Here is a 60,948-nt window from a genome sequence, read left to right as displayed (position 1 = left end):
TATTTGAAGTATGTATTTGATTCATTCTGTTGAATTCTGTGTATATCAACTACCTGATCTAGAGACTGATATAGGAGGCACAGGGGAACCCGAGGTTGGGGTCCTGACAATGTTGAAGTAGGAGAAAACAAGTGTCGGTTTGCATATTTTTAGTGAGATATTAAAAATTCATAAATATTGATAAGGAGTCGGATAAAAAATAATTATATAAAAATTATAGCCCCCGATGAGATCTAATAGTTGAAAACTTTTTCATTTGAAATTATTTTGATACCCAAATAATCATCAAAAGCTTCAGACAACAAGGGTCAAAAGGAAAAAAAAATCTCATTGCTCTTAAAATCAGTGATAGGTGAGATGGTAAGAGGCTTCACGCGAGGTGAGAGATCATAGGTTTGACTCCCACGAACTGCACGCACATATTTCACAATGACTTGTGAAACAACATACGGGAGTGGCATGGGTGGATTTTTTTTTTAATTTTTTCAGCACTAAAAAACTCAATTGGGGGACCGACTATCACTGCTGATTTGCAATACCGATCAAAAACTCAATATTGATGCCATCAATCTCACTATCAGCCTTTGAAGAGTCATAAATCTATGCAAAGCACCATTTAATATACCTTAATTTGAACATGGGGTCAAGGATGTTAGCAATAAACATAACATTATTCCTTTCCTCCCAATACTTGATAAAATTTTCCATCATTGCATCAGCCATTGCCTTCAAGTGCTCATCTCCATATTATTTTGCCTTTGTCAACATAATCTTGACATTCACTATGTAAGGATAGAAAACATTGACAGTGATGGTAGGTTGATGCTGAAAATGCAGTGGTTACTCCAGCCATTGCCTTCAATATTGCCTGAATTTTACCATACAATTCCCATTCATAATTTAAAGGTTCACACTCATACTTAGTGTCCACATAAGCATAATTAGTGAATTCATCCCTCTACTCAATGCAAGAAGACAACGTTTTATATGTTCAACTCCGCCTTATTTTAACATCAAGGTACAACCCTTTTTTCAACTTTCACAGAATAATTATTGCAGACTTCTAAAAATTTGTAAATACAGGATATAGTTCTTGAATTATTTTGCAATGTCCCTAAGCTTGCTTATCAAAGTTTCAATTGGTTGCATGCCATCATTAACTATTGAATTCACTATGTGTGAAGAGCAACGAACATGAAAGTACAATAGATAAAATTGTTGTTTTATCTAGCAATAAACTAGGTCTTCAAACTTTTCATAGAATTATCATTTAAAGCAGCATTATTAAGAGTGATTGTCATGACCTTTTCTTCTATTTTCCATTCAATCAAGCAGTCAAACACAGCTTGAGCTATCACAATCCCAGTGTGTGGAGCATCCAACTCAACAAAGTAAAGCAAACAACATTGCATAACCCAATTAGCATCTATGTAATGCGCGACCAAACAAATGTACAAAAGGTTTTGATTTGAAGTCCACATATCAGTAGTTAAACTAATCGAGTTAACATCTCTAAGAGTCTTCTTCAAGAGTTCCTTTCCATAGTCATAAACCTTCATGCATTCATTTCTTTCACTCTTCATACCAATACATTCATAGTTGGAATTCAACCACTCTATCAAAACATTAAACCATTTATGCTCTACCATCCTAAATGGATACTCATGGTAGATACAGTGACTTGATCCCAAATGGAGGTCACGGACCATTCAAGTTTGAGCTGGGTTAGCTTGTTCGCAAGGGACTTGAAGATAGGGCTAAGGAATTATGGAAACAGATGGCGAGAGATGGAACTCTATACAAAGATGGACAAACAGACTTAGCTCAGAGAGGTGGCATCTTAGAGGTTGGGCCACACGCAATAACGGGATGTATAAACAACAAAAGAAACATCTCTTGCGATTATCAATGAACTTGACAAGCTTTTCAAGCTTCGATGCCTAACAGAAAGTGAGATTAACCTCAAGAATCAATCTAACAAAAAAACTGTTTAAACTACTCCTCGAAGAAGAGACTAAATAGTATCGGAGTACCAAGGTCAATAATATCCTCCAAGGAGACAACAATAAATGTTTTTTCCACATGATTGCAAATGGCAAACATAAGAAAAAACACATCTTCTGTCTAGAACCAGGCGAAGGAAAATTTGAGGGTCAATCTGAGTTTAAAAAAAGTATATAACTAAATACTTTAAGGAATTCTTCGACCCACCTGTGAATAGTTATTTCTCCATGACGGAGTCATAGACCGATGCCTAAATAACATTCTTCTAGCTCCATTCACTAAAAAAGAATTATGTGACGCTATATTACAAATGAAAAAGAATTGTGTGACCCTATATTACAAATGGAACGTAATAAAACATTGGGTTATGATGGCTTTCTAGCTGAGTTCTATCAGATATTCTGGGATATCATCAAGGAAGACATGATGCATTGCACTCTGAGAACCTCCCGATATATAGTCTAAACTTCGGAGTAATTACGCTCCTACCAAAACTAAAAGAAGTGTGTCACATTCAATAATATAGACTGATATATTTGCTAAATATCAGCTTCAAAATTTCACTAAGGTGGTCACCAACCGAATAAACAGTGTAGCGGACCGTATAATCCTTTCACCCAAATGGCTTTCAATATGGAAGAAACATCCTAAAAGGGGTGCACATGGAAAACAAATCAAACCAGAAAAATAAATAAATAAATATAGGAATTATCACAGTTTGTGCTGCAATGCATCAATCAGAGTCCAGAGCCTTATCAGCACCAGGCACCGGGTAACGAATGTGACACATCACACTTGTGTCGAGACATGGGTGTACAGTGTGTGAGGATGGCGTCCCACTCGTGCTCCCGCCCCGTCGTGGCGCCCTCCACGTGCCCCCTCTCCTCCCTCCTCGTCCTTCCCAATGCCGCCACCGGGCCCCGTGTAGAAGTCGGAGGAGTGGGAGGCCATCCTCACGCTGGAGCAGTTCCACATCCTCCACCTCAAGGGCACCGAGTAATATTTGAACAGCACTGCCATCTCTTGGTATCTATTGTTACTGAACTTGTGTTGGTGGCTATACAAACAGATGGGATAACCACTACATATCTACAGTACTACTGATCAACCCCCAGTTGAATTCAATTACATAAGCATTAAGAAAGACATCCTTGAAATGCGCAGCACCATGCTTTCATGCGTTGTGCATATCATCGAATCGATAGCTAGCCACATCAAAGTGCTGTGCGTTTATTTGCAGAACCGGATTCTGACTTGCTACCAGTATCTGCATATTACAATTATTAGCTGGCTTGCACAATGTTAAAGAGTTTGTAACTAGAGCACGAAAATGTTGTAGAAGTTGGTAAACAGGGATCAAAGGAAGCTAGTCTAATCATTGAATCACACCCTTTATCTGATTAGTTGGTATCAAGTTGCCAATTCAACTGGAGCACCATGGATCCCAAATATTTCAATAGGAGCTCTTGGTAAACAGGATACAACTGTTAGGTTCTGTTAACTTAATGGCTGGTTTATGGTGTGGTAAAGATGAAGGGATAAATATTTCTATGCCACTGCAAATTGCCCTAATCTGGGATTTGCCATCGCAAAACGTCTAATACAGTCTATGCCATCCAATGTGCAAAACTTGCCCTTATTTGCCATTGCCATCAGCACCGTTAACTTTTCCGTCAATTTTCTTCGGAAAAACTGTTATGCCCCTGTCATCTTCATCTCTCTCTCTTCCCCTCTCTCCATCCCTCTGTCGGACATGGAGCGATGGAGCACAGCGAGATGGTGGTGATGGAGCTCATGTGAAGCATGCCGGCGACGTGCCCCTTGCCAACAGATGCGGAAGCCAAATAAGGAATAAAATAAATAAGTACAATCCACCAACCACCATCCGATACACAGATTTACCAAAGCCAAGTAAAGAAATGGAAAGGGAAAAGGGAATCAATGTCCATCAAAGCCATGGACTTCCTCCGAGCTGGCATCAAGATGCCATTTCAACTGGAGCACCATGGATCCCAAAGATTTCAATCGGAGCTCTCGCTAAACATAATAGAATTGTTAGGTTCTGTTAACTCAATGGCTGGTATATGGTGTGGTACAGATTTTCTTCTCTGTTGAACTTTTTTTACCGAACAGGAGGGGCACACCCCTATTCATTAATATATATTAAAAAAAACTGTCGATGTATAGAATATAGGTCCCCTGTTCTGACTAGTTGGCAGAAGATTTTTTCCGGATTGGGATCCCACCGCATGACCAGTCTGTGCCTTCGCGACCAGAATCCTTATCACATAAGTAAATCCTGCAACCAGTCTTTGCTGATCACGGGGCAAATACTTACCAAACCAGTCTATTCTCATTAAATACTTTTTACTCAAGTGTCTTTCCTTCTCTAGGCACTCCACCCCGGCGGACAGGTCGTGATCAGTACAGAGGTGTCATACACTGTCCGATAGCGTTAAATGCTACGAGACGAGCTCGCAGGTGTTGCAGGTTGCTTCGTAGGCGTGCGTGAGAGACCGGTGAGAGGATAGGGCAGATCGGCTGATCGGGGTGAGGTGAGCTTGGAGATGTCTAATGGATGGGATGGGCTTGTCAGTATCATCAGAGTAAAAGGGGTCCACTTGTAAGTTCACCCTCCCTCTCTGGTATAAAAAAAGATGGAGGAGTCAAGAAAACTCATTTGTAACCAGTTCCGAAATACTGATAACCAAATACACAGGACGTAGGGCTATTATCCTTCTGGAGACCTGAACCTGGATAGCTCCTATGTTTTTGAGTTCATAGCATACGTACCCCGTAAGTGTTGTTCATGCATCCCTCGACCGATGCACCTCATAATCATTGTCAGGGATTAACCCTTGATAGTTGGCACGCTAGGTAGAGGGATGCGTTTCTGCATTTCAGTAAGTGTTGGAGATTAGATTGGGCTACTCATGGCTGGATCCACAGTAACCGCTGAGTCCCGTTCCGAGGACCTCGATCACCGCGGGGAATTTGTTATGGGATATGATCCAGATGAGCCTGGTGCACTCCAGAGTTTAGACATTGGATCATAATTTGAAAGTTTTTGAAATTCAACAAGGACCATGCAATAGAGAGCGGCATAGGCCCCAATCTCCTAGGTACTTGCAGCGAGCTCCAGGTCGTATGCCCTGGGGGAGCTAGCCCCGGTAACTATGGCACTGCCTAGAGATGTGGACAACGAGTCAAGATAAACTGCCCACCAACCTGTGCGATCCTCTTCACTAAAGTGCCCTACGCAGCGTGAATAAGAGCAATTAGCTACACGAGATTCCCGACCAGGTTAAAGGATGTTTAGAAACTGAATGGATGCATTTTTTCCTTGTTTAGGGTCATCTTGTGGACAAGAAATAGGGCCTTTTGCTCTTCAAGTTATGATAGAAAGAACGATCACTTTCGGTGGATACCGGGAACAGGGGCAACCTCCTAGGATCTCAATAGGTGTCCCTTTTCTTCTTCTGTACTGATCACTTCTCGACCAAATAAGGAGTCATTGTCCTATTTTGTAGCTACCCACACAGGCCATAGAAGCATTATTGATTGTCGAACGGCGAGTGCTTTCTGCGACCAGAGACAAACAGGAATAGGACCACACTTGTTGTTAGGCCGTTCACGTTAATTAGACTTGGGGCTGGAGCGATCTCGACCCCTCCAGCCAGCGACACCTTCAGGTACATATTTTAGTTAAATTTTTAGGCCATCAAACAATATTGTGAAGTATGAGGGCCTCTTATCTAGAATACGAGCAGCCTCCGCACAAGGGGTAAGACGCCCACTAATGATGAGGGACTCGCTACTGGCTGTGAGCCGAGTGCGAAAGGTTTCCTGTACTCGGACCAGATGATGGTGACATACCTCTCTGAAGTGAGAAAGCTAGAGTGACGCTTCGTCGGTTTCGAAGTCAAGCACGTCCCTCGCAAGTACGACTTCCTAGCCAATGGGTTGGGCCATCTAGCCTCTTCTTGCATACTTGTCCCAATTGAAGTCTTTAAAGAAAGATTCATACAACCACCCACCGCGGTCTCGGGCCAACATGGAAGGGATGCTCGGCCACTATGCGTACGAACAATTTCTCAATAGTACCGCCCGCATAGTGCTGGTGATTTTCACCGGCTCCGCTAGAGATTTTCTAATATCTTGTTGATTTGAAGTTTGAATTGGTGCTAGATCTTTGAAGGTTTGCATCTCCACCTTTCCTCCTCCTCTAATCCCTATTTGGTAGATTTGTTATGCTTTGAGTTGTAATCAGCCATTTTGTATCTTTATCTAAAATCTTAGTACAAATGAGTTGTATTTATGTTAGATTTGATACTAGGTTTGCCCTATCTACTGCGAGATGCCACAAATCTAGTGTATTTATATGGAATTTTTAATCACATGCTTAACCACGAAATTAAGATAATTGTTAATGAAGAATGAATATTTTTACATTAATTGTAGATGACGAACAGATGTTGGATGTACCTTGAGACCCGGACTTGTCCGGAGTACCTGAGGAGGGGTGAAGCATTTCATGAGCGCTGTCTTGGCCGATCTGAAAGATCGTGGTAAAACATCAATGTATTGTCCATGTCGCGACTGCAAGAATGATAAGAAGTTCTCAAAACCAGAAAATATCTATGCACACTTGGTTATGCATGGATTTAAAGAGAACCAAAACCAGACAAAATCTTAGCACCGCTTGATCTGCTCGATCTGCCGATCTAGATCTGACACCCCTATCGCCTCAGTCGCCGGACACTCCATTCCCTCCTCCTTCTAGAAGCTTCCGAAAGCACCGCGGCATGCTCCTCATCTAAGAATAGGGTTCGAGGGAGGAGAGGAGGGGCGCGTGCAAGTTGGCTGGCCAGGGTAGCGCGTGGCGTGTGGGGGCCAACAGCTTCGGGGGAGGTAAGGATACCTCAGTTTATGCTTCCCTTTACAGATGTGAGAATGGCGGGACGGGCGGACGGACAACGCCGTGGGGCAGGACAGGCCGATAGCAGCGGCATGAGGATTGGAGGTACCTCTCGGTCTCTACTGTGTCCTCTCCGTTGCTCCTCTACTCTCCTTGCTACTCCTCCCGTGCAGTGTGATGGTCGTTGCTGCGGACGTGGCCAAACGAGCGCACGTGGCGTGGGTCAGTGGGTGTTTGCATCGGGCGGTCATGCGAGCGGTGGCTGGTGTAGGGACAAGCCACGCACGAGGTCATAGCATGGGGCGGCCGGCGCTACGGGCGCTGTAGCGTTGCGCGGCCGGTGCTACGGGCACTAGTCTGGGGACGTGCTGGCGGCAAAAGCTCGGAGAGAGCGCCTAGCGCATAGTGAGTGGACGGTGGTGCCGCGGCATGTAGGCGGATTGGAGCCGGCCGGGTGGGTGGGTGCGTGCTTGACTGTACCAAGTCGAAGGCTAGACACACGCGGACGAAGACAACGGTGGCCATGTTCATGCAGGGGGCTGGGTGCGTGAGCTTCCAGCTCGGGGAAACGAGGCTGCGGGATGTTGGACTTAATCTTTTTCGTAGGCCTCAGGGACTTGTTTCATGACAGTGCGGATGGAAGGAGTTCGTATACGGTTCATATATGGCTATAGCATCGTTCATATGTGTGCAGAGTTCGAGTCGGAGTCAGATCGTGGGATGGCAAGATTCGTGTAAGGATTCAGAGTTAGTAGGTCGCTATAAATACGAGTTGTAATCAATAAGTTGTAAGCAAGACACATAGTCGTGCAGCCATCTCTCCAACAACCCCCACCAATCTAGTGGTGTTGCCAGCACCTAAATTACCGGTGGATGATCGGGCCACACTGCTATCGAGCGGGAGCAGCAGCACTGATGAGGGCCCTATACGTTACAGGCACATTGAAGACATCTTGAGAGATGCTCCAAGGGTGGAGCTCGATGAAGACTTGGAAGCAGAAGTCATGATCGTGGAGACGGAGGAGCCATCCTCCTACCTTGAGGCTGCTGGGCAGCAGGTCTGGGAGGACGTCATGGCTAAGGAGATCGAGTCCATATAGAAGAATAACACATGGACTCTCACAACGCTGCCGACTGGTCACAAGCCAATTGGGCTCAAATGGGTTTACAAACTAAAAAAGAACTCAGATGGAGATGTGATTAAGCACAAGGCAAAGTTGGTCACGAAGGGATATGTGCAGCGGCAAGGAATCGATTTCAAAGAAGTGTTTGCACCAGTGGCTAGGCTGGACACCGTACGCATCATCCTTGCTGTTGCAGCCAATCGAGGTTGGCAAGTTCATCATCTGGATGTCAAATTGGCATTCTTAAATGGTGAGCTCGAAGAGGAAGTATACGTGTCGGAGGGTTAGCTCCTGTCGTAGGGATCCTGAGGGCCCCTTTTTAGAGATTCGACCGGGGGGATGATTCTGAATATGTTTGCTAGAGAAATAAATGGATATGAATGCAATGGCAGGTGGGGTGGAATGATCTAATGTAGAAAAGAGTAAATGCGCTGGGAGAATTTTTAGACAGGTTCGGGCCGCACTGCGCGTAACACCCTACTCCTGTGTGGATGCTATAAATGACCTGAGAATGTCTCTCAGGAATGTACTGGTTACAAGAACGTCTGTCTATCCTAGAGCTTCGGGCTCTTTGTTCTTCGGTTTTTATGCTCGTACGAAGGTGTTCTTCGATCTCTGTTGGACTCAGTTGGCTCTATGTGCGCTTCTGTTGTGTGCTTGTCTGAGCTTGATTTACCGTAGACTTGGCCTTGGACTTCCCCTCCTTTTGTCCGCGCCTGCCGGCCGCTTTAAATACCCGCCGGTGGTAGCATGCCCTGAAAGGGAGGGCACAAGTTCCAAGGCGCCATAAATGAAAAGGGCATCATCATGGCCTCTGGGCGAAGTGACGGGGGTTGAAAACGAGCCCCGCGCCCGGTCTTCAGTCGTCATGATGGCGCTGGCAACGGGCGCCACGGAGAGGGCCCACCGGGCAGCCGCAGAGCGACCCGGCGTGCCTGCCCGGTCTTGTTCGCCTGCCACAGCAGCGCAGCAGACGGAATGCCTCGGGCCTCGCGATGCTATCTCGAGGCGCGCCGGGTTCTTGATTCACCGACAATACGTGACCTAGCCGGAGGAATTTGTAGTGAAGAACTAAGAGCATCTTGTGCTCAAACTCAGCAAGGCGCTGTATGGACTCCGACAAGCACCACGGGTCTGGAATATCCGGCTTGATAGAAGCTTAAAGTAACTTGGATTTATGAAGTGTGCTCAAGATCACGCCGTATACATAAGAGGAACTTGCTGACATGGAGTTATTGTTAGAGTATATGTTGATGATCTCATTGTAACAGGAGAAAGTCTAGAAGAGATCATGGGATTCAAGCAGCAGATGATGAGTGAGTTTGAGATGACCAATCTTGGATTGCTCAATTAGTATCTCGGGATTGAGGTAACTCAAGAAGATGGGCGAATTACAATCAAGCAAACAGCATATGCGAAGAAGGTTCTTGGTCAATTCGGTATGCTGGATTGCAATTCTACAAAATTCTCCATGGAACAAAGGGCGCAGCTGCATAAGGATCCAGATGGACAACTGATTGATGCAACTGAGTATCGTCGCATCATCGGTTGCCTAAGGTATTTACTCCATACAAGACCTGATCTTTCTTTTGCTGTCGGGGTGGCAAGCAGATTCATGGAGATGCCCATGATGATGCATTACAAGGCAGTAAAGCAGATACTTCGATATTTAAAGGGCACCGTGCATTATAGTATTGTGTATACCAGAGGAGGAGAAACAGAGATAATCACCGGCTAAACAGATAGTGATCTGGCTGGTGACATGGATGACAGGAAGAGTACTGGAGGTATAGCTTTCTATATTAATGATAGCCTAGTGTCATGGAACTCACAAAAGCAAAAAATGGTTGCTTTGTCTTCCTCCAAAGCTGAGTTTATGGTGGCAATGGCGGCGGCATGCCAAGCACTGTGGCTTAGAAGTCTGTTGGGGGAGATGATAGGAGAAGAGCCCAAATCAACCAAATTATTTGTTGATAACAAATAAGCGATTGCTTTGATGAAGAATCCAGTGTTTCATGACCGCAGTAAACACATTGACAACAAGTTTTATTTCATCCGTGAGTGCGTTGAAGAAGGCCAGATGGAGGTAGATTTTATTTGCACGGAAGAGCAGCGAGCTGACGCTCTAACGAAGGCATTGCCGGTGGTGAAGCTGACGGTAGTGCGACATCTTTTAGGAGTTCGTGATCTTGACCCATGACAAGATTAAGGGAGAGTATGTTGGACTTAATCCTTGTCATAGGCCTCAAGGACTTATTTCACGACAGTGCGGAAGGAAGGAGTTCGTATACGGTTCCTATACGGCTACAACGTTGTTCATATGTGTGCAGAGTTCAAGTCAGAGTTGGATCGTGGGATGGCACGATTCGTGTTAGGATTCGGAGTTAGCAGGTCGCTATAAATATGAGTTGTAATCTTTAAATTGTAAGCAAGATACAGAGTCGTGCAAGTCACGAGTTGAATATAGTCTAAAATTTCCTCCAGAGAGTTTTTACTTTATTTTATTATTCTCGTCGAGTTTCTGCTGTTTGACGTTCTATTCGCTTCTCGTCGAGATACATGGGTTCATTCTCACCGAGTAGTACGCGACTTAGGAGTTGCTGGTCGATCGGCGTGATTGAGAGTAGCACGTACACGGCGGATAGCCATACTAGTCGTGGTCGAGCACGTATGGCTGGTCGCTCAAGCTGGTCGTGACTGATGATCGTGAGTTGGCATGCTTCCATCCTTCTGATCGCTCGGGTGGTCGAGGAGCCTAATCGCGAATTCGGAGTGATCACGCTCGTAATCTAATGATCGGACCCAACACGGGAGAGTAGTACTGCTAGAACGAGCATGCATCTTATGTCCAGCGTAATCTAAGGGATTGGGCAGGTAGCAAGATAATTGGGGCTTGCTTCAATGGAGCTAAACTAACGGCGATGGCATATCTTAATAAAATCGAGTTATTCGGTGATACAGAAGGAAATTGAAGTTATTGGATGGCGAATCATATAACATAGCCAGACTTATTCAATGACAAATTGTTGATTTTCCACGCAGGACTCCAGAAGCACCCGTACGTGTGGGCCTCATCTTTCGATAACCTGCACGAGCACCTCCCGTCAAGAAGAACCTCCCCGCCGGCGACCGCGGCGCCGAGCCGGCCGCTCCGCAACCCACCTCCTCCCGCTCCACCTCCGACATCACCCGCCGGAAAGTCTCCGCGCTGCACGGCAGCACCAGCGGCCCGGCCGCCGGGCGCGGAAACCCGTACTCGGCCTCCGCCTCGTCGAGCAGCGCCCTGAACAGCGGGTGGTTCACGCGCTCAGTGCGCACGGCGAACCGCTCCCTCCCCGGCCCGACCAGCACCGCAAAGCACCCCTCCGGCACCGCCAGCCGCGGCCGCTGGCCGAGGGACCGGCACCGCTCCACGGCCCTGGACAGGAAGCCCTTCTTCTCCTTGCAACGACGCTGCGGAGAAGTGCTCTTGCTCCTGTGGAACTTCTCCATTGACGGATCGGACTAGCAAAGGCAAGCAAGGAGTACGTATATGTACACCGGCAGTGCAGTGCGGTACAAGAAAAACACGTACGTCCCGTGGCATGGGAATCAGCTTCGAATTTCGTGGTCTTCAAGTCAGAACTGATCGAGCTGGTTGCTTAATATTTGGCCCTGTAATTGTCAGAACCGAGCGTTTTTTCGTGTCAACGCTTGACCAAATCACCGATATCATTGTTAGGCCATCTTCCGTGGAGGTGCTTACTTGTTCTTGCCACGTAGAATAGAGAGGAGACTATGATGTAGTATCGATCCGTGCTTAACGAGCACTTTCGAGAAAAAAAGGCTTAAGTAACAGTGTAACTGATATTAGTGACGGATTCGATATCTATCATCTAAACGTGTTATTAATGAGTCGTTATTAGTGATGAGTTATAACCCGTTACTTATGAGATCATAGCTGACATATCATAACATTAAACTATCATTAATAACGATTGAACATCATGGTTGTAACAGTAACCTGTTACTTATGACTAATGACTATTTTTATATGAAAAAAGTTAAAAAATATATTTTTCACCTGAGCCATACCAATGCAGCGGCTCATTGTATATACCCCACAAGTCACACTATTTTTTAAATAGTTTTTCAGTCTACGTTCCGTGGATCACGAACCCACGACCTATCCTCTCACGAGTAGCTCTCTTACCACACCTAACATATAGTTGTGATAGCCATCAGAGATTTTATCCTTTTAACCTTCTTTGCCGAATGTCCATGACCTGTCCATCTATGACTGATTAGTGATAGGTTAAAACCATGACTTGTCACTAATGACTGAATTTTATTGATGGGTCGTAAACTTAATTTGTCACTAATGATTGATTTTATCAAATTTTTTAGATTATAATTTACATATAATTTTTTCATCCAAATTTATATAAATATTTTATGATTTTTTAATATCTCATCCAACCGATTGCAATTTGATAGGTGACTCGAAGTACTTTCAGTAAAACAGGCATAATTTTTGCATACAGATTCTGATTTCGATGTTTTTTTTTGACTCTACGGTCATCTACAGAAAAAGTTACATATGTTTTTCCCCTATTTTATCGGGTTTAGCAAATTTTTTAAGGCTACATTCGGTTTGGAAGATTGAGTTCTCACCCCCTAAAGTTTTTGCATCATTTTCATAACACGCATTTGTGTCCATAGCTGCCACCCCTTATATCAAACTTGAGCAGAAATGTACAATGTTTACTATTCTAGTGCTGCTGAGGTGAGAAAAAATAAGACAAAAATAATAAAAATAATAAAATATTTTTGAATTGGTCATTAGTGAATATAGAATAACTTGGCTTGTTATTTCCTCTTAAAAACCTTGTGGTGATTCTGCTGAAGTTAAAACTATCCACTTTGAAGTTGTTAAATATTCCTGTTGTATTGCAATATGTATTCATTTTCTCAGGTAGTTTTGATGAGAAATCAGCTAAAAGCACCAAAAGATCTAATAATGTATCTCTCCCATCACAATTTGTTTCTCCTTTTCTTTTATTATGTTATTGATTCTATTTATGTGTGGATAAATTCTTACATTTCGTGAACTTAAATTTAACAACTTGTTGACTCTTATTTTGTTACAATTAAATACTCATTTGTCACATTTGTATTCTCATCAAGATTGGGCTTTCAAACTTTCCTTCTATTTCATCCATAAGTCATTGGTGACGGGTCGTAAGTCATTGGTGCTGCAAGAGAAAAATAAAAGAAAAATACTATCATTAGTGACAGATTACAAATTGACCTGTCACTAATGACTTGCCTAGGATGACCTATCACTGATGAGTTTGTCATTAGTAACGGGTTTGAGGGATAGTCTAAATTGTATTTTAATTAATCATCAAGAATGAATTATAACATAATCACATCCATAACGATTAACCGGAATCCAATTTCAGTAGTCCTAGCACATGTTTTTGTACATAAGATCAAAACACATGTCGTTTTAACATATAACATCACAACAAAGCTTAAGAAAGAGCGAGTAATTAAATTATATTACAAGTTCTTAAGCACTTAACCATTTACACAATTTACAACAAAAAGAAAGGTAGGAGGGTAAAGAACAGATTACCTCCTCACTAAAACTAGAAACTACGTAGTGGATAATAACACCTATTAACACCAAAAGTTAGGTAAAGCCATATGCCCTTAGGCTCCGCCCAAAAGTATGCCACACGAGTAGTTTACACTACTCATTCCGGCCACCTATATTGGCAAGCGTGAAGTAGCCAAACCCGAGCTCCTCCTCACTGGTAGCTCCTCCTCACTGGTAGAACCTGAAGAAACAACATGAGTACAAAGGTACTCACAAGACTTAATCTATAATAGGTACATATAAATAACACGACTCTAAGGATTATGCATTGAGTCATTAGCAAAAAATATGCCACAAGGTTAAGTAAATTCTCATGTGTAAGCAACCTTAACACATATGTGTGAGTATTTATACTTAACTCAAAGCATATTTATCCCGCAACATCAACCTGCACATCAATGTAAAAAGAACCATCTTGTATAATCAATAATCCTCAACAACCAAACCCAACATACTATGTCATATCCCCAAATTCGGAAACTCTACGACCAATACAGATGGACAGAAGCATACTCATGACCGAGAACGCAATAATTATAATTGTTCTTATACCTTGTAGGGGGTACAACTTTACTCACACGATTTGGGTCCATCCTCTTGGCTTCCGAGATAACCTTTTTCATACCCAGAACTACCTATTTGTACATGCCCCTATGACACCGGGGTTACCGCGAGCATATCCCGGACACCTTCGTCTCCCCGCTACCTTACTTCTCTTTTATTTTTCTTATGCGTCATAGGGACGCACCATAAGCATCACTAGGGCGTATGATACTTGGCTCATTCATCCATTATCCGAATATGTGGTTGTACGAAAAGTGCTAAAGCCAACGACACCAACAGACGGTTCTTAAACGGTGTAAGTGGTCTATAGCATCCGGGTTCCACTCCCTTCCTACCCCTAGCACCGCCCACATCTCGCCTCATCTCACATCTCATAGATCTCATATCATTATCATTGTAATTGTGAATAATAAGTAAGCCCTAAGCTCTGAACAATGGTTGCACCATTGCTTATCTTCTACCGAGGATCTATGTATTACTAAGCATTTCAAATAATTTGTAAGTTAGACATTAACCATGTGATCAAGGTTACAAGGATATGGATAATCAACAACTCAAGGTAGAGGTAATGCAAATCAATATAGGTTCTACCTATATAAGCCCGACATCGACTTGCTAACCATGCAAATGTACATAAGTGACAACTTATCAATTTAGACTCCATTCAATTCAAACAAGGTGCAATATACTTAGATACTTGCCTTGTTGCTCTGGTGGTTGCCCGATACTGCCCATGCAACACTCACAAAACTCCGGTAGCTCAGCGTCGCCTTCACTTGTTTGGACCGTCATTGCAATGCTCTCTAAACGAATCAAAAATGCAATGTATAAAAAAATGAACAATGGAAAAATGTGTAAATGATGCATGCTTGGATAATAAAATAGCGTCGTATTTTGAAAACATTTGTAAAAGACCAATAAAAGATTAGGGTTTCAAAGTTTGAAACTTCGAATAAGGTAACCTAAGTACACATAGCCTTGAATGGATGGCGGTCAGACTGACGTGCAAGTGGCTGTTAGATCGTGAGCGTCCAGAGAGTTTAGAGCCCTAGTGGTCAGACCGAAGGCATGATGGCGGTCAGACCGCCGACCAACGGTCACATCGACGCTAATGGTGATCTGACTCCTAAATTCAGATATTTTGAATCGACCTACTGGCAGTCAGACTGGCCCTAGTGACGATAAGCCCGCCAGACCCAACCGGCATCACCTTCGTGGGGTTGCCGACGAGGACTCCGATGAAACCTTAGACGAAGAAGGGCACCAAAATACTCCATAGGACTAAGAGAATGTATTCTATGACTGTTCGGACGACATGCACGGTCCGAACATGTAAAACCCCCAAAATGATATCTAGACCTAGTATTCTCTTGGGTTTTGCGGTGAAAATCGAAAAGGCGATCGCCTAGGGCTAGGAAACGACGGAAAAATGATAGGGGGATGTTTACCTCAGTGTAGAGTAACTTTGTATTGGATCGGAATCCTTCAGGAAAGCTTTGATCCACCGATTGGACTCCTGGAGGATGAATAAACTCACGGAGGAAGAAACGACGAGAAAACCTCTCTGGCGGGGAGGAAAGGGGGAAGAAGCTCGGGGAAGTCCTTCAGGAAGCTCGTGGGAGTCCCCACCTCCGATCCCTGACCATCGACACGTTGATGGAGCTCTCTCTCTCTCTATTATTTGTTGGAGTGAGAGAGTGAATCAGAGGGGGAGAGAGGTAAATGAGAGAGAGAGGAGTGAGAGAGACGATCGACCATTTAAAGGAGCCTTTGTGCGCTGACGGTCAGACCGCGAGAAGGGTCGGTTAGACCATGGGAAGCCTATGTGGTTGTCCACCTGACGGTCACCGCGGTTGAGCCCGATCAGACCGCAAGAAGAGTTTTTACTGAATTTTGTTCTAATTTTCCCTCTTTTCTTTCTTCTTTCTTTTCTTCTTTTATCAAAAATATTTAGGATCTTCCTATCTCTTACTATACCATTTTCACTCCCGAAATATACAAAATAATAAGTAATCGTATAAAGCATACCGCTATGATGATTATGCATATTTAGTCCCGTAATTAGTGTTTTGGGACATGATAACGGATCACAACTTAACCCGTTATTAATGACTAATCTAGGATGACTCGTTAATGATGAATTATCATTAATGATGAATTATAACTATGATCCGTCGTTAAGTGTATATCCTTTGTATATTTTTTTATGCAGTGAAAGTGTCAATGCTTAATAGGTGCTTGCTGGATCTGACTACTACCATTTAATAGAAAACATGTAACCGACTAAGCACATACGAAAAGTACTTTCATAAGGGTGCTGAGTGGCGTGGCTATGATATTTCTCCTTAAGCATTCATTCATATACAAGCATCGATCTTGCGTGATGCCTTACTAGCTAGTTACAGTACTGGCTAGATAAATACTAGTTGATGTGATTTTATTTTTATTTTTCCTTACCAACCACGGTAGATAATTTTACAATCTTGCTTAAATTACTTCAGCACGATCCTGTAATTTAAAAATGAATTATCTTGAACCGATATTTGCAGGATTTAAGATACGGACTGGTCATATCGCTATTAAAAACTGTGTGGCGGATCGAGGATTATTAAACTTTAAAGGAAACATAGTTGATCGTCTATACAGTTGACTTGCGTCGTAATCGATTGGTTGGTATATTGTAGAAGATTAGCAAATCTTCTTCTTAGACTAAGTTCCCTACAAAATTGATCTTGGACGTCGATCTTCGGTTAGGACTTAGATACACATGTGTACTAAATTGGAGCTTGTTTGCATGATAATTTTACAATCTTTCAATCTTTCTTAAATTACTTCAAGATTTGATCCTATAAACCTTTTGACAATAAATTATTTTGAAGAGATGATTTGTAGGATTTAAGATCTGGACTGACCATGTATCGCCATTGGAATGCCGTGTGGCGGATCGAGGATTATTAAACTTTAAAGGAGGCATATATAGTTGATAACCTGTATAGTAGACTCGCATAACAGAATGGCAAACTTTCTTCTTAGACTAAGCTGCCTAGAAAATTGATTTTGAATTTCGATCTTGGGTTAGGACTTAGATACACATGTGTACTAAATTGCAGCTTGTTTATATGATAAGATGTGTGGACACTGGGAAACTAAGTAGGAGCACATGTTCCTCTTAGAAAGAGAAGAAGCACATGTAACTCAGATCGAATGCCAGCTTGAGAAGTTTTGACGTTTACTTCTCGTGTCACAAAAAATGTCATTTCGGACATGTACATGTTTTACAAAATGCAACTATGACCATCAATTTAATTGCAATATATTCATAACATATTGCAAAATTATAATATTATGGTACAGCTTTTCTAGACAAATATACTCATATATTTTTTAATACTCAAACTCAAAATATAAATCAACATCGACGTACAAAATTTAGATAGTTTGACTGATTGTTTGCAATGCGAAACGACTTGTATGTAGCATTGTGACTGAAGGGAGTATATGTCAAGAAACAATAATCAAGCAACGCCTCCACTGCGAGATCAAAAATAAACTAGCAAACAAACAAGCGCTGTAATCTCGTGCAGATACGAGACATCATAGACTAATGCTGTAGTAAGTTGAATGGAGTCATCAAGACCAAGGCGGTCTACTGTTAATTATAGTTGACTGCACTGATCGTAATGATGATCGTCCTTTCTTTTCTTTTCTTTTTATTTTATTTTTGAGCGGGAGATCTTCCTTTGAATATTGGCGATATCGGCGAATGGACTCACCAATACCAAGGCTGAATTTTCATCTTCTCCTTTTATTTTCATCCCTTTAATATGAGTTTTTGACATGAAAAAAACCCATGGAGTATTACGACTAAGATGGCTAATAAGGTACATCCTTATAGACACTGTGATTAAGGATGACAATAGGGTTATTTCCTAACTGGAGCACCTAAACTTCCCCATCCCGGATAGAAGAAAATGCCCTCATCCTCATCCCACTCTTGGAAGCCTTTTTCCCATCCCCGCCCCACTCTTGGAAGCCTTTTTCCCATCCCCGCCCCGCCTAGCGAATGGGTACCCAATAGATTCTCATCCCCACTTACAAGCTGAATATGAGGACTAAAAATAGTGGCAACTCCTTGAACATCAGACTTATTTATCAAACTTGACAATCGTCATGTTTGAGATTTTTTTAATTGGATTGCCACGTGCAAACCATGTTGTAGTTTCTCTCCTTTTTCCTTTTATATGACATACACATAGAGTATAGACTCCACATGTAATTGTTTGGGGGCTCTACGGAGACGTGACAGGGCAGGGGAACATCCCTGCTCCCGTTATACCTGCTTGAGGACAAAATACCCCATTTACGGCCCCATGGGGGCAAAAGGAGCCCATCCCCATCCCTTGAGAGGTGAATTACCTGGTGGGAAACATGCCCATTTGACATCCCTAAAACTATGAGAAAAAAAGTCTGATTTGCTTCCCTCAACTATTGTGAAAGTCTTTTCCTCCATCAAGTGCAATACCATATATTGTTTCTCCCCTAACTACCAATATGGCACAACATTCCTCCCAACTCGTTTCCACCCTAGTTTTGCTCCATGTTGGCTCTGGTGTGTCAATGGTTTTGCAGTGGACATCACGTGGCAATCACTCACCAAATAGTAGATTGGGTCCACAAGTCAGTCTCTCATTATCCCCTTCTCTCTTGCCTTACTCCACTTCGGTCATCGCCATTGCTTGATGTGGTAGGCCTGGCACATCTTGATGGCAGTGATCTTGGAGACGGCGTACCACTCTAGATTCAAGTGAGTCAAAGAGGATGAAGGCCTTTGGGATGGGCTACAACGTGAACTTGGGTTAGATGCAGGAGGAGCTGAGGAAGAGAAGTTTGTGGATAGAGCCACACTGATGGTAGCGTCGACAACATTAGTTTGGATCCAGAGGTTGGCAACGATGAAGTTAGCGGGGAAGTGGAGTTGGCGTGGATGCTGCCGACCTTAGCGGCGACGAGGATGACATAGTGGGGTTGCTTTGTGGCAGACCTGGCCAACTGGGCCTCTTAGGCTGGCCCAGCACAGCCCTAGCTAGGCAAGGCCCAGTTATGGCATGACCTGTCAAGCCTAACTAACTAACCAGGCCATGCCATGCCGGCCCAAGTACTAGAGGCTCGACCCACGACACGACCTGTGAGAGACCGTGTCGTGCCAGGCAGCACGGCACTGTGGTAGTGTGGCAGGGTGGCAGCGCGGGGGTGGGGTGGAGGCGCGACGGGGAGCAACACGGTGACAGTGGGCGGGGCGGAGGCGAGCGGGGTGGTGTGGGGCAATCGAGGCTAGGGCAATGCTTAGCTAGGCTAAGTTGGGCCAGCATGGCGTGCTGCGGCCTTGGCCCAGGTGTGCCGAGGTTGTGCTTATAGTAGCGAGCCTCGTGTCGGCCCGATAGGCATGATCCAGTTATCCAACTCTACTCTGTGGCGAAGAAGGCCTCGACGTCGGCTTGGCGGGTGAGGGCAAGCTCGACCTGGGTGCAGATGACGACAATGGTGAAACTGTGGGGGAGAAGGTGATGGAGGGAGCGGATCCACGGAGGGAGAGTAGAGGAGAGAGGAGTCAGATAAGCGGAGCAAAGAGCTAGGGTCAAGACAGGCTTAGGGATGTTGGGGTTTACCGGTGGCGATCATGGTGCCCATGTTGCCGGTGGGAGGATAGGGGTGTGGTGGCCGGAGATGGCTGGATGAGATTTGCCGGACGTGGGATTCGAGGAACATGACGACAGGGGAGGAGAGGGAGGAAAAAGAAAGGCATAGCGTATGGCGTGTGGGCCCCACCATCTTTCAATTTGCTGCTTTTTGTCAAATTTTCTTAGATGTCATCAAGAAAATAGTCTATGTGTGAAAACAATTACCACGTTAGTGCCAACGTGGAGCAAAATCAGGGTGGAAACGAGTGGGGGAGAAATTTGATCTGTTATTGGTAGTTGTTGGAGGAACAATATCTGGTATTGCACTCGAGGGAGGAAAAACAGAGTCTAGGGGATAAAAAGAGATTTTTTTTTTTCCAAACTGCGACGGTCCGGCGTCCTACCTAGTGTTGCATGGTTGGTCCCGGGCGAAAACTCTTCCATGGGCAGTTCAGCTGGCCAACAAGCGAGCGAGCAGGGAAACTGGCAAGGAGAGCCGTGTGCGCGCTGCAGTGGAGCAAGAAACGCTGGTAAGGTTGCGGACATTGCCACGTGATGTGTCGACGTGAAAGCCGCCACGCATCACGGCGTGTCCGCCGCGCTCCTAAATGCCTCAAGCCCACCAAGCTCGAGTCCGTCAGATCTGCTTCTGCTTCTGGGATTTGTGTGTGCAAGGGGTAATGCGAGGCAACAGTACAGAAAGAAAATCACGTTACTTAAGTACTAACACACGAACAGAAAAGAAATAAAAAGAAAAGAAAACTCTATGGCAAAATAATTACCACGCCTACAGAAATGCAGTGCAATCAGAACCGTACAACAGAGCAAAACAAAATTTACACCAAACCTGAAGAAAATGCTCAAGAAATGAACATATTCAACATAATCAAACTCGTTTAGTTACACTTGCAACTCAGCCGGCCGGTGCCTTTGAATTTCTGACGAAAAATTAGTAGTGCGAGCTAGCAGTGCGCCTGGGAGCTGAGGAGCGGGAAGTCCTGCGGCGTCATCCACGCGTAGGTGAACCGCACGGCGCCGCCGCGCGCCGCAAGGGCCCTCCCGCCGCGGAGCAGGCACCGCTCGCCGTCCACGGCGCGGATGGCGCGCGGGTCCACGGCCTCCACGCTGCTGAGGCCGTAGCAGCGCAGCACCACGCGGGACTGCGCGCATCGGCATGCGTTCCGGACCTCCACCGCGTACTCCGGCTTCCCCTCCACCGTTCGCCCCGTTGCGCGCTGCCGCACCACCAGGTCCGCACGCCTGCACCTCGGCGGTGCTCCTGCGGCAGCGCCGGCGCCGGCGCCGGAGACCAGGGCGAGGACTGCAAGGACGAGGAGGAGAGAATAGAGGAGCGCCGGGGCTGCTCTTGGTTTCGCCATGGGGCTTGGCGAGCGGTACAAGAATGGAGGTGTGGCTATTTATTCAGTGATGAACTGAGACTGAAGTGTGAGTGTGAATGGGATAAGTAGCCTAAGCACTGGGGACAACGCAGGTGAAGGGGGGCATGAGCATGGCAGTGCGGGGGCAGCCCATGCATGCCTGCATGGTCCAGGCGGCGGGCCGTCTGGCAGGGATCGACGACAACGGCATGTGAGTGTGTGAGCTTGCGTCCACACGGCGCTCGGCGGGCGCCTATGTCTGACTAGCTCGGCGGTGGCACATGGGGTGCGCGCGGAGGAGGAGCACGGCCACAGCCGCACACAGGTGGTGGTGGGGTGATCCACTCCATTGATCGGGTACTTCGTCTTGCCCGGGCCCCAGAGAAATAGAGAAACTGATCAGGTACTCCACCGTGGAAATGCCAGGACCGTCTGCATCGCGGGAACTCCACGCAAAGTTGCAGGGGATGGCAGAAAATCGCCGCACGTCGTATGGTAGGTAGCAAAAATGTGAGCAGCAGCGCAGATAGAGGTTATTCGTCAGTGCTCTGAAGATTAATCTGTTCCAAGAGCAACTCATGTTCATCTGCTCCGTCGGTCAGTCAGACACCCTGCCGTACGTACATTGGATGCTGCTTCTGATAAACGACCCATCCTGAATCTCTGCCCGTTTTGGAGGAGTGAATCCTGGTCACAAACGTAACCAAACAAAGCAGAGATAGGAATCTGAGGTTGCTGATGTTGCTTCGATACCTCAACTTGTTTCAGAAAAGAAAAAGTTCAGTAACTCAATCAAGTAGCCATCCAATCTGAAAGTTCAGCAACTGCTTCCAAGCTGCTTTGGTCACTCGATCTATGACAAATTGGAAAGTATTGACGAATTTTGATTTCATCATGCGGCACGTGGGACTGTGGGAGTGATCGATGTTGTTATCCAGCACCGTTCTTCCACCTCAGTTACCTGGCGGCAAGACTTTCCAGGCATTTGCATGTTGCAGATACCACTTGCTTGTGCAGATACTTCTTGCAGACTGCTTCTGCATTCCAGACACAAACACAGAATGGCTACAGCATTCAAAAGTTCCTCCTTTTCTTCTTCTTTTCCTTGTATTCTCTCCCCCTACAAGAATATGTATGAACATATGTACAAGATGAGTATTTACATAAGTAACATACCCTACTTCCAGTGTACTCCTGGCACTATTTTTTGGGGAGCTAACTTAGCATTTCTTCATCAACTTTCTACTATGTAAAGCCTTACCAACATATTTACACTGAAACATATATCATCACCATCCAGGACCATATTTACAGCGAAATCTGTTGTCTGTCTAAAGATAAATTTACCATAAACTGCCGAGAACCTGTGGAATTTTTTTTTTTAACCAAGTGTGGTATATATGCATATCAGTGTATATTACGAGTAGAGCTTGATGATTCCCAAGTTCTGGAACGGCCGGTAGAACTTGAACAGGTTCCCGAATATGAACGCCGTCGTGCCGGCGCCGGCGGCGTTGGCGTCCGTGTCCTTGCCCTTGCCGCGGCCGTCGCCGGCGAACGGGTTGTGCTTGACCCGCAGCGTGGCCTCACCGATCTGCGCGCGGATGGCCTCGATGGTCTTGGCCTCCACGGGGTGGCCCTGCGGGTCGGACAGGTAGAACGTGTCCACCGCCTCGCCGCCCTCCGACGAGATCTCGGCGCGACGGATGGTGAGACCATTCTCGCGGAAGATACGAGTGATGTCGGAGAGCAGACCCGTGCGGTCGCCCGTCCGCACCTCCAGCTCCAGGCCCTCGTTGGTGCGGCGCTCGATGGCGGCCTCGAGGCAGTGGACGAGCCGCTGGCGCTCGGCCTCGGAGCGGACGGGGTGGCCGTCGACGTGGCGGATGTAGTACTCCTGGTATGCGCCACCGCATGGCTCCGCGCTGACTGTGCCGTGATGCACCACGTACTGCATGTCGGTGATGGTGCACACCGTGTCGAACAGCAGCTTGGGCCGGTCGCGGCACCGGACCACCACGGCCGTGTACCGGCGCTCGGCGCACGGCGTCACGGACACCTCCGTCCGCGACGGGCAGGACGACTCCGCGCTGGCACCAGCTGCGGGAGTGTGGCCCCGGTCGTCGAACATCATCTGGTGCAGCCGGCGCTCCTTGTGCGCCAGGCTGCCCCCCGGCGCGGCCGCGGCGCGCACTTTGCTCTGCCCGCGTAGCAGGTTCCCGAGGCGCGCGCTGATGTCGGCTATGCGGCCCCCGTCCTCGATGGCGCCCCCGGTGCCGGCGTCCGTGACGTGCACGACGGCAGCGACGAGCGTGTTGTGCGTCCACAGCTCGGCGCTCCGGACCGCGCAGCGCATGCCGGCGAGCACCGCGCACACCTCGGAGAGCAGGCCTGGGCGGTCGGTGCCGGTGAGCTCGATGGAGGTGTACTCCTCCGACGGCACGATGCCCACCGTGTTGCGCGCCTCCGGGTAGTACCAGTCGTCCGCCTCCAGCGTCTGCGGCATCAATTCAACTCCATCAGGCTCCGGGACAAATCAGACCAGAACCACAGAATTCAGTGGAGGAATCGGCCGATTACCGTCTGGATGTAGGAGATGGTGGGCTCGTCGAGGACCTTGTTGCCGTCACGATCGGTGACATTGAACACTGAAGATTACAAAGAAAAAAAAAAGATCATTTTTTCAGACAAAAAATAATTTACAATTTGTCAGAGTGGCAAAGTAACACGGTGATTGCATGCTGACCGTCCATGAACCAGCTGCCGTCGGAGGAGAAGTAGGCCTTGCGGATGACGAAGTTGAGGTCGGCGATGACCTGGATGACGGCGAGGAGCGTGCCGTGGCTGTTCACGCTGTCCACCCGGATCACAGTCGCGTCGTCGGAGGCTTCGTTGTCGATTACAACCCTGTGAATTTGGTCCAGGAGACATCGATTGCACAGCACATGTCAGTAATCAATCAGAGCAAAGGGGAACCCAAACAAAATAGAACCAAAAAAAAGGAGAGAAAAAAAGGAAGGGCGGACCTAAATCCTTTCGGGGTGCAAAACAGAGAAAGAACAGAGGAGCATGCTCCAGTCCAGGGACAACTTGAATTTTTGTTTCCCCTAAAAAAACTTGAATTTTTGTTTCCTTCTTTGAGCGAAGATAACTTGAAAGTTTGAACATTCAAGGACAAAGCTTCTTCAGTAGAACCGAAGTTGCGTGGAAGCAGAACACACGAAAAACTGAAGAAAGAAAACTGAAACGACTTGTCCTATCATTACCGGCGTTTGAAAACTACTGTTATAGAGATTTATACCAACATAGATGCCAGTTCAGTACTAAAATTTGTCCCTAATTTTTTTTTTTGTTACAAATGGTTTGGTTCTTATCGTTTTGTCTTCTCATACCCCATTTGTTGGGTATTCAAATGTTGATTGTAATAAGCTACTCTTAGATGCAAAATAGCCATCCATATGCACCGTGCGGTGTAGAGGCTAGAATAAATCTATCCCCTTCTTAAAAAAAAACTGAAATGACGAAACGATTGTTCCTTGCAAGGAACGACGAGACAAGAACTGGATAATAATAACAATACAAGGGGATGAAAGAATCTGGCATAGTCAAGGAGCCTTGTTTCTCGAAAAAAAAAGGGAACTTTGTTACAGCGGCGGCGGCAACAGAGGAAGGAAAAAAGCAAGGAAAACTACACGATTCAGAGGAAAGACCAAAGAGAAAAAAAATACCCTTGACGAAGCAAGAAGCCGGCAATCGATTGATCGCTCACCTGGGTGGGTTCATCCCCCTGACGAGTTTGGCGTACTCGTCGTGGTCATCCATCCTCGCCGCCGCCGTGAGAGCCATGGCGACCGAGCCCTCACTCGCATCAACAGCTTCAGAGGCGCTGGCAAGAGTGGGGGAGCTAGAGCGAGTGCTTACTGCTCAGTTCGTCGTGCCGGCCTGGCCCGGACAGGCTCGGAATGGCTCTGGTCGTGTCCGGAGACGACGATGCCTGCCTGGTCTACTCTATTCTACTCTGGGAGAGCTGACGCTGATGCATTCTCCTCTTCGTGTATAACGGGGTAGCTAGCCATATATATGCCGCGAGTTAGATTTAGTCAGGCTGTTAACCCGTTGTTTTAACCTGATAATATTGATTTTTGGATTTATGTTATGTCCTTGTGTGATGCCCCTCGTGCTTAATTTGCTGATTTATGAGATTTTTTAAGATAAAACAATTGGAAACAAGGTGCCACTTGTCAGGATCAAAAGTGCAAGATATTTAAACCACCACTTGCCCTCATCCCTTTCTTCTTTCTTCTTAGCTTTGCATTGCAGTGTAGTTGTTTACACGGGTAAGTTTTGGGAATGAAAAAGCTAGGATTTCTGATATATTTCCTTGCATAGTTCTTAGTATTCTTACTGGGCTTGTGGTATGCATTCTTTTTTATATGACTTGTCAAATTATATTCCCCGGAAAAGGAACTTGTCAAATTATATAAATAGTAGACAAATATTAGGAGTGTGTGTAGAAAAAGAATGAAATGCGTCCACGTGTTATTTCTGGTTAGCTGGTGAGGCTTTTCTCTTTGGTACAGTGATACGCCACCACAAAAAAGGTGCTATTTGTTGCTTTATGTTTTCATACCATTTCAATGATGAGTGAAATGAGGAAATATCTAGATTGCCCGTTGCAACGCTACACATCAACAAGGCCTAAAATCCTTCAATCTCAGGAATCAAAAAAGGAAATGTGGGATGGGAGACTACACACGGTTTATAGGAAATGAAAGATCGAAGAGTATTTTCGTTTCTAAAAGAAAAAGGATAGAAGAGGTTCTTCATGAATCGAAAAATGAGCCGATGGTCGGGTGCCGTGCGCAAGATCCGGTCTCAGCAATTTAGAAAATCTTTAAACTTATTAAAGAATCCAAGATACAACTATAATCACTATCACTTAATCACTATATTCACATAAAAACGATAAACAATCAAGGTTGTACAAGACTACAAGTGTATCCCAACAAATATATCTTGTTATTTTATACATCCATTCCATATATTCAAAGAGCAATACTGCTTGAACGTACAAAAGTTTAACTACATGCTTTACATATCGAGACTAAAGATGCAGTTCATACAACCATAGTCACAATTTTCCTAGATCTGCCCCTGCCTAACAAAGTTCTGCTCATTCAATTAAAGGAGAAGAAAAGAAGGCAAAGCTCATCCTTTCTGGCTTTTGAGAAAACCCAAAAGCCATTTCCATTCTACATCTTTCTCTCCTCTTAGTTTGAAGGGTTAGCTGGACGGCCACCTTCCACACACACATACACGTTGCCATTGGTGGAAAATGAAAATTAACATGTACTAGCCTTTGAGCCTTTTGACTAGTAATATGTACTCTTGTGCAATTGGATCATCTTGATATAACAATGAGACTTAATAAAATATTTTTTATAAAAAAAATATAGATTGTATTTTCCCTTTGAAAAACACGTGGTGTGCAATCGACGAATGAATACAATCGGGTTGGCTCCAACTTGGCTTTCCTTTTCATTCTCTATGTGTGTTCAAAGCAAGCAGAGGAGATTGGTCGTCGTTGTCCATTAGAATCTCGTAGAGTCCTTGGAATCACGGTGTCCTAGCTTTGGTGGCTCTTTCGTCGTTCACAGGCATGCTTGCTTGCCTGATAATTCAAGTGATCTATATTTGTTGTGGCTCAATTTGATCCATGTTCTCAAATTTTGGCGCTTGCTGCCCACTAGTTTTTAGTTCTAGGACTAGCTTGATACCGATCTCTTTCTTCTTTGAATGCCAACTCTCTTGGCAATTTTTTCTCTTAGAATTGCGCACCTCAAATTTTATCAGATTTACATATATAGTATTAGATTGTTTCAAGAGATGGAGTCCTTCTGAAATTGTTATGTAAAGCATTATTAGTTCAAAAGGACCATGCCGAATATCCACGGGTTTATTCTGAAATGCCAAGTTTTTGGCACTATAATATATTTACCAACAGCTCTTAATTTAGCCCGCAAAAATTCATTTGATTTCACAAATCGCATAACACGGTTTCTAAATTTCCATATGGTAGTCATAGCAAATAAATGACAAGTTGCCTGGCTTTCATAAAGTCTATAAAGTACCATTTGGACCCATAATGCCGATTGCCGAAAGTAATCAAAACATGCTTATATATGTTGACTGCAGAGTCTTGCAGTGGAGTACAAAAGTGATAACACTATGGACCTAACTTGCACGGTTAAGCAAGTTTATTATTCTAAGTTGCACAATTCAATAATCCTAGTGATACTTTTTGTGCCCTGCCTGGTTATCTTTCGCTAATCGCTGATTGGTGGATGGATTAAGCAGGAGTGTGGTTAAGCACAGATAACCTGGCTAGCAGAACACAAAAAGTATGAATCATCTTCTTTTTTTTCCTGGAACAAGATACATACTCCATTAAACTTGAAACTTATGTCATAGACTTATCATCATTTTTATGTTGCATTTAAGAACTAATTATATATTCTGGAAACAAAATGGACATACTTTTTCCATGGAAACATATCGCTCGACTTATCACGAAACTCCATGTATTGTTGTGTTCTTCACATGCTTAATTTTAGAGCCATGTCAATCATTTGCATTTTTAACCGTACCGATGCCCATAGAACACGAAACCATCGAAACAAGTGGGGTTTGATGGAGTTCGTCCCGTCAATATTATGATTCTATTTCAGCATTTTGGTCAAGAAAAAGTCGTACAAGTTGTCATATCTTGACCTCAAATTAAGAGCTTGTTCTACCAAACTTGCACCGGAGGACAAGGCATCGAAACGGCAAATATATATTTGCGCGGGACCAACTAAGCTGCATGTTTCAGACGAAAAAGTAAACATTCACACTACACATAGAATACTCCAGTGAAGTAGTGCAAAGTTTGCAGATAATCTATTCGAATTCGCTTTACAGATTATACTTCCCTTTGACAATAGCCTCTTACCATACATCCTAGCCGGGCTGGTTTCATGCAGAAATGCATGATACAGTTCAATAAAATTTCTACTCATAAAAAGTTATAAGGACAAACGGATATTTCAATTATACATCCCTTGACAACAGTCTCTCACCGCACATCCTAGCACAACGAAATTAGAATGACACTCTTAAATATTGCTTTTGCAATAATAACGAAAGTATTTAACATCTCTTTTTTTGACTGCCAATTTACTAGATCAATATGGCAAATAGTGTGGATAGCCTTTGGGATAAACACACCCAAAATCGTTGATCACATGATTAAGGACTGATTTGGGAATGTAGTTCTTACATATAATAAAAAAATCTTGGTCGGTGTGCTCACTCTATGTTGGACTATATGGCTATAACACAATGATGTTGTATCTGATAAAAATACAATTACATTTTTATGCAGGCAATTTTCAGAAACACTTATTTTGCTGAGATGCTGGAGATTGTTACAGAAGTAGGAAGAAAGCGAGGATATATGCACAGCGTGCCGAGCATTGGAGGGGGTCATTATGAAATTATTTGCCAACTATGGGTGGCAATGTAGCAATAAGTTGTGTTTTGTATGATATGTCATACCTCTTGCGGCCTATTATTTGCTTTGTTCAAATTTTAGACTAAGGTTGATATTATGCACTAATGAATCAGACCGTGTCCATCTCACGATACAGAGGCTGGAAAATGTATCGATTTTCTAAATAAAACCATACATCCTAGCCGGCTTGTTTCATGCAGGACTGCGTGCAGGATGCAGTTCACTAAAACTTTCTAATCAGAAAAATGATAAGAACATACATACATATATTTTCCAACCTAATGAATCTTAAACACATGTCATTTTCTCGGCCGTTACTGATAGTCGTCACAGGATTCCGGTTTCAGTGATCACCACTGTCACGTGTCCAACAAAGGCCAAACGGACACAGTACCCTCTCTTCAGAATTATCTATGAAAATGTGGTTAGCTAGTATAGATTCGAGAACCCTAGCTACGTGTATGTACCTGCCACTGCCAGGAGAGAAGGTATTCAAATCATCTGGTTGTCACTATCCACCTTTTGTTACCAAATTAAGGTGCCATTTTTTCTTTGATCTTCTGCTAGGTAGACACATCAGCTAACCAACTTCTACCAGCGGCTACAGTGACAGCCCACAAACGATGCCCACGCACGTCAACGGTCCCTGAACCTTTTTGTTTCGATGAAATTGGGATGGCAAACTTATTTTGATTGGATATGTTTCTAAACATTGGCAGGTGAGACTTTGGCGTTCACTAAAAAAAAAAAAGGTAAGCATTTTGGGCTAGTCCTGAGCATGGTTTTAGTTACCGTTTTGCAAACGGTTACGGGTCCCCGATGGTAACCGCGGTTACCGTGATAACCGCACAGTAATTCGGTGAAATTCAGTAGAAATCGATCGAATTAGAGCCTGATCCACCATGCTCAAACGAATGGTTACCGACGATATTTGTAACCATGACCTGTCCTGAGACTCAGAGCCTGCGTGGGTAGATGTATTAAACAGCCTCCCATCATGGATAGGGATCCCCTGACTTCATCCCATAAAGTTACTGGTGTGCAGTCACCGCTTCATCCACCGTCCAAGCAATCGTGCGGCACTGGTTAAACGGCTTAAGCAAACTAGCCCATTGAAGCAAGTTCAGTGGCACTCCTGACCTTATTGGATTGGATGAGCTGTATCAACCTTTTCGACAGCGTCTCCTCATCCTCTCCTCCAAGAAGTACAGCCTCGGCCAACCATGCTCAGATTTCCTCTCCGACTCTGATGCCGTCGCCCGTGGCGCACTCCTTCCACCCACCTCCCTATTGTCCACAACGATCGGCGGCCAAAGCAAGTTCGGCCCTCCTATCCATCTGAAGAGCCAAACCAATTTTTTCACGCAATTCCGTTGATTTTCCCTTTCCTGGATTGGGTTCTTCATCCGGGGTCAACAAAGAGAGTTCCCTTGTGCTTATGTAATCTTTGGGTTTCATTAGCACTCGCTGTGGCAATGGCTACAGTTTGGAGCAGCTACAGCATGAGCTGTGTCTCCTTCAGCCAAGAACCACCTCTTTGTGGCAAAAAACGGCTATGAGAGCTCAAGATTCCATTGAAGGAATGGATTCCGGAGCAGTGAAGACGCCCACCAGGTACAAGCTCCAAACCTCGCGATGGCTACGGTCGGAGTGTGCGTTTGTAGGGCAGCTCCATGCGTTCTTGAGTCCGAAGTCACCGGCAAGGAGGATACCGACTTGGAGGTTTGGGGCCTGGATGGTGAGCCACATGGTGCTGATGGCTTCGATGGTGGCAAGAGGTGTGGGCTGCGTCAGCGTCCGGTGAGGCCACCGATCGTTGTGGACAATGAGGAGGTCAGTGAAAAGAGTGCAACGCCAGCGATGGCGTCGGAGTTGGAGAGGGAATTTGAGCATGGTGGGCTAGTTTGCTTCAACTGTTTAACGAACGCCGCACGATTGCTTGGACGGTGGATGGAGCGGTGACTGCATGCCCATGATATCATAGGGCTAAGTCAGCGGATCCTGATCCCCCCATCACATGGCTACTAGCATGTGAATGTGTGGGAACATGGCGGTCCACCATGTGTGTTATTGTTTCTCAAATCAAAGATTCACTGAAGCTTTCATTTAGGTCAACTACTTAGAACACCACAAATCTAGCGGGATATTGCAGATACAAAATAAAAAAACCAATTGTGAATTAGATAAGACGTATGTTCTTAAAGTGAACCATTTGCCAATAACTCTCGTGAGCATAAGGACAAAAACAACCCCAGATGCATACACATTGAAAACGGTTATGTAGAACGAACCTTCCCTAACATAACGCAAGACGATTGATCCTCAGAACCATATGTGATATGAAAAAACACCACATATATCTTTTCAATACGAACTAGCTATAATGTGTTACCAAACACTTTTTCATGCGAGCCGACTGCGTTATCATAATGATAGCAGTTAGTTTTCTTGTGGAATCAACTGAAATATGAATAGTCAGGAAGCCGAGCAAATGACGCTTCACACTATATATTCGCACGTGTGGGAACCAACTGGTTAGGGTTTTCTCATCTCTCTCTCTCTATCTCTCTCTCTCTCTCTCTCTCTCTCTCTCTCTCTCTCTCTCTCTCTCTCTCTCTCTCTCTCTCACTCACTTCGCTCTCAAATCCATGCCATGGCCTCCTCCTTATCATTGTCGCCCTACCCGCTTGCCCTTTTGCCACTACCCCCGTCGTCACCGCTCAAGTTTTCGTTACTCAAGCTGTCTTCGACCGTACTGAAGAGAATAAGGTCAACTTTGTAGCGGCTCTTTTTTTGTTGAGGTTGGGTACAGTGGTGAGTTGCTAGCGTCTAATCTGAGCCTAATGCTGAGGAGGACTCTGAACCCGAGGAGGTGCTTGAGTCTGAGGAAGAGGAGTTTGAGCCTTATGAAGAGGTGGATCTGGGCGAAGGTGATGTTACCAATGAGCATGACTACGATGGAAACAACGATGATGAGCCCGAGGATGAGGGAAACGACAACGAGGGCTATTACAATGAGAATAAGGAAGAGCCTGATAGGAGGTGGAGGTGGAACCCAAGGAGAAGGGCGACAATAATGATGATGAGGAGCCCAAGAAGGATGATGACTCTGGCAATGGTGAGTACAACAATGATGAGGACACTATAGCCTCAAAGAGGAGGAAGCTACAGTACTACTATAGCTAGTACGAAGTAGCATGCATGTCGTGTGTGTAGTAGATAGGCAATATATGTAGTGTAGCAATGCCGACCCAGCTTCATTTTTCCTTCACAAGCACCGGTCATATTTTGTATTTTGGTTGGTTATTATATAAACCAATATGCAATAGGTCTCTCTAATTTTTAGCTATGAAATGTGCATTATGTATGAAATTATGGGTAGTAGAATGCATTAGATCAATGTAGGTTTGAAATATTGTAAAAAAAGGAGTATCGAAGATATGGTAGTCAGTTCTTGAGAGATAAACGACTGTGGTGTTACATATCATAGTCAGTTCTCATTAGGGATTAAGGTCCTTTTAGGGTTAAGGTTTCATGGCCAGGACGAAGATATGACAATAAGTTTTAATGAGAAATCGTCTATTTTTACATAACCTTATAAATAGTTCAAACTTTCTCTCCCAATTTTCATCTCATCACCTAGTCTCTTTCATGGCCTCCACCTTGCCGCTCGACATCCTCCACCCTGCCTCCTCAACGATGATGACTTCTTCTTGCTCATCCTCGGTAGGATCCGAAGAGGGTGACGGTGGCGCGCATGCTGGCGGCATTGATGGCGGGTGCGATAACATAGATTTGGTGTGCCTATATCCTGCGTGGGTGGAGGTGGTGGTGCGGCTTCGAGGCGGGGAAGAAGCCACTGATGTTGCGGTGAGCCAACCATGAAGGAGGGTACGGCAGCCTGTGTGGTGAAGCGCCAAGGAGGAAGAAGGTCGGTGGGGCGGCGTGCAAATTGACGCTAATGTTGTCTATTTTTTTCTTGTTTCTCGATATTCATGTCGATGGATGTGGCAGTGGCCTTCGTACTGATAGTGTACGTGATTCGTGTAGGATTTGGCGGCGATCGTATGAGGTAAAAAACAACGACCTTGATTTGGTGGCAGTGGACCCAGCCCCAGCCTCCTCATCCATGATGGCCTCAACCCCGAGCTAGTGGTGGCCGTGGTGGGAGGTGAAACGGGTTTTTTCTTTCGGCCTCCGCACACATCACAAATGGTTATTGTCTAATATTATCTGAGATATGTCATAAAAAGCAGAAGGTTCATCCTAGCAACCCTCTACCATATGGCATGTAAAACAGTTACTATTGTATGAGGTGACATATATGGGTGTTATCATAGACTATTCTTGGTGATCAATCACCTCCGAAATATGATTTCACATACGACTGACAACCATCGGGTATTAAGGGTCGCCACAGACACTTTAGAGCCGACTGTTATGTGACGTTCTGTAGCCGTGGTTGTAGGTAGCCTCTTATCCCGGAGCTTGTTGTGTATTAGCACCGGGGCTTCCAAGATTAGACATACATGTGGTCAACCCAGCTCGTAATCAAACCTAATTGCTTCGTTGTCAGATGTGACGTGGCTAAAACCGACAACTTGTATTTTAGGGTTTTAGTGCTGAGTAATCCAGCTGGCACGCCCGACAGTAGTTGAGCCACTTGACAAGGACCGTGCACTTTTTAGTAGTAGTAGCATGATTTGTCCTATTTAACTCGGTAATCCAACAGGTTTAACAATTATTATCTAATAGCAAACTCTTGTATAGGAGTCGCTAGTGTCATTATTCCCACGGTGCTGGTGATGACTTGCGAATACGTCACCGTTCACGCGGAGGCGGAGAGGAGAATGCGCCCATTATTGTACGCAATCATTAAGACCAACTTGTACTGCTGCGAAAGCTACACATAAGCTACAAAATTATCAGGAAATCTTCCTGATAGCAGTATTAGCACCCTCCCTAACCTACTCTAATTCTTTTCTAAACAACCCTAATCTACTCCAATAAAGATATGATTTTCTTTAATTTGGCCACACACTACACATTAGTATTACCTCCTTAATTTGTTGCCTGACATGGCCGTCCGGTTTAGCTAAATGTTATTGGGCGGTGGTATTTTTCGTTTAAAACCTCAAGCGATAGGTCAATGGAATACTCCCTCCATACATGTCGTTTTGTATACGACACCATCTCTAATGTATAGTTTTGATCACTATTTTTATTATAATATATTTATAAAATTTATTGAATTTGTGATATAGCTTTAATCACTAATTTCTATTATAATATATTTATAAAATTCATTGAATTTGTGATATTATGAAAATATTTTTAAGATAAATCTACGTATATAATTTTAAGGTTTCTAAACTAAATATTTTGAAAACTATTGTTAGTCAAAATTTTAATAATTTGATTGAAACTTTTTTAAAATGATATATATTTAGGACTAGAGAGTAAAAGGTATATGTATGTATCCGAAACGCTCAACTGGCGAAAGGGGTTAGCTTAGCCAACCCACATGCCAAATTAAATCACATCATGGGGATATTGCTTTGTTTGGGACCATATGCACAACAGCTTTAATAATTCGCTGAAATAGATACGACAGCTTTAACTTTAATCATAATGATATGAATCACATGTGGACCTATATATATACACACACATACATATATATAAATATACATACACTTCATCTTAAATTCTAATGCCCATATAGTTCTGACAATTCGCAACAGCTTTAACAATTCGATGAAATGAAATAGATAACAACATCTTTAACTTTAATCGTCATGATAGCATGTAAACCATAGATCTATTATAATACTCATATATCTCTCATCTTTATGTATCCCTCTAAGATCGGAGGTGTCCATAAGCAATCCAGTATTTTGCCTATTATCTTCGTAAAGTCGACTACTAATAAATCGACATACAATAATTCCGATATTTTCGCCTGGGAAGTTATCTGGAAGATGTAGTATCTCCATGTCATCTTCTCCATCGTCCTTTTATCTATTAGGAGATAAGATATCGGATAAGAAAGCTGGCTTAGCTTACAACAAGGTGCTGCCACGTCACCGAATCCCTAATGTCACTGTAGCAGCACACCTGCGCGTATCTCCTGTGGCTGGGGACGCCGCAAGGGTCTCTTTGAGATGTCCTTGTTCCGTATAAACGTATTAGAAGATCGAAGGATTTTTAAAGATAATATGTTTATAAATGTTTTTTCTTTTGGGAACCCGTCACTTATCCATAGACGAGAGATTATTTTATAACGATAGTGACATAAATCTTTTATTTAATATATACTATTTTACAAAGCGGACAAATACTAGGAGTGTAAGAGTGTGCTATAGACACTATTCCTCTTCTGTGGATGATGCTCGATTGCTGGTGGTGGTGTATAATGGCCCAACAAGCTTAGACATATTATCTATATAGTTTCTTGTATAATTTATAATTTTTAAAAATTATTGTAGAACTTTTTTTGTCATTCATGATATCAGGAAATTGTAAGATTTTTTTTGCAATATACTCTTGTAGATATATTTTACCTTCTCATATCTCATGTCCAAGAAAATTATTTATTTATTTACAAATTTCTATTTTTTTTAGATAAAATCAATCCGTTTTGTTCAACATTTTAAAAAATATTTCAATATCAGCAATACGTTCCTTATAAGTTTTTAAAAATATTAACAAATTATCATAAATTCCCACTAACCTTCTAATATAGTGGTTTGAGCACTTATGGTGTGAAGCACTACTCATGTACACTATCCATCCACTATTTATCACTATTTTTCTCACTATTCACCCACCCACGTCGCTTTCAATTTAATTTTCTTCAACATACTTCACTTTTAATTAGCGTAATCTTTGATTTAATTAATCTTCATGGATACTATTCACATTTACTATTTATGAAATATTATTTAGGATCTTTACAGGCTAGCGAAACAAAAAATTAATGGATAAGTTTTTATCATCATCCTAGATAGTTTCACTAAAAAAATTCACTTCTCTACGGATATATAGTTATTCTCACCTAAAGAATAATTAAATCAAAGATTACACTAATTGAAAGTGAAGTCCGTTGAAGAAAATAAAATTGAAAGCAGCATTGGTGGGTGAATAGTGAGGAAACAGTGATGAATAGTGCATCATACTATAAGTGCTCAGACCACCATAGTAGAAGCCTAGTGGGAATTCACGGTAGAAATTCATATTTTAAATAGTAACATAGTATTTTGAATAGTAGATTGCCTTTTGAATAGTAAATAACCATGAATTTATCATTCTAAATATTTTGTTGCATCAGTCTATTTAAGCGTGTCCATGTGAAGCTGACAATGAGTCTAGTAATGATAAAATGGATTTAGTAGACAAAGTAGTAGGATTGGCAATAGAAATGATGAATCAAGTATCATGATTGGATTAGAGAAAAGGGGAGTATAATATAAAATGTGATTTTTGTATTATTGAGGGTTAGTTTCTGATAATGATTTTGGAGTATACCTGTCGATGGGCGCGTGAATAACACTTGCGGTATACATCTGTTTGTGATGAACTCAAGAACACAAGAATTATCGAGGTTCAGACCTCCCTAAGAATAACAACCCTATGTCATGTGTATTTTGTTATTAGAATTTTTTGAACTGGTTATCCATCCCTTTACAAATCGAGTCCTTCTCTTTATATACTAGAGAGAAAGAGAATTTATAAGTGGGTGCTGTTTAGTAGACCTATGTCTAGCTAGATATTCTACTTTTAGATCATCATCATGGAGAACCAGGTGAATCCAATTTGCCCTGAGAGCTCTACATGCCTGTTGCATCCATGGAACGTTGTCGTACCTGCCTCCCCCGGTCGCCCGACCTATCCCATTGCTATGCTCTGCAAGTTCATCTGCCAAGCTGTCCCGTCCCTACACTCCGTGAGTTTGCCTTCAAAATCATCTACTTGGCTGGTCGTTCTGCAGACCCTATCCTATCCATCGCGTGGCGCAAGTCGGTCCGCAACACCCCACTCCGTAGCAATTAATGCTATGGGATGAGGCACTGCCCATGTACACTGGCCACGACTTTATTTGCTGGAAGAGGTGCTTCGGGAAGGAAAATACTTGAGCAGATATCTATAAATACGATTAGACAGGTTAGGTATGGGCATCTCGCGGCCAGCGAGGGCTGGTCGTTTGACCATATTATATCGTAAGGAGGCTGGTCACACAAGCCTCGCACTGGTCGTGCGAGCCAAGGGCTAGTTGTGCGATGGGCCAGGGTTCAAAAAATATCCCCTGTCGGCCACCACATCCCTCGTGGGGCTTGTAAGCTAGGATGCCCCCTTACTCAATACTCTGACAGTAGCCCCCAAGCTTCCCTGTGGCCGTGGTCAGGTCTGGTCATACCACTTGGGTCTCGTGGGAATAGAGTCCACCCAGAGAGTGGTCGTTGACGTCGTTTAGCTTTCAGAACATTGATTGCCACCGAGCTCGAGGGACTCTGAACTTTACATCATGTGGGGAGGTTAAGCATCCTGAAAAAGAAAGAGAGAGAGAGGAACATTGATTGCCGCCGGACTCAAGGGACTTTCCGTTCCCCATGCGCGCACTCTTGGATTTCGAACACTTCGAATGCCGCGTCAGTTGAGGTTCCTCAGTACTTCCGAGAGTGAGGTGGTGGATCTTTTTAATATGCAAGAGTTAGGAGGAACCTTTTCGTCAACCTGGCTCTAACCACTCGAGTCGAGAGGGAAAGAAAAGGCATCTAATATGATAGTTAGTCAAGTCGAATGTAATCAACCCGCTTGTAGCCTATCTTTTCCATGAATGAAAATGTTCTGGCCCTTTCTAATGACCTCACCGATGGCTAGAAGACCACCTGAGAGCCTTACGGGATTTGGACTATCTAGTCCGAACAATTGTTCAGAGTGTTTAGAGAGTTTTCCCCGTGCTATCATGGTGAGTAGGCTCTGACTGTTCCGTCCTTCTCGTTAGTTAGAATTTTGAAGCGCGGGACAACCCTTAGCACGACAAGTCCCTCGGTAGCGACCAGCGCTCAACCTGAGTGGGGACTTGTGACCTTGTGGTTGTTATTCCGAGCCGTTTACCTTTGACATTGCATGATCCCATACTGTTCAAGAGCTCTCAGTCATCTGGTCATTTTAACTTCTTAGCCACCAGGTCCTGTAGTGACCGTCGAGCGTTGTCGCGTGTTGTGGTTGGAGAGCCAATCTAGCGGGGGTCCATTGTTAGTCGTGAAATCATGCAAAATAGAGAGTTTGGGCTTTTGAACTTTTTTTTTAAAAAAAACTTACAAGTTATATTCCACGCTCGTCCAGAAGGCTCTACAAAATAGAGAAACAGGTTCATCTTCGAGCAACCCTACACATAGAACTTGCGGAGCAGGACGATGTTCCAGGAGTTGTGTAATTCATGGCCATCCTCCATGGCTAACTTGATTGCACCAGGTCAAGTGACATCGACCACTCTGTAGGGCTCTTCCCACTTTAGGGAGAGTTTATTCCGACCTGCCTTATTATGAATTTGCCTAAGAATGAGGTCACCTACAACCAGTCTTCGCTCCAACACCTTGCGATTGTGATAGCGTCTGAGGCTTTGCTAATACCAGGCAGCTCTAATTAGAGCATGTTCGTGAAACTCTTCAATCAGGTTTACATCATCCTCTAGTCATGCCACCTGATCGTCGTTCGAGTAGTTGGCCACTCGAGGTAATTGAAAGGCGATCTTGAAGGGAAGCATTGCCTCTTGCGCCAAAAATAGGCAAGAAAGGGGTTTCAGCTGTAGCACTACTGTAAGTCGTTCGCAACGACCAGAATACTATGAGTAGTTCGTCCACCCAACATCTTGAATAGCTTTTAAGCCGATCAAAGACTCGGGTTTTGATCCCTTGCAGTATCATCCCATTAACCCTTTCGACCTATATGTTGCTCTATGGGTGTGCCGCTGACGCATAAACTTTGGTCCCAATCTCTTCACAGTAGTTCTGGAAAGCACTATTGGCGAAATGAGTCCCAATACCCGTAATTATGATATTTGGACTGCCAAACCAGACTACCAGACTACCAGCTCCCGTATGAACTTAATCGCTGTTATGGCGGTGACCTTCCTGACAGGCTCGGCCTCTATCCACTTGGTGAAATTGTCGATTGCCATAAACAGAAATCATCCCAAAATGGAATTTAGAGTAAGAGATTTTATATACGTCAGATGTCCGTTGTGTACGTCGAAGGCTTCATCGGAGCATTTATTCCAAAGATGTTGCATAATGGTTTCTATGAGAGTTGTACTCGTCGAATGGTCCGACGATGAGGTATTGTGCACGCCGAATTAATTTTTTCAAAGAGGTTAGAAAATTGCAGATCTGGTGAGAATGAACATGCCATATGGTCCGTCGATGAAGAGTTGGCAATGCTGAAACATTCGGCGTTCACGATCTGTTTGGGATGATTTCTTCAACAGAGAATTTTGATTTTGACTAATCTATAATGGTGTTATAGGTTTATGTTTTCTTGTCTTATGATGTGCATATGATAGATGCAATTTGGTGGTCGACGATGGGATGATCGGGGCTAAGTGAGATGCTTGGTGCTAGATGATCAAGGAGGTCGGATGGAGTCAATAGTGGTCCTAGCTGTTCATATGAAGATCAAGCAAAGCATAGAAGGGTGGATAAACATGACGTGTTGACAAAGGCAAGCGAAGGGGATGCTGGTGCAAGTGACAAGGCGATTTGAGGGATCGAGAGCGAGAGAGACTTGTCAGTGGTTAAGATCGTAAGATGAAGTACACACGTCGACATCAGAACGCTTACTTAAGATGTAATCAAGTGGCAGTGAGTCACGTTTTAAGAATTGTACAAGGTGGTTTTAAGGTTTGGTCTTAAAACCATGAATGAATGAAGTGCACGTGGCGTTATTGCGAAGCTTGTGTCGAGACGAAGCTAAGTCGCAAAGGTGTTATGGCCACTCGATGGATGGAACAAATGATGGACTAAAATACTCCGATGGTATGTATGAGTGCATTGGAAGAGAGGGTATTTTGGAAACAAGAAAAATTAAGGGCTAAGAAACCTCTATAGGCCTATACATAGAGGGGTGAGTTAGTCATTTGAGAGTTGTAAGCAAGGGTTTTAGAAGGGTGAGAGGAGTGCTTAACATATGTATTAGGTGAGAGCTTTTGTGAGCAAAATACTTTTGTAATCTGCCAAAAAGAGGGATGTTCACTTCAAGTTACGAAGATCATGTTGATTCTTATGCTCGTACTTATCTTCTTCTAGTCTTCCTCTATTGATTTTTTTTCTAGTTTGTGAGTTTTTCATTTTTTATTGTGATTTTCGTTTTGTTTGAGAGCTAGATTTCTCCCTCATCTAGAAGTTATTCTTCTTATTACTAAAGGCATAAAATTTATATTTAGAATGGTCTAGAATCTTTCTTGCCTCTAGATTTATCAATTTGAAGAACTTGTTCACCTGTTGACTAGATTCTTGGTTCTTTTAAGTTACGATCTTTTTATGGCTGTGAGTTATGGAACGAGTTTTAATGAAACTTAGGGTTCATATATTTTCATGAGAGTCATGTTTTCTTCAAGAGTTTTTAATTGTGTTTTGTTTCTCTTGTTGTCTTGCTTTCGCTCTATACTTTGAGATGTGTTAGGTGATAAAATATAAAAAGATCATTTGTTTTGAAAGAAATTAGTGAGACGTCTATTCACCCTTCCATTAATCGTTATTCTCAGTCTATAATATTTTATTAAAGGAAAACTAAGATGAATCAGGATTTAATCACGCTATGCCATGTCATCATTTGTAAAGCATTTGTAAGAAAAAGTGAAGTACGTATACCACTTGACGAATCGCTACAAATTAAAAATGCCGTCGTCCGTAGAGATTTCGTTAACATGTTGCGTCCGCCGTGCGAAAATGTCAAGAACCAAAAGGAACAGAGAAAAGTAGGCCACTTTTCGTAAGCCCGGGGAAAGCTACCTGCCAAATTAAAATCGACATGCGTAGGATGGATCCAAACCGGAAGGAAGATCAACGAAGGCTGCTGCTGCATATATAGAGCAGCATGCATGCGCTTCATCGACGTGGCCGCATTTGCTGCCGCGCTTCCCTTATCATCTGTCATGCTCTTTTTTTTTTTTTTTTGACAAATCTGTCATGCTCTTGATTGGTTCTTCATTATATACCTCGGCGACGATCTGTATAAGATCGATCGATGGAATCGGCGTCCGCATCCGTGTTGGTATCTTGTGTATGTACATGTCGGGAATCGCCTCATCCACTTTGGAAAGCATCCATTATTGCTGCATCAGATTGTCGGTTCTCGTGAGAGCGATAGGAGCGAGCGAGCGGATAAGCACGCACGTGTGAGAGCTTGCGAGAATGGGTTATCGATCCTTTGTGGCGGTGGTGAAACCTAGCTGCTCGGTACTGTAGGAGCTAGCCCTGCCTGAGATCAGCCCAAAAAATCTAGCGACAGGTTACGTTGGAGCGTTCAAAAGGCAACCACTGTTGGTCTGTTGCTTTCCCCGGTTGCTTCGGTCACCTGCATGCTCTTATATAGTGACTAATCTGACGCGTGCAGAAGTGCACCTCCCGTCCGTCACTTCCTTACCTGTCAAGGCACTACTGAGGCAGGCACTTCCTACCTCACTAAGAGCAACTCCGACATACCCTTTATAATTCATCATTTATATTCTCATAAATAAAGATTTTTCTTTCATATTACTTTATCACTCGAACAACATATATATATATTTTACTATTTATATTCTCTTCTATTTTTTAATAATATTCTATAACTAACACTATATTGTTCTGTCATACACAGAGGTTGAGAAAGAGGGAGACCGGAGGGGAGTGGGAGCAGATCGGGGAAGACAGAGCTCAACGGTGGCGGTTTCTTCGGTTGAGCGATTGGCTGGCCAGCGGCACAAGTGGAGCGTCGGCGACACAAAAAGACCGAATCCCGGCGGCAGGATCCGCGGGGTGGTCGGATCCATCGGGGTTCAGGCGGATGGCGCATGGTGAAGGAGGAGCAGTGGTGGAAGGATCTGCATGGAGCGGATCCGTGGGGAGCCCAGGAGGTGGTGGAGCGGCGAGAGGAGCCGCGACGGCTTCACATCGGCACCGGCGAGCAGGCGCGGCTTGACATCAGGCGGGGAGGATGGGGCGTGATGGGTGAGGGTAAGAGCTTAGGCACCAACTCTGGGATGGGGACGAACTCATCGTCCTCGCTGGAGAAGCGTCGGTGTCTCGGGCGGAGCCGTGGAGGTCTGCTGGTGGCTAAGGCGGTGGGGATGGGCATCGCCAAAGGAGCACGAGGAGCAGAGGAGCCGCAGAGGCCGAATGGTGGTGGGAGCGCATGGAGGCGAGCAGGTGGTTGGAGTATGGCTTGTGGAAGAGAGACACTAGATGTGGCGTGTGGGAGGAGGGGGATGGCGTGTGAGCTAAAATGGCGTGGATGATGGATGCTCTGTTGGAGCGAGATTTTTGCTCATTTTGGCTAGCGACTGAGATAGAGTGTGGGATAGTAATTTTTTGGAGTTGCTCTAAGCGTAGCTCTAATGGTGAGGACATCTCAAATGATTAGAGATAGCTGCTATCTCTTAACTAAGATAGTACACTTTTCAATGTTATAATTATCACGATTTTTCATATCTCACAGAGAAGAGAATGTAGAAAGTACTAGCTCTTGAAGATGAGAGATGAAGAGCTAGTATTTGTAAGTCATCTCAGCATCTCTCTCCTATGTAAAGTATAGAAAATTATGAACGGTAGGATTCACATAAATTTTAAGAAGTATACTCTCAGCTAAGAGATAGTAGCTATCTATAGCAATTAGAGATGCCCTTATATATAGCAACTAGCTCTTATTACTATGGCATATAAAGAGGAGAGAAATGAGGGTGGAGATAAAACTGGCATGGAGGAGAATCTTATAGCGCAAGCTTTTAAAGGTGATGAAATAAGAGATAGCTCTAAGTATTGTGAGGTATAAAAAATTGAGAATAAAATATTTTGAGAAATGTGTTGAGAGAAATAAGAGATAGCAGTTATCTCTTATTGTTGGAGATGACCTAAAGGAGTATATGGTAGATGGAAACTAATCTGAGTGGCACAGATCTTATCTAATTAATCTCATAGATATAATGCTTAATTCTACGGAATTAGAGTTAAGAACCTGAATTCAACGATGACATTCCTTCGTCCTAGGTGGTGTAGATGTTTGATGACGATCCTAAGAAGCCCCCAGGCGACGTGAATGGCCTCACTAGCACCGAAACACATTTCCTTGCTTTTTTTATCACTATCGATTCTAATATAACCAACAGTTATAGTGTATTATTGTTAATTCTTATCAAAAACTAAATTCATTTGAAAAAACCAGCAGTGAAAATAATTATTACTACTGATTCATATTAAAAACCAGCACTAATATTACTATTGGTTTTTTAAAGTAACAGTGGAGGGAGTATCACTACCGATTTTTATTGATTTTGTTATGAATCGGCTTTGATAATGATAGATATCTCATTTTAAAAAATTCACATTTTTTTTTTCATGTAGAGTTGGATGGGGACAAATTTTATATAAGAATTATAGTAATCGATAAGATCTAAAACTTTATAGTTGTCTATATTTTTATTTGAAGAGAGCTAAAAATCCAAATACTCATCGTATTTAGATAGTAAAAGTCAAAAGAATAAATTACTCTATAGCCATCCACTAAAACTGTGAGGTGAGATGGTAAAGAAGCTTCGCGTAAGGAGTGAGGTCACAAGTTCGACTCCCACAAACTACACGTGCGCATAATTTGCTGTTTCTAAAACCGATACTAATAAAAGTTTAGAACTAACATTGATGATCTTTTCTATAATAATGCCTTCTGATCAACTTAACATCCTCCGGATTGGATTTGGAAAAGGGTTCTTAGGGGATAATTGCTAACTGCAAGTTAATGTCCTGATTAAACTCTAGTTGAGGGTTGCCCTCTTTTATTTATAGCGCTTACTAACATGGGCCTTAAGCGTTTTGCATTTATCCCCTGATCAAAGGCACAATAGTTACTTAATCCTTAATGATAACTTAATCATAATTAAGTCATCTTGTACATTATATTATGGGTTAACTTTAACCAAAAATCATATTATGGTTTACCATTCCCTCACTTGATCAAATGGCTAATATTATTATTCCACACTTAATAAAAGCACTATACCAAGGTAACGTAGTTACAATGGCTGTCTAACTATGGTTCAATACTCTGTCTCAATATGTGTTATTATTTCTTGTATTTGGGAGTTTATATATTTATGTGATCATACTCCCTCCTTATGGTCCTTATTATATATAGTTTGTTTTTCATTAACCATTATATGCATTTAGGGTGTATTTGGTTTTTCGGATGAGGTTTTGTAGAGCTGCATCGTGTAAAGTAGACTAAGGGGAAGCAGGTTAAACAGAGTCATAATAATTATTGAAAAGAATAGTATTTGGATTGTTGTATCTGTCTGGACAGCCTGAGCTAAGTTTATATTTGTTTAACTAAATCTAAAAGTACATGAGCAGATGCAAAAATTGATATTATGATTGATTACTTATATGAAGATGATTTTATGATACCAACAAATACGTTCACATGTATGAGCAGATGCAGAACTTGCATCTATCAGATCGTATTGTGAAGTGAAGCTTGAATATTTACACTCACCACGGCAGCTGTAACAGTGAATACAGATAAGTAGACATACTTCTTTTTTAATTCTACGTATGTAGTGAGTTAGGATGGGAGACGTGGGAAACAAAACACACTTTTAATGAGAGAAACACATAGTATTGTGGAACTTCGTTGTGTTAAGATGGAGAGATGCGTTGAACTAAACGCATTCCTAATGACAGAAACATATAGTATTGTGTAACTTCAAACTAAAATGTCAGGATATGCCTCGAATTGAATATTCGATCAGTGATAAATATCTTGTTTTTGACCTTTCATGTTGTTGCATATCCACACTGACATTCACTCCTTCCGAACGAGCATATCATAGTTCGTACGTCCCTGTTAAGGACAAGACTATCTACAGCACCGAGAAAGGGATCGGATACTACGATTTTTCTTTGCGCTCCGAGAAAGGGGAAGGATAGGATATCACTGGCCAGTGGAGACACGCCAAGACACGTACGACTCACGAACCTCGGCTCCCAGCTAGTACGTGCCGTCCACCCCGACGCCGATCCGATAGGCTCTCTCTCGCTCCACGAAAAATCTCACGCGCGTTTGTTTCCCAGAAACCTGCGAGAGTCTCCGATGGAATCAAGCATCGCTATCGGAAGATCGCTGCTGAGAACTGGAGAACAATTGACCGCTCCCGGTTTACGGCTCCTCGTTAGATTTCCTCACTCAAGCACTCCACGACATGATCGACGATGAGGAAAGCTTTGCTTGTTTGACACAACGTGGAGCGACAACGGGGGCGACACCACATCGGTTGCTTTAGACCTCGTTTGGTTAGACTTAGTTTTAGCTTATCGTCTCTCGAAAGTTGAAAGCTGAACCAAGCATGCTACTTTTTAAAATTACCTTTGAAGTCCGGTTGTTTTAGACCTCGTTTGGTTAGACTTATTTTTAACTTTCGTCTCTCAAGGACTGAAAGACGAATCAAACATACTGTTTTTTAAAATAAAACGATCTATGATTTACCACTGGATAAGTACATGTTCTGTGATACTATCTATTATGAGAATAACATATAAAACCTAAATTCATATATCATTAATACACTAATAATATATCATAGAATATACAACTTATTTAGTAATAAATAGTAGAATCTTCTTTTTAAAATCAAAGCTGATTTTCTCGAAAAGTCGTTTTGAACTGGACCCGAGAAACGCAGTTTGACTAGCTTTTGCGAGAGATGGTTACCAGAGTCCCTTAAATTTGAGAAGAATTTACCCGCCTATGCCATTAGATAAATAGTTACTCGCCTCTTATTTTTTCTGGCTCGAACCGGTCCTCACCTGCGACTCTGGGAGGCGACCTCGCGAGGGCGATTAAGGTTTCCGCCGCCACCGCCGCCCGTCGCCGCCGCCCGTCGTCATGCGGAGAACACCCCCTTCGTTACCTTTCTTGTGATCATAAGCCCGCCGGTCCGCCGCCGGTTCCTCCGTCTTCCCCGCCCTGTCCGGTCGACTTTGCCCCATCTGGTCGACGCCGCCTCCTCCGTCGTCCCCGCCCGGCCGCCCCTTCCGTTGACTCTGCATCCTCCATCGTCCCTACCCGCTGCCTCCTCCGTCGACGTTTCACCCGCAGGTCCGCTGCCCCCGGCGTGGACGCCGCCGCCTCAATCTGGCCCCCGTCCTCTGCCTCAATCCGTGGTAAGCTCCCCTCCCTCCTCTGGCTCTCTCTGCCTCTCGTCCTGTTTGCTCATCTGATTTGCCTCTCGACTATATGTTTCCTCTCTGGGTTCCTGAATGGCCTGTTTATTTGGGGATGGTAATAAGGTAATAGGGGAGCAATTAGAGTAGGACTGAACGAAGCTGGCCCCTATTTGATTCGATAACATGGACTCACTTTATGCTACCAAATCCATTGCTTTCTGAATGTTTCAATCACTAGATGTGTATTTTTTTTGGGGGGGGGGGGGAGGGGGGAGGAGATTTGTTGGAATTTTATCTGTTTTGGGTTTTACCTTTCATGGTGGAGTAGTGAGTTTAAGCTTAAACAATTTATCCCTAGTGATTAAATTTTTGGGGCTGCAATGCCGGAGTAGATTGATCTTGCGAGATAAAAAAAACTTTTGATTGGTCATTGCTTACATTATGCACATAAATGTATTAGCTTGCTGGGACCTCATCAATGATCATAATTTTGGTGGATTCCGAGTCATTTGCAGAGGGACGTGAGCCTGTCGATTTCCAGTTTTTTATTTGGTTATTAGAATTCACAAGGTGCATTGTTGATTTCGACGATTCATATGCTGTATTGTCGATTAATTTCTGTGTTCCTCTTGCATTCCGTTTGACTGTCTGAGTGGTGTGGTCGCAGTTGCTTTGTGTGTAGTGTTTTCATTTTTAGACTGCATGGCATGGTTAGACAAGTTGATTGGTAAATATTAGTGCATGATTCAGGTATGTCTGTGTTAGTGACTGATATAACTATGAAAGTGCCTGTGATATCTGTTTGCAGTAGATACTTTGAATAAGAACATTGAATTGGAGTACTAGTTAAGCTCTGAATATTTGTTGCCTCCTTCCCTTCTTATGACTCTTTTTGTGTGTGCCTGTGATCTTTGTTGCAGATCTTGGTGATTGTTCTTGAAAGCATTTCACGGGAAGCTCTCCAGAGTTCGACAGTCATAAAATGTGTCCAAGTTCAGAACAACTGCAACTTGAAGGATAGCTGCAAGTTGAATTATTTGCTGTACGAATCTACTGTATTGTGATGAATGTCCCTTTCAAACATTGAATTGTAGTTGTTATGATAGGATGAACAGCTAAAAAGTTTATGCGCACATCTTTTCTGTGGTATTTTGGCATAAATTGAGCTACTTGGCTACTGCATTTGCTGTTTTGATGAGATGGTTGAAAGTTGTAGCTTTGATAATTTCATAGTACTGTCTTGTTTGTTCACTGCTGGTGCTGACCCCATGATTAGATTATATTTCATTTCATACTATTATGTTTGCAAGGATGATCCATGATTTTGCCTGGCAATATGACATGTCTAGGCTGTTGATGGAGTTTCATTTGATCAATGCTCTATTCTATGCTATCTAACCCCTTAAGCCAGCATAAATGAATTTATGTGCATGTACAAAATCACAAGAAAGAATACACGTGGTGAAGCGAGCAAATACACGTGATTATGGATGGTCAACTATTTACATTTCTAATAATAATAGTTACATGTATATACACCATATATATTAGTTTTTCTCCCTAAATATTAATATCAGTCACTAAAACAGTTTACAGAAATTAATACATTCACTCTAAACAGTCAGGGTATTATAGATATTACACACTCCATTTACCTCAAAAGTCATCAGCAAGAAGCGGCTTTTGAAAAAATCTTAGCCCAACAAACACTTTTGTACCACGACACAATGCACACACCCTGTTTGCTCGCTCCGAGGATAGATCGAGATCCGGATCAGGTTCGTGCGTCCTCCAATATATGCTCGATCGTGATGGAAGAAGGGACGGGAGCAAAAGGGTTTCGTCGTCGTCAGGATATTCGAGTTCCCCACTACATTCATGCTACTATGGTCCTGGCAAAGCAACTGGGGACCAAGGATTAATCGACCTTAGCTACTGGATCGAAGAAAGCTAGTATCGTGTAACTGTTTTAAAAAAAAGAGCAAAAGGAAAATTGCGTCTGCCGGGAGTCGAACCCGGGTCTATTGCTTGGAAGGCAATTATCCTAACCGTTGGACTACAAACGCCTTGTTGAAGATAATTCCCTATAGTTTTATGTAACCCCTATTACATATCCATAATTTTGCTGCCCATGCATCCCTGATGTAGATTACCTGATCAATTCGATGACCAGACCTTAGCCTAACTCAAGTTTGACTCCCTGTCGCAGCCTCCTTTGTCCTTGTGTGTATTTGAAGTTGAAACCTGGCTTTCCCTTAACAACAGCCGAAACAGTTTCTGGGGTTAGTCTATGAAACGATAAGTTCTTTCTTTCAAAGAGAACCACCTTTGAAATGATTAAGAATAACATAAGTTAACATGCTAGACTTCTTGATATCTTCATAATCGGTTGTAGGAGACACCATGCCTTTGCTATGTGACATGGTTGCCGATTATGACAATATTACTAGCATCGGCATCGGGGAGTAGATTATCGATGATCGCCATGTAATTGTTGGACCCTATTCCTCTGAAAATGAAAAAAAAAAATTGAATTGCTGATGAGATTCAACATGTCTTAATTCGACCTTGCTAACAATGGGAAAAATGCTGTAGAAATACATGTGAAGGGTCCGTAGTTGATGGCAAAAAGGAAAACATAATTCACTTGGTCCTTGTACGAAGGTGTGATTCCTGGGTCCCTAATGCTTGGGTTTTTGCTGTAAGCTTGGAAATAGGAGTTCCTTTGGTTGGAAGTTATTCGCTGGATGATACGAGGATCGGTGATATCATAAGATGAGAGAATAAATTATGATATTTAAAAATTAATGGCTCTAAAAACTTCACAAGATAAATCTATCTCAATTTCTATCTAAATATGCTTTAAATTTATCTAATGTGTCTACTCTACTGTTCAAAAGATATTGTAACATATTTAGGAAGGTAAATTGCAAGAATGTAAATACAGAAGTGTAAATAAGGTAGAGAGAGCAAACTCAGTATAAGAGATTTTTATCCCGTGATACCAATAGCATTAATGTCACCCCCAGTCCACATTGGAGCTCTACTAAGAATATGCTCCTGGTCGGTACCCGGTCACGACAGCCACCAATGTCTCACCACTAACCTCTCTTCCGGTCACTTTCCGCTGTCCAAAATGTCACAGGGGTGGGGCTTCGGCCCTTTCGAGGGAAAGCCGAAGGTTTTATAAAGTGACGCGCTTATGGAAAACTGTGCGATATTATTAATGTCCACCGTCACTTCAGTTACAGTGCCAGTCTATTTATAGTCCATACTCAACCACTCCATGTTATATTTTACAACGTTGCCCCCCTAACTGCCAAATTCCCATTATATTCGAGGGTATTTTTGTATAATCCTAAGAACATTAGTATATTTACAACTTTACCCTCCTCCTCTACCTAGCTCCAGCGGATGCCGCGCCTTCGACTGAGCTCCCGAAGGTCCATTGCGAACGGACCTTCGGCACGCCTTCGACTGGCTTCATCGTAGCGTCGCAAGCTGGACTTCGATCTTCGTCTGAAGGCCCGCCAGAGGCTTCACCTGTCATGATACTCGGCGTCGCGAGTTGGCCTTCCGTTTACTCCCAAAGGCATGAGTTGCTTGCCCGAACGGTATGTTTGTCCTGCATTTCCTGAAATACACAACTGCATCCTTCGTCAGTAAACAATGTTCACTAGAGGTCTTTGACTTACCGTCCAAAGGGGGTGTGTGATACCATTCCCCAACAGCAACCCCCATGGGTAAAGTTCACCTTCGATGGGTCGAACCTGTGAATCTAATGGTACGACCGAACGCCATCCTCTTTTGCCCGTTGAAGACTTTTGGTGACTCATTTTACCCTTTAGTAGTTAGCCCCCTTTTGTTATTCAAATGTTTTTATTTTACTTAGTTGACGATTTTGCCCCCAAGTGACGCTAATGTTCAAAAATGCTAGGTGCCTTCGGTTTGTACTTAACTATCTTTTAAGGCAATGATTCAATTTCCAACACGCACCGATCCAACTATCGTTAGCCTTGTTTTTTACCGCTATATATATACTCTATTCGATACCTCACTTTTTACCACACGAACTCATTGAAACACTTGCTCTCGTACGAAGACTCCCACATCTTGTTCCGAAGCCCTAAGAGATCTAATGGCTCCTAGAGGGAAAACAAGCTGCCTGAAGACATACTGGATTGGGCAATCTAAGGTTGATGAAGAAGTCATGGTTGGACTAATTAAAGAAGGCATGATCAATGATGTTTTGAAGGTCAGACTTCCGGAGGACCAGGAAACTCCAGCACCCGAAGATGATGAGGCCATCGTTTTGAAGGTCAGACTTCCAAGCAGGGCTTCACCTCCCCTGCGACGAGATGGTCCCCAAGGTTTTGAAATTGTTCGAAGTCTACCTCCACCAGCTGAACGCCATTGTTTGGCTTAGTCTATTTGCCTAAGTGGCACGTTTAGAAGGAGCAAAGGCCTCAGCCAGGGCTTGTGCTGTCGCCCACAAACTTCACCACCAGCCGAAGCTGGTTTTCATGTCCAGTGGTTCTACCATTATGTAGACCAAAAAGAGTACCTTGTGTCCAAGTATGAAGAGGTTAAGGGGAACCGAGCCCCAGATGTACTACGGAATGACTCCTAGAGGGCGGCATTCGAAGCCTTCACCAGGTGTATGAAGCACCTGAGCACGTGTGACCTCGTAGATGAGTTCATGGCATCTGGGGTGTGGCCCCTCAGCCAAGGCTGGTCCATCCCAAGATTCGGTGATAAAGGGCCGGAGGGACTCTGTCGTCCCCAGCTTGATTTTAGAGGTTTCTCAGGTATTTTTGTTATCCTGTTCTTAATTGCACTTCGACTTTCTGTCTTTTCCTTACATTATGTGCTTCAGGATAGACTTGACAGTGGGCGAAGTGGAGACCAAATCTATGCTTCTCCTGGGGAAATTCACCCAAGACGAGGCTCAACTTTGCGCTGACCAAGCTCTTGGTCGCTGGCTCAAGCGGATTTTTGATCTATGAGGCCTTGTTTACAAAGACAGGCCGAAGGTGTCTTTGTTGTCATCAGGGCAAGCCAAATGTCTCTTTTGCATTCGGTGTGGGGGCAGGCACTCTTAGCCCCGGATTTCTGGTGGAGAGGTGTGCCACCTTCTTTAAGGTTGGGAAGCACTTTGGCTTTTTCAAGCATTACATAGATATGCATAGGCGCAATTGAGTAACAATTATTTTGCCATAAGGGCGAAGATGTCGACGAAGTATTTATATGCTTCGGACTTTTGCTACGGGTTTGCACCCACCCTAAATCAAAAGGTCGGATTTCTTCCTTTTAGACATTTCCTACCTCAACTTTGATGGCAAGTTCCTGGATCACTTCCACGTGATTGGTGTGCACCCTTCTATCGAAGGGCTGCACCACTTAGATGATGAATTTATGCAATAAATTCTACAGAAGTACACGCTTTTGGGGGGTAATTTCATGTATAGAGGGTTTACAAAGGTTGCTGCCTCGTTAAAAACCTCACACCCAAACGAAGGCTCCCCCTGTGAGGAAAACAGTATAGTACATGTGCATTGTTTTGATTGAAATACAGAATTTAAAATTACATAGATGTAAAGGTGTTGCGTGTACTTCACCCATCAATACGAAGACACCTTTTTAATCTTCACTACACATAAAACTTGCGAACGTTGTCAGCATTCCAAGTGTGCGGAAGCTCTTCCCCTTCGACAACAGCCAGGTGATAAGACCTAGGCCTCAAAGAACTCTTTACCAAGAAAGGTCCGTCCCACCCACTCTGCAATTTTCCCACAACTGAAATATTGGTGACCCTTCACAATACTATGTCTCTAGGAATGAATCCCTTCGGGGATACTTTTTTGTCTCTCCATCTCTTTGTTTCTTCCTGATATTTTGTCAAGTTTTCAACAGCCTGCATTCTAATATCCTCTAGTGCATCCTTTGATATAAATTCTTCACTTTGGGCTGATTCAGCCATGACTCAAAATGATTTATTTGTAAGTTCCTCCGGAGTCATCGCCTCTTCGCCGAAGAGCAAACGGGAAGGCGTGAATCCTGTTGGTCTTGTTACCACTGTCCTCACTAAACACAAAAACCTTCGGCAACTCTTCAACCCATTTTCCTTTTGGCAGACCTTACAAACATATTGCGACACCATTTAAGAAGATGCCATTCACCCTCTCCACAGCTCCATTTGATTGTGGGTGATATATTGACGCGAAGTGGACTTTAATTCCAAGGCCTTCGCAGAATTCCCTGAACCCTTCGCTGTCAAATTGTGTGCCATTATCAACCGTTACATCGCGAGGGATGCCGAAGCGGCAGATGACATTTTGCCACAAGAATTTTTGGATATTTTTTGGTGTTATGTTCACCAGCAGCATTGATTCCACCCATTTAGAGAAGTACTCGACTGCGACAACAACATAGCGTAAATTTCCTAGGGCAGCTGGTAATTGTCCAATAATGTCAATTCCCCAGTGCATTAAGGGCCAGACCGGGGGTATGAGTTGCGTCTTTGTCGAAGGACTTCATGCAACTTCAAATTATGGACTCCGCATCAGAGATTGCCTTCGGCCATAACAATTTTATAGTTTCTGGCTCTTTGTGCCATACGCTTCGCCTCGACATTATCTTCGGGCCCGTAGTATCCCCAAAGGTATGCCATTATAGGAGAGTGCCAACCTTTGCTCTCAATGACGGTGACAGAACGTGTCACCTGCAAAGGGGCCTCGACAGCTAGCACCTTCAACTTTTGATAAAAACATCCGACAGAATTGGCAGATGTTGCGCCGTGGCCTTTGCGAGGTCATCGACCTCAAAGTTGTCATTTCTTGATATGCTTTTGAATGTAAACCCCAAGAAATGCTTTTCCATGCTTCGCACTACTATCATATACTTTACCAGTTCTGGCTCCTTCGCCTGATATGTCTTGTCAATTTGGCTCGCGGCCACCTTAGAGTCTGTCTTGACTAGGACCCTTCGTGTGCCCAATGCATGCACCTTACGAAGCCCAAGGAGAACTGTTTCGTACTCTGCGACACTATTTGTCTACCAAAACTCAAGCCTGACAGCGTATCACAACTTTAATCCCGAGGGTGAAGATACTACTGCTGCCACACCATTACCCAAAACCCCCCAGGCTCCATCACAATACATGATCCATACTGGGTCTGATGGGATTTACTCTTGAGCTTCGGCCTGCGGCGTCCAATCTGCCAAAAACTCCGCTAGCACTTGAGATTTTATCGCCATCCTTGCGACGAAGGCCAACATGAAAGGCGTAACCTCTGGAGCCCATTTTCCAATTCTTCCTGTAGCTTCATGAATTTCAAACATGTCGCGAAGGGGTAAGGAGGTGGGCACTGTTATCTTGTGAGCTGTGAAATAATGGCGAAGCTTTCACGATGCCATATCAGCACGTAAGCCATCTTCTCCATCTCAGAGTAGAACCTCTTCGGCCCCGCCAAAGCCTCCGACACATAGTATACCAAAAATTGCTGCATTTTTCATTTAAATGCCTCTCTTGCACAAGTACAACACTTACTGTCGAAGGAGATGCCGCTATGTACAACAACTCAGCCTTAGGATCTGGGCTAGAAAGTGTTGTTAGCTCCGTCAGATACTTCTTTAACTCATTGAAGGCATTCTGCTGCTTCGCACCCATTTGAAAGAGTCAGAGCCTTTAAGTGTTTTGAACAAAGAAAGGCTTCGCTCGTCGGATCTTGCGATGAACCGGTTTAGAGCTACCAATCTTTCTGCTACGTGTTGTGCTTGTTTCTTGCTATGGGGAGGTCTCATGTCAAGTATTGCTTGAATTTTCTGAGGATCTACTTCGATGCCCCTTTTTGAGACCAAGAAGCCCAGCAACCTCCCAGATCGTACACCAAATGCACATTTTTTTGGGTGTAGCTCTAATCCTGCACTTCATAGACTTTCAAAAGTTTCTCGAAGATCATCGAGGTATTTGTCCTCTCTATTGCTTTTTACCACTATATCGTCAACGCATGCAGAGATATTTTGATGATTTTAGCACTATCTGGACCAATCTAGCGAAGGTGGCACCAGCATTCCGAAGGCCGAAGGCCATCCTTACAAAACATTATATACCAAAGGAAGTTCTGAAAATTGTTTTTTCCTCATCCTCGTTCGCTATCCAAACCTGATGGTAACTCTAATATGCATCCATAAAGCTCAACATCCAGCCACGGAGTCCACCAATTGATCAATGGGTGGCAAAGGAAAGTCATCCTTTGGACAAGCTCTGTTAAGGTCTGTGAAACCTACACACATTCTTCATTTGCCATTATTTTTCTTAACTAGCACCGGGTTGGCTAGCCACTCTGAATGCAATACTTCGCGTACTACCCCGGCGTCAAGTAGCTTCTGCACCTCAGCCTTCGCTGCATCTTCTCTCTCTTTTGAAGCCTTCTGAAGCTTTTGCTTCTTTGGCTTCGTATTCGGGTCGACATTTAGAGTATGTTGAATGATCTCTCTATTTACTCCTTGCAAATCCTTTGGAGACCAAGCGAAGACATCTTCGTTGTTGTGAAGGAACTGTAGCAACCTTTGCTCAGCTTCCTCTGTGATCTTTGCCCCGATGACAACTGCTTTGTCTGGCCTGTCTTGACATAGCAGCACCTTCTTGGTCTTGCCTTCGGGCCTAGCCTTCGTCGCCCGTTGTGTCTGCAACTGTTCTTCACATTCTTCAGGATTCATCGAAGGTTCTGCTACTAGATGCACATTTTGTCTGCCCGGAGTATTTTCCACTTTAATTCTATAGTCCACTTGTTGATCTCTGAACACCGTTATGACACCCCTGAGACTGGGCATTTTCATGCACAGATACCCATGGTGCGGTATTGCTCTGAATCTATTCAAGACTCCCCGTCTGAAAATTGCATTGTAAGGATAGATGATATCAACCACATCGAAGATAATATTCTCCGTCTGAAAGTTTGACCCATCGCCAAATGAATCTGGTATCTCTATTTTTTCCAAAGTATTAATTGCCTTCCCCCCGAAGCTTAGCAGCAGGGACCCAGCTTGTCAAAGTTCATTTCGTTGCATGCCCATCCTATCAAAAGCGTTGATGAATATGATGTTTGCCACGCTTCCGCCATCTATGAGGATTGTGTGCACTTCATTTCTTAAAATGTTTGCGGTGATGACAAAGGCGTCCGTATGCGGGTAAGCTAGGATCCTCATGTCCTCGTGTGAGAAGGTAATGGGTACATGAGACCACTTTGAATGGACATAAGTAGGTCCTATACCCACATGGTTAACCCTTTGCACATATTCTTTTTGTTGTTTCTTTGACTCAGTTTCCTTATTGGATCCTCCAGTGATTGCCAACACAATATTGAATCCATGATTTACTGTGTTCATCGATCTGCTAGCTTCTAGAGGGGCTTCGATTGTAAGTCTTGGCGGAGGGGGTGGGAGTTGTGCTTGGAAAGTTGTTAGTTGACCAAAGGTCTGGTCCAATAGAGCCGAAGGCACGGGAGTATACTATGCCATTGCAGCCATTGGTCGCCACTAATTAGCGAACATTGTGGGGTTTGGGCTGCATGTTTGATTGAATTCCCACGCGTCGCCCTTCCTGAAATGTGTGGCATGCTGCACGACTTTTGCAGAATTGAAATGTTGTTTCCCTAAGCTTTTTTCGTGGCTATGACCTACGGGCACTTCTTAGTCCTATGACCAGCACCTTGGCCATGCAACTCACTTTATAGTGTGGTCAGGTCCCACGGAGCCCGTCCTCCTCGACCCCCTTGGCCTCCATGGCCTTTACCACTTCGGCCGCCTCGAGTACCCTCGCCTTGTGTTTTGATGAACTCTTGCACGACCTTGATCGGTTTGGAGTCTATCTGGTTTATGTGTTTTTGCTTTATGCATTCAAATGCTTTGGTTTTTCATATGCTTTGGCCTATCCCTCGATTGGCCAGCGTTTGCGTCCCTGCTTGATAAATTTGGCTTCAACATTTTAGACACTGCCAGCTCACTTTTTCTCCGAAGGTAATCCATCTCAGACCTTGCATACTCCTCCATCTTGTTGAGGAGCTTCTGTACTCTCTCCAGCCTCTTGCGTGTAAGCATTCCTACCAAAAGTCTTCCTATGATGCCCTGGATAGCGGCATCGATGATGGTATCTTCGCTCAAGCCCTTCGCCTAGCAGCGAACATGCACAATGCAACGTATATAGCTATGCGGTGTCTTCGTTGGCTATTGCTTGACTGCGAAGAGGTCGCCAGTGGTAACCTTCTCTGCTCGATTACCTTGGAAATTACTATAAAGGGCACTACGCAACTGCTCCCATGAGTAAATGGATCCTAGAGGCAAAATGGAGTACCACGACCTCTCTATCCCCTTGACTGCCAACACAAATGCCTTTGCCAGTGTTGTGTAGTCTCCCCCAGTGGATACAACTACTATCTCGAAACTCATAATGGATTCCTTTGGATCTGACCCTCTGTCAAACATTACCACCCTAGGCATCTTGAAGCCCGGAGGCCAGGGCTGGTTCTACAAGTCGACAAAGAGTGGTGATTATGGGTCTCCTGTGCATGACCTAAGGCGAATATCCTGCGTTGGCCGTGTTTCAAATGCTGATGGAGGGGTCATCATGTGATGACCGTTCATCTCCCCGTTGCAACATGTTAATCTCTTCTTGCATTTTCTCCAGGGTTCTTCTGGCTTCGTCGGCTTGTCGGCGGTACTCTGCGGCCTTCCGACTTGCTGCCAAGCTATCCAATATGCGTTTTTTCTGCGCAATTTGCCTCTCCAATTCTTCGGCTTCTAGCCTGGCCGATCTTTCCTCTTCGGTTTCTTCTTCTTCTTCTTCTTCTTCTTCTTCTTCATACCCTCCTAGATTACCGAGGTTGTCGAAGTTGTCAACAAGATGTGCTTTCCCTCTTTCTTCTGTCGAAGCTTCAAAGCAAGGGCGAAGGTTAGCTTCCACTCTTTGCATTGTTGCAGTTGCATCTTCTTGGAGAATGTCTTCATGACGAACTTTGCCATCGCCTAGGGCCACCACAGTCACAACATCTTGTCCTAGCTAGACGCCGTCAGCTCTACCGATCAAAGTGTTAACTGGCTCCATCGCCGAAGGGAGTGTTTCGGCCGATTCCCCCACTGAAATCGGCTGCTCCGGCAACGTTGCCAATGTATCGAGTGGCTTAGGCTTCTTTTTGGGTGGCTTGTCTTCGCTATGTTCGATCCCTACGGGCAGTGCCAACTGTTGGTGACTAAGTTACCAAACACAGGGGTGGGGCTTTGGCCCTTTCGGGGGAAACCCGAAGGTTTCATAAAGTGACGCGCTTATGGAAAATTGTGCGATATCATTAATGTCCGCCGTCACTTCAATTACAGTGCTGGTCTATTTATAGTCTGTACTCAACCACTCTAAGATATATTTTACAACGTTGCCCCCTAACTACCACATTCCCAGCATATTTGAGGGTATTTTGGTACAATCCTAAGCACATTAGTATATTTACAACTTTACCCTCCTCCTATACATGAGCTCCGGTGGACACCGCGCCTTTGACTGAGCTCCCAAAGGTCCATTGCGGACGGGACCTTCAGTGCGCCTTCGACTGGCTTCGTCGTAGTGTCGCGGGCTGACTTCGGTCTTCATCCGAGGGCCCACCAGAGGCATCACTTGTCATGATACTCAGCGTCACGAGTTGGCCTTCGGTTTACTCCCGAAGGCATGAGTCGCTTGCCCGAAGGGTCTGTTTGTCCTATATTTCCTGAAATACCCAATTGCATCCTTCGTCAATAAACAATGTTCACCAGATGTCTTCGACTTACCGTCCAAAGGGGGCGTGTGATACCATTCTCTAACAATAAGCATGTTAGTCTTATCGACTATGTTGACATTAATCACCAAAATCATATACATGCCCTAAAGATGTTCCACTACAATCTTTCTAAGAGCATGTTCGCTACAATATCCCCCTTTCTGGTGATTGATGACAACATAAACGATATCAAATGTAAGGCTAGTGTTATGAAAGGAATCTACTACTAATAAACTTATCATATGATAAACATACACTAGATATTACAATAAATTGAAATAAGTATATGCTATCCTAGACAAGGCAAAGCAACTAGATACAACACAAAATGCACGAACAAGAATCTAGCTACTATTACCTCTTTTACCTTTGGATGAGGGATGTTGGGTATATGATGATCATAATCTTTATTTATGCACCCAAACTTCTACACTTGGGTTCTTTGCTTAAATCTTCACATCATTTTGTGTGCCAAGTCTCTAACTCTTCGAGCCGACTTGTGGACTTCAAGTCTTCTTTGGAACCCAAATCGATTTGACCCTTTCATATTGGTGATGACTTCTTTGGGCACCCCAAGAGGTTGGTTCCACCCCCGGTCCTTTCTCCCAACTATTTGTGTAACCACTTTGCCATTGTTCTTCTTCTTGAACTTGTAGTGGTTGCTCTTGATCTTAGTCTTGTAGTTGGGTTTGGTGTATATGTTGAAGGTCTTATTGTAGAGGTTCATGATCTTCTTCTTCTCCTTGATCTCCTTCTTAACTTGCTTGCATTGGAAGGACTTATTGCCTCCTTGGTGGCACTTGAAGCATATCACGGTGGACCCCTCCGTAAGCTTTTTCACCATGTTAGCATGGTTATCTTGAGTAGGTTGGTCATAGTTTTTGCCTTTTAATCTTGCCAAGTTCTTCTTGAGCTTCTCCACTTCTTGCTTCAGCTCATCATTCTCTTGTGTAATGAGTTCATTATATAGTTCTACAATAACATTCTCAATGCATGTCGCATTGTAAAAGGGTGAGCTAGATAAATCAATCAAATCATCACAAGAAGTGGAAGATCTACCTTAGATTTGAAATTAAAGAGTGAGGTAGATTGCTTCACAGGGGCCTTAATTTGATATTCAATGCACTCAAATTTAGCCTTAAGCTCTTCACGCTCCTTGTTTAGCAAATTAAATTTTCTTAATAATTGTTCACAATTAGAAACAAATATAGCATGAATGTCATTAAGTGCATTGAGTTTTTTAAGCTCTTTTGATTGTTTCTTAAGGGACTTTTGTTTCTCATTGATCAAATCAAGATGTTCTTCTTGAGAGGGTAAATACTCATCGGATTCATCATCACTTATATCTCTTTTCATACCTTTGGCCATAAGGCCCTTGTATGATGACTTGCGTGATGACGACTTGCGTGATGATGATCTTGAGTAAGAGCTTCTCTTGGAGGAGTGAATGATGAGGCTCTCATCACTTGAGTTTGAATCTTCATCTTCACTCACCCATCTTCCTATGCTTGCGATTGCTTTGCTTCTTCCTCCTGTCTCCCTCTTGTTCTTGGTCTTCTTCTCTTTCTTGATATGATCAATTGTTTTGACCAAGTCTTAAATCAAGATTGGATGATCAACATTGGCATTGATCCTCTTCATGTTCTTCTCCAATTTTGAGAAGAGCTTAGTCATTTTATGATCAATTTCTTCATCGCTTGATGTGCTTTGATCATCTTCTTCATTGCTTTCTTCTTTTTTATCATCACTATTTTCACTTGAGCTTGACTTTTGCTCTTGTCTCATCATTCTTACCTTTATATGTTGACATTGAGCTTGCTTACTTGTGAAAGTAAGGTTTTTGGTGTCGGATGAGGTAGAAGCTTCAACCGTGATGTTCATTGTCATCTTATGGGCAGTGATCTTGCTTAGAACTTAGCTTAGAGTCATCTTGCTCACGTCATGATTATCGTAGATGATGGAGACAATTAGTTTGTACTTTGGAAGAAGAGCTTGAAGTATTCTTCTCACCACTTGAGAATCTTTGATTTGTGTCAAACCTAGCCAATTGATCTCATTGACAAGAATATTCAAACTTGAGTGCATGTCATTAGCATTTTTATAGGGTAGCTGTTTGATGTCATTAAGCTTAGTCACAAGCGCATGATATTTCTCATTGTGCACATCCTTTGTGCTTTCATGTATTTCAATGAGACTAGTCCAAATACCATGTGCATTACTGAGAGAGTAAACACGATTAAATAAATCAATATTTAAAGATGATAAAAGAATATTCTTCGCCAATACATCTAATTGCCTCTCCTTGTTAGTGATACGAGGTATCATCCCTTCCTCGGTGACCCTCCAAATATCTAAACCTCGGGCTTGCAAATAAGAAGACATTAGAATTTTTCAACAGAAAAAGTTTGTGCCATCAAAAAGTGGAGCACTATGGGTATCTATCCCAACCCCGGACGTCATAACTATAGGCGGTTAAACCTAATCAAGAGCATGAGACTGATACCAATTGTGAGGATCGGTGACGTCCTAAGAGAGGCAGTGAATTAGGATACTTAAAAACTAATGACTCCAAAAACTTCACAAGATAAACTGTCGGTGTATCAGGAACCGGGGGTCCCTGAGTCCCGAGGCCAGGCCAGCCGTCCGCCACGTGTCACCATCCCGCGAGGTCCTTCCTGCGGGATGAGGAAAGTCTAAGTTCCGGGAGAAGGTGTTCGGGGCCACAGTCTCTGGTCCCCGAGCACCCCAGTTCCCCGATGACCCCAGAGTCTAAGTACTGGGAAGAAAGTGCTCGGGGAGGTGCCCGGTCATCCCCGAGCACCCTAGTCCCCCGATGATCAGAAGGGCTAAGTTCTGGGATAGAG

The 60,948-nt window shown here is 43.7% G+C and overlaps 2 protein-coding genes, 1 long non-coding RNA gene and 1 other non-coding gene across 5 annotated transcripts; 1 reads left to right on the top strand and 3 right to left on the bottom strand.

The window, feature by feature from the left end:
- Positions 1–20,684: 20,684 nt before the first annotated feature.
- LOC133924102 (protein TAPETUM DETERMINANT 1-like) lies at positions 20,685–22,220 on the bottom strand. Its single transcript, XM_062369486.1, has one exon. It carries the CDS (start codon positions 21,309–21,311, stop codon positions 20,895–20,897), a length of 417 nt encoding a protein of 138 aa, XP_062225470.1. The 5' UTR covers positions 21,312–22,220; the 3' UTR covers positions 20,685–20,894.
- Positions 22,221–22,373: 153 nt separating this feature from the next.
- LOC133924101 (ACT domain-containing protein ACR6-like) lies at positions 22,374–25,451 on the bottom strand. 2 transcript variants are annotated; one of them, XM_062369484.1, is made up of 4 exons: positions 25,081–25,451; positions 24,058–24,218; positions 23,892–23,959; positions 22,374–23,808 (listed from the first exon to the last, which is right to left on the bottom strand). In XM_062369484.1, the coding sequence occupies exons 1-4, from the start codon at positions 25,155–25,157 to the stop codon at positions 22,729–22,731; spliced, it is 1,386 nt and encodes a 461-aa protein (XP_062225468.1). In that variant the 5' UTR covers positions 25,158–25,451; the 3' UTR covers positions 22,374–22,728. The 2 variants fall into 2 exon arrangements, with proteins under 2 accessions (XP_062225468.1, XP_062225469.1); XM_062369485.1 differs by lacking the exon at positions 25,081–25,451 and adding an exon at positions 24,338–25,074.
- Positions 25,452–45,804: 20,353 nt separating this feature from the next.
- Positions 45,805–47,470, top strand: LOC133924100 (uncharacterized). The gene is made up of 2 exons (XR_009910762.1): positions 45,805–46,274; positions 47,198–47,470. It is a non-coding gene; the product is annotated as an uncharacterized LOC133924100 (long non-coding RNA).
- Positions 47,471–48,271: 801 nt separating this feature from the next.
- Positions 48,272–48,343, bottom strand: TRNAG-UCC (transfer RNA glycine (anticodon UCC)). The gene has a single exon. It is a non-coding gene; the product is annotated as a tRNA-Gly (tRNA).
- Positions 48,344–60,948: the final 12,605 nt, after the last annotated feature.

Source organism: Phragmites australis, chromosome 7, assembly GCF_958298935.1.
Source record: "Phragmites australis chromosome 7, lpPhrAust1.1, whole genome shotgun sequence".
NCBI classification, from domain to species: domain Eukaryota; kingdom Viridiplantae; phylum Streptophyta; class Magnoliopsida; order Poales; family Poaceae; genus Phragmites; species Phragmites australis.
The sequence above is the reverse complement of the archived record's forward strand: the minus strand, read 5'-3'. Positions and strand labels throughout refer to the sequence as shown.

Coding starts and splice junctions, on each gene's coding strand:
- LOC133924102 (XM_062369486.1), bottom strand. CDS start 21,311: ATGGCGAAACCAAGAGCAGCCCCGGCGCTCCTCTATTCTCTCCTCCTC.
- LOC133924101 (XM_062369484.1), bottom strand. CDS start 25,157: ATGGCTCTCACGGCGGCGGCGAGGATGGATGACCACGACGAGTACGCC. Junction 24,219..25,080: donor AGGGGGATGAACCCACCCAG/GTGAGCGATCAA, acceptor CCAAATTCACAG/GGTTGTAATCGACAACGAAG. Junction 23,960..24,057: donor CGGCAGCTGGTTCATGGACG/GTCAGCATGCAA, acceptor TGTAATCTTCAG/TGTTCAATGTCACCGATCGT.